Consider the following 72,089-nt stretch of genomic DNA (forward strand, 5'->3'; position numbering starts at 1 on the left):
CAATTACGACAGAGGAAGTACTCAGGAAGCTGAATAGTCTAAGGGTAGATAAATCTGCTGGACCAGATGGAATGCACCCTTGTGTTTTGATGGAGGTAGCGGTGGAGATTGCGGAGGCATTGGCAATGATCTTTCAAAAGTCAATAGACTCTGGCATGGTTCCGGAGGACTGGAAGACTGCAAATGTCACACTGCTACTTAAGAAAGGGGCAAGGAAGCAAAAAGGAAATTATAGACCTGTTATCTTGACATCGGTGGTTGGGAAGTTGTTGGAGTCGATTGCCAAGGATGAGGTTACGGAGTACCTGGAGGCATATGACAAGATAGGCAGAACTCAGCATGGTTTCCTTAAAGGAAAATCCTGCCTGACAAACCTAGTGTAATTTTTTGAGGGAATCACAAGTAGGCTAGACAAGGGAGATGCAGTGGATGTTGTGAATTTGGATTTTCAGAAGGCCTTTGACAAGGTGCCACACGAGGCTGCTAAACAAGATAAGAGTCCATGGAATTACGGGAAAATTACATACGTGGATAGAGCGTTGGTTGATTGGCGGGAAACAGAGAGTGGGAATAAAGGCATCCCCATTGAGTCCTGACGAAGGGTCTCAGCTCGAAACGTCGTCAGTGCTTCTCCTTATAGATGCTGCCTGGCCTGCTGTGTTCCACCAGCATTTTGTGTGTGTTGTTTTATAAAGGCATCCCATGCTGGTTGCTGCCGGTTACCAGTGGTGTTCCACAGGGGTCCGTGCTGGGGCCGTTTCTTTTTATGTTGTATATCAATGATTTGGATTATGGAATAGATGGCTTTGTGGCTAAGTTTGCTGATGATACAAAGATAGGTGGAGGGGCCCATCATGCTGAGGAAACAGAGAGTCTGCAGAGAGACTTGAATAGATTGGGGGAATGGGCAAAGAAGTGGCAATTGAATTACAATCTCGGAAAGTGTATGGTCATGCACTTTGGTAGAAGAAATAAACGGGCAGACTATTATTTAAATTGAGAGAGAATTCAAAGTTCTGAAATGCAATGGGACTTGGGAGTCCTCGTGCAGGATACTCTTAAGGTTAACCTCCAGGTTGAGTCGGTGGTGAAGAAGGCAAATGCAATATTGGCATTCATTTCTAGAGGAATAGAGTATAAGAGCAGGGATGTGATGTTGAGGCTCTATAAGGCACTGGTAAGACATCACTTAGAATACTGTGTGCAATTTTGGGCTCCTTATTTTTGAAACGATGTGCTGACATTGGAGAGGGTTCAGCGAAGATTCACTAGAATAATTCCAGGAATGAGAGGGTTAACATATGAGGAACGTTTGACCACTCTTGGACTGTACTCCTTGGAGTTTAGAAGAATGAGGGGGGACCTCATAGAAACATTTTGAATGTTGAAAGGCACAGACAGTGTGGATGTGGCAAAGTTGTTTCCCATGGTGGGCGAGTCTAGTACGAGAGGACGTGACTTGAAGATTGCAGGGCGCCCATTGAGAACGGAGATGCAAAAAAAAAATTTTTAGCCAGAGGGTAGTGAATCTATGGAATTTGTTGCCACGGGCAGCAGTGCTGGTCAAGTCATTGGGTGTATTTAAGGCAGAGATTGATAGGAATCTGAGTAGTCAGGGCATCAAAGGTTATGGTGAGACAGCGGGGGAATGGGACTCAAGGGGAGATTGATCAGCTCATGTTGAAATGGCGGAGCAGACTCAATGTACTGAATCGTCGACTGCTGCTCCTTTGTCTTATGGTGAATCCTGTGTATGCACCCTGGAAGCCTCAAGAAATGATCATGATCATAAATCAGGCCCCAGATAGAAAAGAAAAACCAGCACAGTTTGTTCAGTATGTCCACAGTACTACACAAATGTTCAACACGACCCTGCAAGATTTATTCGGTCTCTCCTGCATGATTCTCTCAGCTGATGAAGGGCAGAAATGGAAGGCAGAATTGAGATACCAAACCTATCAGGAGTTACAGGCGGGAAACCATAATGAGAATGAACAGACCAACCAGATCATTCAAGCCTTGGAAAGGGCTCTCCAGCAACCTGTAAACATCACTAATGTACCTGAATGCAAACCTAAGCCTGGGGAATTTGGACCAGACTATTGAGAGTGATTTGTGGCCTGCTACGGCAGCTTCGCAGGAGACCAAGACTTTAATGATGGGAATCTGTCCCCCCTGTTCAATGACCCATTGCTCCAATGCTTACCAACTAAGTTAGCCAACATGATTAAAACAAATAATATGGACTGGCCTGGGAATGACCAAAATCGAATGCGACGAGCTTTGACATATCATTAGGACCCAACTTCCGAATCCCGATCAACCCCGAAGGGAACTAATATTAAAGGTGAATATGCTCAGCGGGAAGAAGGATGCGAGCGGGCTATATCTGAGGAACAGAAATGGGAGCAAAAACCTACCAAGGGACAGGTGGGGACAACAACCCGTTTAGAAATTGACAAACAAGGATGCTTCCTACTGTGAGTATCAACCCTCAGGAAGAGCCCAATGTAATATTGCAAGTTGCTGGAAATCCAGTTCCGTTTATGATTGATATGAGGGCAACCACAACCACTCTCGATCAGGAAATAGTATCGGAAAAGGGATTCCAGCTATCAGACGCTACAATCACTCTGTCTGGGTTCGAAGGCACGGAACGTACGTATTCACGTACCCAGCCACTGCAGGTGGAATTCCAGGATAACCAGTGTGAGGTTTCATTTACAGTCACCACCAGTCGGGGGTGTAATCTCGTAGGGAGAGACGTGCTCTGTCCGTTGGAAGTCAAGATTCTATGCACAGACAAAGCTGCCTGGTTTAGAGAGTATGGAGTATGATCAGAGATTAAGGGAGCTAGGGCTTTACTCTCTGGAGAGGAGGAAGATAGAAGGAGACATCATAGAGGTATACAAGATATTAAGAGGAATAGATAGACTGGACAGTAAGAGGCTTCCGAGGGGCACCACAGCTCAATAAAAGAGGTTGTGGCTTTTAGGTAAGGGGTGGGAGTTTCAAGGGGGATATTAGAGGAAGGTTTTTCACTCAGAGAGTGGTTGGTGCGTGGAATGCACTGCCTGAGTCAGTGGTGGATGCAGATACACTAGTGAAATTTAAGAGAATACTAGACAGGTATATGGAGGAATTTAAGGTGGAGGGTGATATGGGAGGCAGGGTTTGAGGGTCAGCACAACATTGTTCTATGTACTTCTGGTTGGGTGGCGATGATCACAGGTTTACGTAAATCGAAGGTCGGTTGCAGTTGGAAAGGGCCAGGACTGAGCCAGACGGTTGCATAGTCTGGGCCCGGAGTATAGGTTCAGATAGTTCTGGTCCCCCAACCTGTGAGAGTGCATGTCAGTGATGTGGATCTGTTTACGTGTGTGGGTGTGGAGTAAATGGTGGGAAAGGTTGTGGGTCTACTGGCGGGGTGGAGGGAGGTTGGAGATGTGGGTTATCAGACACAGTCTGACCCGGGAGGATGGGTCCTAGGGCAGATTATGTTGTAAGCAAGGGAGGATCTCGTCCGGGAACAGCTCGATGGTGGGAAGCAGATGGTGATGACGGGAGGCTGTTTATTGGAGTCAAGGCCCGTGCCTCCTGGAGCTCCCCAGGGTGACACCCATTGCTACTTGTCATCGATGTCAATAATCTGGTTGAGAATGTACAGGGTATGGGTAGTGAGTTTGCAGCAAGTAATTGTAAACAATTACTTCTTTTTGCAAGATAGTAAATATGAACAACCCCCTTTCTCTCTCCACACTCAGAACGGACCAAAAGCTACTTCAGAAGATGAAAGTTCTTCAAATGAGCAAACACTGAGGGAATGTGAGTGACTTTAAAGAGCTGGGACACTGACAGTACATTACCAGACCTGGAGTGATTGCAACTGGGTCTGATAGATATAACTGACAGTTCTGGGCACATTCAGTCTCACCTCAACTATTTCCTACCTTCCTTTGTACAGGTATGTAAAGTCTAATGGACCAGTGTTTGAGTAAGTGAGACTCACCAAACTTTCTCCTGACTGAATCACTAGAATCTCCGAGTCAGATGGGTTCTCTCCAGTTGATGCTCTCAGTCCTCGGGCTGGTTCACTTGTTGCTGTTCCCTCGTCTTCAGTCGTGCTTTGCTTCCAGTTGTGGGTTTTTCTTCAAATAAATCTCTCACAGCAGGTCTAACTTTAACATGGAAGATAATGAATCACGTTATCCATACAAAGGGGAACAAAACACTTCTTTTCACTGAAACCTAAACATTGAAGACAAATATAATGATCTCAGTGAACAAATCGGTAACTGTCCCAGACACATCACAGAACCTGATACGGGATAGGAAGGAGTCATCGTTCAGTCTTGGTCAGATATAAGATGCAGGAACAGAATTAGGGGATTCGATCCATCGAGTCTGCTCCAGCACTCAACCATGACTGAGATTTATTCCAACACCATATTCCTGCCTTCCTCCTGTAACCCTGAAGCTACTTAGCAATCATGAATATAGTAATCTCTGCCATAAATATACCCAAATGACAGCCTCAAACCAACCTCTGTGGCAACAAATTCCACAGATCAGCCATCTTTTGGCTGAAGAAATTTTTCTCATCTCAGTTTTAAAGGGAAGCATCTTTATTCTAAGACAGTGCTGTCAGATCACAGTCTCTCCGTCTAATGGAAACATCCACTCCATGTCAAGTCAAGTCAAGTCAACTTTTTATGTCATTTCGACCATAACTGCTGGTACAGTACATAGTAAAAATGAGACGAAGTTTTTCAGGACCATGGTGTTAATTACAAAAACTAGACTGAACTACGTAATAAAAAAAACACAGAGAATGCTACACTAGACTACAGACCTACACTGGACAGCATAAAGTGCACAAAAACAGTACTCGCATTACAATAAATAATAAACAGGACAGTAGGGCAAGGTGTCAGTCCAGGCTTCGGGTACTGAGGAGTCTGATAGCTTGGGGGGAAGAAACTGTTATATAGTCTGGTCGAAAGAGCCCGAGTGCTTCGGAGCCTTTTCCCAGATGGCAGGAGGGAGAAGAGATTGTGTGACGGGTGCATGGTGTCCTTCATAATGCTGCTTCCTTTGCGGATGCAGCGTGTAGTGTAAATGTCCGTGATGGCGGGAAGAGAGACCCTGATGATCTTCTCAGCTGACCTCACTATCCGCTGCAGGGTCTTGCGATCCCAGATGGTGCAATTTCCGAACCAGACAGTGACGCAGCTGCTCAGGATGCTCTCAATACAACCCCTGTAGAATGTGATGAGGATGTGGGGGGGGGGGGGGGGAGAGAGATGGACTCTACTCAGCCTTCGCAAAAAGCAGAAACACTGCTGGGCTTTCTTTGCTATAGAGCTGGTGTTGAGGGACCAGGTGAGATTCTCTGTCAGGTGAACACCAAGAAATTTGGCGCTCTTTACGATCTCTACCGAGGAGCCGTCGATATTCAGTGGGGAGTGGTCACTCCATGCCCTCCTGAAGTCAACAACCATCTCTTTTGTTTTGTTCACATTCAGAGACAGGTTGTTGGCTCTGCACCAGTCCGTTAGCCGCTGCACCTCCTCTCCGTATGCTGACTCGTCGTTCTTGCTGATGAGACCCACCACGGTGCTGTCATCCGCAAACGATGATATGGTTCGAGCTGTGTGTTGCAGCAGAGTGAACAGCAGTGGACTGAGCACACAGCCCTGGGGATTGCCCTCCCGATTCGGACTGACTCTGGTCTCCCAGTCAGCAAGACTAGGATCCAGTTGCAGAGGGAGGTGTTCGGGCCCAATAGGCTCAGCTTTCCAATCAGTTTCTGAGGGATGATTGTGTTGAATGCTGAACTAAAGTCTATAAACAGCATGCGAACGTATGTGTCTTTTTTTGTCCAGGTGGGTTAGGGCCAGGTGGAGGGTGGTGGTAATGGCGTCATCTGTTGAGCGGTTGGGACGGTACGCAAACTGCAGGGGGTCCAGTGAGAGGGGCAGCAGGGTCTTGATATGCCTCATGACGAGCCTCTCGAAGCACTTCATGATGATGGATGTAAGTGCAACAGGATGGTAGTCATTTAGGCAGGACACTGAAGACTTCTTCGGCACAGGGACGATGGTGTCGGCCTTGAAGCACATTGGAATGGTGGCGCTGCTCAGGGAGATGTTGAAGATGTCAGTGAGAACATCTGCTAGCTGGTCTTCACATCCTCTGAGCACTCTACCAGGAATGTTGACTGGTCCAGCAGCCTTCCGTGGGTTGACCCTGCACAAGGTTCTTCTCAGATCGGCCACAGAGAGACACAGCACCCGGTCATTCACAGGAGGGGTGAACTTAATACAAAGGAGAACAAAACACTTCTTTTCACTGAAACCTAAACATTGAAGACAAATATAATGATCTCAGTGAACAAATCGGTAACTGTCCCTGACATGTCACAGAACCTGATACGGGATAGGAAGGAGTCATCATTCAGTCATGGTCAGATATAAGATGCAGGAACAGAATTAGGGGATTCGATCCATCGAGTCTGCTCCACCACTCAACCATGACTGAGATTTATTCCAACACCATATTCCTGCCTTCCTCCTGTAACCCTGAAGCTTCTCAGCAATCATGAATATGTTAATCTCTGCCATAAATATACCCAAATGACAGCCTCAACCAACCTCTGTGGCAACAAATTCCACAGATCAGCCATCTTTTGGCTGAAGAAATTTTTCTCATCTCAGTTTTAAAGGGAAGCATTTTTATTCTAAGTGCTGTCAGATCACAGACTCTCCGTCTAATGGAAACATCCACTCCATGTCAAGTCAAGTCAAGGCAACTTTTTATGTCATTTCGACCATAACTGCTGGTAAAGTACATAGTAAAAATGAGACGACGTTTTTCAGGACCATGGTGTTAATTACAAAAACTACGAACTACGAAATAAAAAAAACACAGAGAATGCTACACTAGACTACAGACCGACACTGGACAGCATAAAATGCACAAAAACAGTATTGGCCTTACAATAAATAATAAATAGGTCAGTAGGGCAAGGTGTCAGTCCAGGCTTCGGGTACTGAGGAGTCTGATAGCTTGGGGGGAGAAACTGTTATATAGTCTGGACGAAAGAGCCCGAGTGCTTCGGAGCCTTTTCCCAGATGGCAGGAGGGAGAAGAGATTGTATGACGGGTGCATGGTGTCCTTCATAATGCTGTTTCCTTTGCGGATGCAGCGTATAGTGTAAATGTCCGTGATGGCGGGAAGAGAGACCCCAATGATCTTCTCAGCTGACCTCACCATCCGCTGCAGGGTTTTGCGATCTGAGACGGTGCAATTTCCGAACCAAGCAGTGATGCAGCTGCTCAGAATGCTCTCAATACAACCCCTGTAGAATGTGATGAGGATGTGGGTGGGGGGGGGGGGGGAGATGGACTCTACTCAGCCTTCGCAAAAAGCAGAAACACTGCTGGGTTTTCTTTGCTATAGAGCTGGTGTTGAGGGACCAGGTGAGATTCTCCGTCAGGTGAACACCAAGAAACTTGGTGCTCTTTACGATCTCTACCGAGGAGCAGAGTGAACAGCAGTGGACTGAGCACACAGCCCTGGGGATTGCCCTCCCGATCCGGACTGACTGAGGTCTCCCAGTCAGGAAGTCTAGGATCCAGTTGCAGAGGGAGGTGTTCAGGCCCAGTAGGCTCAGCTTTCCAATCAGTTTCTGAGTGATGATTGTGTTGAATGCTGAACTGAAGTCTATGAACAGCATCCGAACGTATGTGTCTTTTTTTGTCCAGGTGGGTTAGGGCCAGGTGGAGGGTGGTGGCAATGGCGTCATCTGTTGAGCGGTTGGGACGGTACACAAGCTGCAGGGGGTCCAGTGAGGGGGGCAGCAGGGTCTTGATATGCCTCATGACGAGCCTCTCGAAGCACTTCATGATGATGGATGTAAGTGCAACGGGATGGTAGTCATTTAGGCAGGACACTGGAGACTTCTTCGGCATGGGGACGATGGTGGTGGCCTTGAAGCACGTTGGAATGGTGGCGCTGCTCGGGGAGATGTTGAAGTTGTCAGTGAGAACATCTGCTAGCTGGTCTGCACATCCTCTGAGCACTCTACCAGGGATGTTGTCTGGTTCAGCAGCCTTCCGTGGGTTGACCCTGCACAGTGTTCTTCTCACATCGGCCACGGAGAGACACAGCACCGGGTCATTCGCAGGAGGGGTGGACTTCCTCGCCACCACGTCATTTTCCGCCTCAAACCAAGCGGATAAGTTATTCAGCGCATTTGGGAGGGAGGCATCACCTGCACAGTCAGGTGATGTTGTCCTGTAATTGGTGATGTCCTGGATGCCCTTCCACATGCGCCGCGCATCACCGCTGTCCTGGAAGCAATTGTGGATTAGCTGGGCATGTGCACGCTTTGCCCCTCTGATGGCTCGGGACAGATTGGCCCTCGCTGTTGTTAGAGCCGCCATGTAACCTGCTCTGAAGGCGGAGTCGCGGGACCTCAGCAGCGCACGCACCTCTGCGGTCATTCCATGGCTTCTGATTGTCCATGTCCACTGCACCCAGGTTTTTCAGCCTTTGGTAGGTTTACTTAACCACCCCCACCCCTTTCACTCCATCGAGCACAGCCCCATAACCATCAAGTGCTCCTCATACATAAAGCCGATCAGTCCTGAGATTATTCATGTGAACCTCATTAACAACAACTGCACCGGACACATTCCCAAGTTTAAATCAGGAAATTTAAACCATTCCAGAGTGAATGTAATAAAAACCAACTGGAATCACCAGAATCGCTCAACAGGTAAGGAACTGCTGTGGGAAGAGCAACAAATTTAACGATTCAAGTTCACAACCTTTTATCAGAATTGATTCAGAATTTTTCATTTTTAGTGCAGGTCTCCAGCAACTTGAGTTTCTGTTTGATTTCCACTGTCTAACAGCCAGGTGACAGCGAGGAGGAACTTCAAAACACAGTTTGAACACTGAACCCCCTGAGTCTATTTCTACTGGTTCAAACACAGAACAGCCCATTTCCTCACAGCCTCTCCTTGCGAGGGATGGAATGGGCACTCATTCCCTCCTCAGACTGGCAGTCATTGCTTCCAAAGGAACTCCAGAAACAAACATCTGATCCCAGACCAGAAATACTCGCTCAACACCTCATAAACCCGGGCAGCTTGATCCCCAGGTTTACTACCACTAATAACATTAGGATTGGATATTTCATTGCTTTTGGTGAAATCCAGGAGCTGTGACTGTGGTGATCCGTGGATTACCTGCTAATACAAAACTAAATTTATCTCACAAACAACCCTATGGCTTCTAAGCAAACAACGTTAACTTGCTTGATAATTATATTTTGTGATAATTAGTGAATGCAACCGTGCGATACTTTGTCATATTATTAAATTAAATATTATATGTTTTATTGCACGTTATATACTGAAATGCAGTGATTGGCTATAATCTTAATATATGTCTTAACTATCACTATATTTCTGTGGAGCTCTGGAAATCATATATATTTCTTTCATCTTGGTTTGGTGCTTGACATTATAAAAAGCCATATTCTCATATGTGTGTGTGTGTGTGCGTGTGTGTGTGTGTGTGTGCGTGTGTGTGTGTCTGTGTGTGTGTGTCTGTGTCTGTGTGTGTGTGTGTGTGTTTGTGTGTGTTTGTGTGTGTATGTTTGTGTGTGTGTGTGTGCGTGTGTGTGTGTGTTTGTGTGTGTATGTGTGTGTGTGTGTGTGTGTTTGTGTGTGTATGTTTGTGTGTGTGTGTGTGTGTGTGTGTGTGTGTGTGTGTGTGTGTGTGTGTGTGTGTGTGTGTGTGTGTGTGTGCATGACACCCAATTTGTGTACCTGCTCGCTGCATATGTGTTACGTGAATGGGGCAAGGAAGTTGTTCAGTACATGAAATGAGCAGGTACAAAAATTGGGTGTGACACACGAGGGGTGATTGATAAGTTCGTGGCTGAAGGTGGAAGAAGTCAATTTTACAAAACCTTTCCAGCATCTGCAGATTTCCTCGTGTTTACAAATCCTAGCTATTTTCAATTATCTGAAACAGAAATACCACAAAAGTTATTAATTTCAAACTTTCTGCATTATCACACAAAGAGTTGAACTACACGTGCAGGTACCGAGAGCTGTATAACTTCAGGCCTTCCAACTTAGGCCACGAACTTATCAATCACCCCTCGTACAGCTCCGGCAGCAAAAACTTGGCAATGCACCCCTGCTCCAGCCGCAGAGCGCAATGCAACCGGCCCAGATTCACACCATCTCGGGCTCAAATCCGACTCACCCCCGCTCGAATCGGAGAACCGCTAACAACAGATGCAGTGAGAAACCGCATGCGTTTAGCCGGAGGTTCTCCGCAGCGCCACAGGTGCCCGGAGGTCCATGCAGCGCCACCAGTCTCTGGAGTTCCATGTAGAGCCAGCAGTGGCCGGAGGCGGGAGGGACAACGGAGAGGTAAATCACAAACCCGACGAAGTCCGCAGATGCTGGAAATTCAGAACAACACAAACAAAATGCTGGCGGAACTCAGCAGGCCGGGCAGCATTTATAGGAAAGAATCAACAGTCGACGTTTCATGTTGAACCCTGCTTCAGGATTGAGATGGAATGGAGGAAAAATCTGAATAAAATCTGGGACGGCGTGAAATGTCTAGCTGGAAGGTGATAGGTGAAGCCAGGTAGGTGGGAAAGCTCAAGAGCAGAAGAAAATAGAGTCAAATAGGAGAGGAGAGTGGAGAATCGGAGAAAGGGATGGAGCAGTGGACCCAGAGAGAAGTGATAAGCAGGTGAGAGGACGTGAAAAGTCTGAGAAGGAGGGGTGAGAGTGAAATTTGTTCACAGGAAGGAGAAATTGATACTTATGCTATCAAGTTGGGGAAGGAGGTACCCAGACGGAATATGAGGTGCTGATCCTGGACCCTGAGGGTGGCCTCATCTTGGCACAAGAGGACACGATGGGTTGACATGCCGGAACTGGAACGGGCATCGGAATGAAAATACTTGGACACCGGGAAGTCCTGCTTGGAGCGGAGAGTTCAACGGTTAATTTATTATCAATTCAGGTATCCATAAACAAATGCAAGTTTTTTTTTTCTTCTCCAGAAAAAGCATGAAAGTCTTTCAGAGAAAAAAATCAAACTCTCACCTCACCCCCCACATCAAGAAGAACAGCATCCCAATCATCAACCCCCAAAAAACACCCCCACTCCGCACAACTGCGGAGGAGCCGCCGTCACCAGTGTAGAGGCGGCCGCATCGGGAGCAGCGGACACAAAAGGCGACACCGGAAGATTCACAGGTGAAGTGTCGCCTCACCTGGAAGGATGTTTGGACAACGGAGAGCGTTCGGCCGTCCGGCCCTTTCACTGTGACACCCCGAACTCCACATCAAATCCGTCCAAACGAATCTGGGTGAACTTTAATGCCCAATAAATATAATTCCTCTCAGCGATCAGCTGTCTGAGTGATCCCCTGACTCTGAGAGGAAGGGGTATCTATGGCCCACACTGTCAGGGTGTTGAGTTTACCAGGAGACAAAGACTGCAGGGACGGGAGGTTTTCTGTTAACTAATACACTGTGTGTGGACCCCGCTGGCAATTCTGGTGTTGTGACCCGAATCGGGACAAACACCACGCTGCCCACTCCACCAACAACACGGCACAGCCGGACACGTAACAGGGGACTTTACATCCCACAACACTGGATTCAATGATGAAACCCGTGATTAATATTGTTGTCCCACTGAAAAGTCCATTAAGGTGCTTTTAAATGCTAGCGCACTCACACAGCTCCTCCCCGCGCGCGACTGACGTCACACATGGGTTCCCCAAAACCGGGATCTACGTGGTCTTTCGGTTTCACGTCTGGGCTAATAATCACGTGACCAGCCCCTCCCCCATCGCTGTCAACAGAGGATTCAGGAGCTGCGCTATTCCCATTGGTGCGAAGCGATGTCAATCACAGGTTACAACCAGTCGCGGAGGCGGACAGGCCGAGTGGGCGTTACCCCGCTCAAGCGCCGACCGCCTCCTCAGAGCGGAGAAAACCTCAAAGTAAATGTCCGCTTTCTGATTTATTTCCATTTCCCTCCGAGGGAAGTTGGGGCGTTTGTGAAGCGTCTCCTGCGGCCGGAGCCTGATGTATCAGTGAGAGGTAGGAGGAGACCGCTCGGCCCGTCGGTTTGATGACGGTTCCCCTGGGAGGGATTTTATTGACAGGATGAAGATGGTGAGAGAGGCGGCGGACAGGATGTTTGTTCCGGTGGGGACAGGAGGGGCTCATCCGTGGAAACAGGATGTTCTGGGTAACCACGCCAGAGGAATCATCTCCATACTATCTCGTCCTTTCAGCGTTCGGGATCTTTCAATGAGATCCCCACACATTCCTTTGAATTGCGGCGAGTTCAAGCCCAGACCCGGCAAACACTCATCATGTTAACCCCTTCATTCCCGGAATCATCCTGGTGAAAATACTCCAAATGCAGCTCGACTAGTGTCTTAGAAAGGCTCAGCATTATCTCCTTGCCGTTATATTCGGTTCCCCTTGAAATAAACACTAACACTGCACTTGCCTTATTGAACATAGAAACAACCTGTAAATGAACCTTCTGGGTGTCATAAGGGGGGTGCTGGTAGTGGACACAAATGCAAGACACAGACACTGAGGTGCTAGGAACAGCGCTCGGGTTGTCAGGAAAGCAAAGGCAGAAACGACGCTGGACATTGACACACAAGCCCTGGACGAGACTAGGATTCAGGGCCGGGGCCAGGAGTCAGACAAGGAAAGCGGGACCAGGATAAGGAACTTGGTCCTCGGTGCCTGGACTAGGACTCCGAGCCAGAGACTGGACAGGGCCCGAGTGGTACCAACGTCACCCTGTGACCCACCGTCTCCCGAAGGAGTGAGGCTGCTTTCCACCCTGATGTCCTTTACCAGGTCATCCAGGAAGGATTTCGGCTGCCGTCTGTCATTCCCCGACACAGCATTCCACTTCCTCTTCCCCTTCCGTCCGAGGGTGACTCGCAGGGACTTCACCAGCCTCGGCATGCTAGGCCAGCGAAGCGAGGCTAGTTTAGGCGGATGCTTTGCTCCCTCAGAGCTGTGAATAAACTCTCTGATCTCCTCCACAGGTATCAATGGGGAGATCACAGGAGGGGTGAGGATGTCCATTGTCTCGCTATCACTAGAATCTCCCTCCGACCCATCACTGCAGACAGATCCCCCATCTTCCTCCTCGTGTGTTCTGGAAGGTGGCTGCCCCTGTAACCCACACTGCGTAGCGGGTACCTCCCTCATACCTTCCCGCTCCACCGTCACATCAGTCTTATCCACAGTTACGACGATGGACGGAAAATCCCCAGGGACTCCTGCAGGCCATTAGTTCATGGGGTCGGCATGCAGGTTATATCACCCACCCCAGGAAACAGGTATGAAGGGGACCGCAGCAGCTCTGGTCCAAGGGATTCACCGGCATACTGATGCTGACAGGGAGAGAGCTTGGTCTCCTCTCCGCTCATACTGTTTAATACACTTGCCTCCAGGGAGGCGCTTACTGCTAAGTCCTGGGTGGAGGGCACCAGGTCTGTTTTAGGTGTGCAACCAGGCCTAGCACTAGCTTCCTGCACAACCACACCACCTACCACAGGACTTGTGGCTACATCTGGGGATTCAGGGTTAGACACAAGCTCCACCGAGATTCCGACCCCTTCCTGGGACTTCCCCGCATCTGCATTCCCTGCCCTCCTGGGGGAACATTCCCTTCTCCTCTTCAAGCCGGTGCAGCACACAGGTGCGGGATTTGCTGATGGAGCGGTACTCTTCGCTTCCATCCCTCCGTCCAACTGTGCACTTCCCCGAGCCTCCCGCTCCGCTTCAGGGCAAAAGGGCGTGAGCTCTGTGGTCTCGGGGGCCGACTTCTTCATGTGTTTGGATTTCTTCCTCAGTTTCCTTCCCCGCACAGGCTCCACCCCGTCCCTCGCCTGAACCTCCCCGCACGTAGCCTCAGGATTACCCGACTGAACCATAAGGGCATGAGAAGGGACTGAAACAGACATAGGAATAGGGGCAGTGGTAGAGACAGGGTCAGGGGCAGGAGCAGAGACTGGAACAGACGTAGGAATAGGGACAGGGGTAGACAGAGGGTCAGGGGCAGGAGCAGGGGCCGGCACAGATGTAGGAGCAGGAATGGGATCAGGGGCAGAGGTAGCTGGGGCACTAGTTCCCGAAGTGGGCTCGCTGGGTTTTCGGGTGCTAGGACAGTCCCTCCGAAAATGCCCCACCCCGCACGCATGGCACCGTGTGCGCTCAGAGCTCCAATACACCTGATAATCTACCCCCTCGTGCCGGACAGTAAACCGGCCCTCAACTTCGTCCTCCCTCTCCAGATACATGAATACCTGTCGCCGGAAAGAGATTACGGGATGGAGAGTGCGTCTCTTAAAATTGTGCCTGATGGCAGTTATTTCTGACCTTACATGCCACAAGCGTGATCGTGCGGGAAGTAGGTCTTCGTTAGGGATGAAAGGCTTTAAGCTACCTCCACACCGTCCCATATACACTCCCCGTGTCAGACACAGAGCGAATCTACTTCAGTACCGTCCCAACACACACTCCTGGAGTCAGATACAGAGCGAACATCCCTCCACACTGTCACATCACACATTCCAGTAGGTCTGTCACAGAGAGAACCTCCCTCCAATCCTTCCATGGAGACTCCTGGGGACCGACACAGTGTGAATCTCCCTCCACAATGTCCCATCACACACTCCCGCGGTCAGACACAGAGTGAAGCTCCCTTCACACTGTCCCGTCACACATTCCCGGGGTGAGACACAGAGTGAATTTCCCTCCGCACTGTCCTATCACACACTCCCGGGGTCAGACACAGAGTGAAGCTCCCTTCACACTGTCCCATAAACATTCCCTCTATTTGACGGATGTGGTGGCAGTAAGGAGCCATAAAATCAATAACTTCTTTATTTATTTCATCAGTGTTCGTGGGGAGGGACCATAAACAGGCAGTGACTCCACAAAGTGCTTTTGGAAGTAGGTACAGAGAAGATGTCAGGGGTAATTTCTTTACTCAGAGTGGTGAGTGCGTGAAATGGGCTCTGGCAACAGTGGAGGCGGATACGATAGAGTCTTTTAAGAGACTCTTGTACACGTACATGGAGATCTGAAAATTGGAGGGGAATGGGTAACCCTGGGTAAATTCTTAGGTAAGGACATGTTCGGCTCAGCTCAAATGTAAATTAAACATTGTGAGCGCTGCTGACGGGCAGGAATAAATACACTGTTCCCGAATCACTCACAGTCACACACAATTAACTGATCGGCGACAACGAGTGACAGGCTGCAGAAACAGTCCCGTTTCTCACCCATTGATTATAAAATCACAGTGCCGTGTCTGAGATCGCTGCAGATCGAGGGTCAATGCCGAGGTGTCTGCTAATTTAACATCATTACATCGGCCAGACTGCCGAATGCATCGGCCTCAGCCCAATCCTTAAAAAGAAGCATCCTCTCCTGGGATAATCCCATCCGGGGAACTCGGCCCCACCCGCGGGGTCTTCCTGTCTGTGTAATTCCTGAGGTCGCACTTGTCGGAGCTCTTTACCCGGACTTCAGCCGGAAGCAGAAACGCGGGACGTGAAGCGATATTGTGTCACTGTGGAGCCATCTCTGACGTCACAGAGGGCTTGGCTAGAGCCAGCGTCCGTTGGAACGGTTGGAAATTAAACGGGAGGGCGCCTATTAATGGGAGGGCGGAAATTCGGTCAAAATATCCCTATCCCGCGGGCTGTGATGTTGACACATGCAGATATTCACAGATCCACTCTCAGTCCGGGTCGAAGTTCCTTCAGAGACTCCACTTCCTTCCTCCATGTCTCACTGAACTGATTCCCACTCAGGCTGAAACAGATGGAGGATTAAAGTTTCAGTAAATGGATTATACAATAGTGTCATTACAGGGGACTGAGGTTATGCTTCAAGAACACCCACAAAAATATCACCAGAAAACCCGCGGATCCGCTGATATTAACATTAACACAAACACTCACCAGATCCTCTCCAGACTCGGGTGTGTCAGTATAATGCGGCGGAGAGCGGGGACAGATCGGTCTGTCAGCGAGTTTGATGCCAAGCTCAGCTGCGTCAGTGATGGGTTTGTACTGAGAGCGGAGGCGAAATCCTCGGCACCAGAATCCGTGAGACCGACACTGTGAAGCCTGCAGATGAGAGAGAGAGGACGGTGAAGGACAGAGAGAGAGAGGAGACAGTATAAATCCACAGTGTTTATCAGTAACACAATTACTAATCACATTAATGTTCAGTGTCAGACACCCAGTGACTCTAAACACAATCTCCCACAGTCTGGTACTTACCACAGTTCCTGTATTTTACACTTCGCGTCCCTCAGAGCCGCAGACACCAGTTTCACTCCTGAATCTGCCAGTTCATTACCACTCAGGTTCAGCTCTGTCAGGGATGTGTTTCTACTGAGAGCGGAGGCGAGATCTTCGGCACCAGAATCTGTGAGACCGACATAGTCCAGCCTGGAGATAAGAGAGAGTGAGGGTGAAGGACACAGAGAGAGGAGATGGTACAAATCCCCAGTGTTTATTATTAAACCAATTACTGATCACATTAAAGTTCAGTGTCAGACACCCAGTGACAGTAAACACAATCTCCCACAGTCTGGTACTTACCCCAGTTTCTGTATTTTACACTCCGGGTTCCTCAACGCAGCAGACACCAGTTTAACTCCTGAATCTTCCAGTTTATTATCCCCAAGTCTAAACGTAAACAGATAAATTGATGAACAAAGTGATTCAAACCGTGGGTCTCAGGGAATTTCTCTCACTCGGGTATTTCAGGAAACATTAAACCCTTCAGTAAATCACTGATCGGAGATCCCATCACTGTCAATGACTCTCACTGACCAGCTCCGGGATATTCACCGAACCTCAGTGATTTAGTCCGTCGTTGTTACACTGTCAAGTCCCCAAATTCTGTCTCTGTCCATGATGGTTAGAAAAGTGTTCGTGCCTTGAGAGGGTCGACGGGGCCAGAGCAGAAAGGGAGAAACTTCCACAGTAAGGAAGAGATGTGTTTTGGAAAATATCCATGGGAAATTGCGGAAAAGATCCTCAAAGGTGGGAGGGGATGGAAAGTGATTCCACATGAGGAAGGAGTAAAAGGTGAAGAGATCCAATCAGGAGGAAGGTAGATGTGGTAGAGAGATCCATGAGGGAAACATGAATCGACAAGACAATGAGGCAGAAATAGATCGCGCGGACGGGAGGGTGAGGCCCACAGTCCGGAGAAAAGAGATGCGCCCATGAGGTCTGGGTATCTGGTTGTGAGCACAGTCATACAGGTGGACTGATGGAGATAGTCACACACGGGGAAGGGCAGAGAGGACAATCTAACAATGCTATTTATTTCCTTCTCACTGGGACGGTCTGCTGACGGTCTCTTGTCCCTCACCGGGAAGGGGGTGTGAATCTCTGACCCACCTGCTGCAGTCAGTGTCGGTCTGGGTGTCAGTAACAGTGAGAAGGAACATTGTCAATGGACGTGTCACAGGCAGCAGGAAACACGGCCATTCCTGTGATTTACTACCATTAAACCAATGGCCGTTGTTCACTGATCTGATGAATGTCTCCAACATCCCTTCACAAGGAACCACAGGAATATCGACCAATCACAATTATTCACAGTCTGAGTTACTTGAGTTTTACACAAATTCCTTTACACTGAAACAAAAACAACAGAACAGAGTGAGAGTTAAAAACAAATTACCTCAAATCCTGGCACCTGTGCAGCCCGGGTCCCAGACGTTGGATTCCTTCACACTGAATTAGGCAGTACTCCAATTTGAGCTGTTTTACTGTTTCACAGAGTCCGATGGCATGAGACAGGACCGCGCAGTCAATCGGGGTCAGTGTCATTCCGCGGAATGAAAGTGATTCCACAGATCCCAGTGCAGCCTGAGCCAGTCCACGATTCTGAGACTCAAACAGGTAGTGCAATGTGTTCAGGAGGCTCCTTTTACCAGCTTCATTCTCTGTGTTACCACTCTGGCGTTTAATCTCTTCCTTCACCCAGTCAATCACCCGGCAGGTTGTTTCATGAGGAAATGGACCCAGAAACTCCTCCAGACCCCGAGCAGTCATTGGGGAGGAGAGACCAGCAACAAAACGGAGAAACACCTCAAATCGCCCATCTGCTGTGTTGTGGACTTCAGTAAGGAATTTCAGAATATCCCCGGGATTTGGATCAAGGAATTGTGCGACTGCAGCTACAAACTCTTGGATGGTGAGGTGTGGGAATGTGTACACCACGCTCCGGGCAGAATCCTCTCTCTCCAAAAGCTCCATCAGGAACCCGGACAGGAACTGGGAAGGCTGCAGATTGTAGTTGATCAAATCTCCATCTGTAAACACAATCTTCTTCTCGGACACTCCTCTGAAGGCCAACTGACCAACCCTGAATAACACATCACGGGGGTTCTCAATCTCACGCCCGTGGTTTTTCAGGATGTTGTAAATATAGTAGGAGTACAGTTGGGTGATTGTCTTGGGAACTCGCTGCGGGTCCCTGACTCTTTGTGTGAAGAAGGGGCCCAGTGCCAGACCGAGGATCCAGCAGTAGGAGGGGTTGTAGCTCATGGTGTACAGGATCTCATTCTCCTGCACGTGTTTGATAACTGCTGCCGCCACCGTCTGATCTTCAAAATGTCTGATGAAATATTCCTTCCGTTCCTCACCAACAAATCCCAGGATTTCAGCAAAGACACTGATCTCCGCCATTTCCAGTAAATGTAACGCAGTGGGACGGGTGGTCACCAGCACTGAACACCCTGGGAGCAGCTTGCCCTGGATTAAACTATACACAATGTCCGACACTTCACACCAGCACTCGGGATCTGAGCACTGGTGCTTGGGTTCTGTATCTCTCCGACTGTCAGCAAAGTCGATTCTGTGTTTGAATTCATCTATACCATCAAATATGAACAGCAATCCCTTTGGGTTCTTCCAGACCTCTCTCAGTAACTTCACAAAGTAAGGATATTGATCCAGAATCAGTTCCCTCAGGTTTATTCTACAGTTAATGGAGTTTAAATCCCGGAATTTGAAACTGAAGACAAACTGGAATTGTTGGTATATTTTCCCCGAGGCCCAGTCATAAACAATCTTTTGTACCAGTGTTGTTTTCCCGATCCCCGGTACTCCAGCCACTGCTGCCGAACGTCCCGAAGTTGATCGCGCAAATAATCTTTTAATTTTTCCCCAAAATCTATTTGAGTAACTGCTCTGAAATAGATTATCAATGCGGATTTTTTCCAGCTCTCCGCGGAGATGTTTCTGTCTCCACTCCTCCTGGTCTCTGCCTCTTGCCAGAAGCTCATGTTCTACCAGTCTCCTTTCTCGAACAGTAGAAATGACCGTGAGCTCAGCGTATCGATCAAGCAGCTGGAAAACCTTCACCTTCTCCCTCATCAGGATCGTGTTCACTCTCAGTTTTTCAGTTTGTGCCCGCAGAGTCTCCATGTGTTTCTGTCGAACATCTGAGGACGGAAAGAAATAGGTTGTCACTGACTGATCTGATGAACAACAAACACTCACGTATTCCAGCCCACAATGAAGAAACTTGTTGAAGACATTGTTTGGGCGAAATTAGGAGATCAGAAACAGAGTGTCTGAAATTGAACGTTGGGCCAGAAACATTTCTGATCTGATTCAGATATGTAGTTAAAAGCTCCGCTCTGCCTATTGTTCGTAGTTTGCAGACTCCCCGGTGTTCCAGCGAGCACCAAGTGCTCACGTGATTCTGGAGCGGAGAGTGTTGTGTGGAGCGGGTGGTCTCACTGCTTTCACTGCTCAGCTTTGGTTGAATTCTGCAAAAGTGCAGACGATTACACGGAGGGGGTTTGCAATGGGCAATTTACGTCATTTTACTTCTCTCATAACTGACCTGATCTTCTTGATAGTCCTTTCAGTTTAAGCTGTCAGTACTGAGCCACAGAGTTTCCTTTGCCAGGCTGAGCCAGCCATGGTATAACTCACGCTGCACTACTCTATTGTCTCTTATTCTCTGAGGGTCTGGGACATGAATGCAGGCAATAAGCACCCAGCACTCACTACAGTCTCCTTTGCTCCGAGGAGCTGGTAGATGAGCTCAGAAATACACCACCACCACATGTCTGCAGTCTTCTCTGCTGCTGGAAACTTGTATTTGTATTCAGGCAATCCTCTGTTGTTGCCCGCAAGAGCAGGAAACTGAAGAGGCTCGCAGTAGCAATAGTGGACTCTATAGTCTGGAGGACAGATAGGCGTTTCTGTGGACAGAAAAAGGAAACATTGGTGGTTCTTTTCCTCCCCGGTCCGAAATGTTTCTGGACACGTCCATAATATGCTGAAATCGGAGGTTGCGCAGCCAGAAGTCGTGGCACATATTGAACTGATGACATAAGAAGTAAAAAGGTTCGGGGTCTGGAAAACAGAACATAGGGAGATAGGAAGGAAGCGGAGAAGTTGGAACTCAAACATAGTAATCACAGTATTTCTGTCTGCTCCACACGACAGTCAACATTGGAATAGAATGAGGCAGAAGAATTGCAGCGCGGGTCAGGGATTCTCGTTTTTGGATAACTGGGACAACCTCTAGGATAGGCGTGCCCCGTACAAAATTGACGGGTTGCATGAATCGGAGCGGTACCAACATTCCTGCGGGAAGATTTACTGGAGCTGCTGGGAGTGTTTTAATATGGCAGGGGGAAGGGAACCAGGATGATAGATCTGAGGATGAGCTAACAGGCTTAGAAGTAGATGATAGGTGTAACATGAATGTACGGAAGGAAGGAGAAGCTCATGTAGGCAACCATGGCTGACAAAGGAAGTTACGGACTGCATAACATAAAACGAAAGGGCATATAAGGCAGCAAAAATGGGTGGGAAGTTGGATGAAAGGAAACCTTTTAAAAAACAACAAAAGTCAACGGATAAAGCTATAAGAATAGAAAAGATTAATTATGAGGCCAGACAAGCCAATTATATACTGCACGTTACCTAACGTGTTTTTCAGTTATGCAGAGTAAAAGGAAATAAAATTGACGAGGGATCATTGAAAAATGATGTTGAAGTAGTAACGTGAGACAAGGAAATGGCAGATGAACCTAATGGGTACTCTGCATATGTCTTCACTGTGGCACACGCTAGCAGTGCGCAGTGGTTCGTGAGTGACAGGCAGGAGGTGCGAGTGTCATTGCTATTGCAAAAGAAAAAGTGCTTGGCATACTGAACAGTCTTAAGGTGGATAAGTCACCTGGACCAGATGGACTATATCCCAGAGTCCTGAAAGAGGTTACTGAAGAGTTAACGGATGCATCGGTCAAGAGTTTTTCAAGAAACGCTTGATTCTGCCATGGTCTCAGAGGAATGGAGGATTGCAAATGTGACTCCACTCTTTAAGAAGGGAGGAAGGACAAAGAAAGGGAATTATAGGCCAGATAGCAAAATCACATTGGTTGGGAATTGTTGAAGTGTATTATTAAGTTTGGGGATTCGAGGTTCTTGGAGACTAATGACAAAATAAGTCAAAGTCACTATGCTCTCTGTTGCGCGAAATTTTGCCTGACAAATCTGTTAAAGATCCTCGAGGTAGTATCAAGCAGGGTGGACAAAGGATAGGCAGTTGATACCAGTCAAATGGATTTTCAGAAGGTATTTGATATGGTGCCACATATGATACTTACTTACAAGTTAGAATCCTATGGTGTTACCGGAAAGATAATAGCAAGGCGAACGGAATTGCTGACAGACAGGAGGCAGCGAATGGGAATAAAATGGACCATTTCTGCTTGGCTGTTGATGACTAGTGGTTTTCCTCAGGGTCAGTATTGGGACCAATGCTTTTCACATTGATTGTCAGTAATTTAAAAAATGGCTTTGCGGATGATATGAAGATAGGTGTAGCTTTCGGTATTGTCGAGGAAGCAAGGCGATTGCAGAGGACACAGACAAATTGGAAGAGTAGGGAGAAATGTCAAAGGTGGAATACAGTACTGGAAAATGTCTGGAAATACCTTGTGGTAAAAGGAACAATAGAGCGGACCATTACCTAAATCGGAAGAAGATCTAAACATCAGAGGTACAGAGGTACTTAGGAGTCCTCGTGCAAGACTACCAGAAGGTTAATTTCCTGGAGTAATGCTGAGTCTTTTTAGACACTCGTCAGACCGCATTTGAAGAATTGTCAACAGTTTTGGGTCCCATATTTCAGAAAGGAAGTGTTATCACTGGAGAGGGTCCAGTGCATGTTCACGAAGATGATTGCAGGAATGAAAGGGTTACATTATGAGGAACATTTTGGCAACTTTGGGCAAAAGTGGAATTTAATAGAACACGCGGGGACGTTCTTGAAACCTACCGCAAGATGAAAGGACAAGAACGGGTGGATGAGGAGAGCATATTTTCAATGGTGAGAGTACACAGAATTAAGGGGCCCAGCCTGAAAAGTGAGGGAGTGACACTTTAGAACAGAGGTAAGGAGGGATTTTTTTTAGCGAGTAGGGTTCCTTAAAATGCTATGCTACAGACTGCAGTGGAGGCCAAGTCCGTACTTATATTTAAGGCGGAAAGTCGTCGTTTTCTGATCAGTCAGGGCATCAAAGGATATGTTAGAAGGCAAGTGCATGTGGTTGAGTGGGATGCAGGATCAGCCATGATGGAATGGCGGATCAGACTCACTGGGCTGAATGGCCTAATGCTCCCCTATGTCTTCTGTTTTTATGGAGGAATCACAACAAATATCGGCTCCACTTTGGATCAGACGCGTGAGATTTCCTTTGCTGGAGTTGGATATTCCAATTGGAGAGGTCTGGCTCTAGTTTTGTCAAATCTCCTGATATTTAGCGACGGGAATGTCAGTTTATAAAACCTATAGATGCGTCTGGGTGCATCGCCCGAGACCCAAAATGTACCGTGTGTTGTGACAAATGTATTTTGGTTTCCTGTCGTCAGCCACAGCAACAAAAACCTGCCTCACAGTTTCTGCCAGTCTAGTAACTTGCCTCTAAACACAGGTATCCAGACTGCCGTAACGAAATGAGATTTTTGAGATTTCTGTTCCATCGCTTACCTTTCAGATGCGTGGGCAATTCATATATACCCCGCTCAGTGTCCATGTAGGCGAACTGGTCGTCACCTGTTCAAACAGATTAACCTGCATTAATCTGTGTAATACTCTAAATTCATCACCATTTACAGCTGTAACATACAGTGTTTTGTTCACCGTACCACGTTCCCGTATTTCATTCAATATTCTGCTCAGCTTCGGTAAATGGTGATGTAGTTTCACAAAGGATTCCCACATCACCCTCCGGGCCCCGGAGCCCTTCTCCATCACCAGATCCAGGAGGAGTTTGGAAGCGCCCGCTCGGATTCCCTTTTCCGCGAGCTCAGTCACGTTCTGTAATGAACAATGGGAAATATATTGAGGAGCAAAGGGATGGGTACAAATCTACCCTGAACTAACCCAGCACATTTTCAACGTCACAGATCGCTAAGAACTATTGAAGTGTTCATAGCGGGAGATAAAAATAAAAATAAAATTTCTTCTGACTAATGATGTCGGCCTGAAACATTGACAGTTCGTTTGCAGGGATCCTGCCCGACCTGCTGAGTTCCTCCCGCGTGCTGTGCGTGTTGAATTAATTTAAAAGAAGCGAGTGGGTTCATTCCGGTCATTCTGTGCCACAGATTGCGGGGTCATTATCCACTTGGCAACGTTTAAGCGGAGAAGACATAGTGTGAGTGAGCCAGAGATAGAATGGGTAGTTGAGACTTATTGTCAGAGAAGGTCCAGTGAGACTTCAGGCAGATTTTGGGTATGATTTTACCAGTTGTTTTCACGGTTAGAGCAGTGCGAATGCCAGGAAGGATAGGGGAATGCTCTTCCTACAGGGCGTGGCAAGGCAAGGAGACCTCCAGTGTCCTTGACAACTGCAAGAAGCGCATACAACTGCAGTTTATTATAGACTGTGTTAAGGAACTGGAGCTGGAACTGAATGAACCAGGAATCACTCATCAGGCTGAGAAGTTAACTGACGGGCTATACAGGGAGTGGTATACCCAAGGCTTAGGACATAGGTAACTGGGTAACTGTCAGCAGGGGAAACATCAGAATATCTGCCTGCAGGGAACCCCTCTATAACAGATATATATCTCTCTGTTTCGGGGTATGACCTAGAAGAGAAAAACCATGTCGTTTATGCCTCTGGCACTGAGTTTGGTTTTGTGACTCAGAAGGGGTGGGAAGAGTGATCTTCACTATCAGCGGTTAGGAAAACAGGATGGAAATTCTGCTGACGACAGCAAGTTTGCTGGATGGTGTGTTGTCAAGGTCAGGGCTATCTCGCATCCAGTCTGCAACGTTACTAAGGACAGGATGAGTAGCCAGAAGACGTGATTCACATTGGTACCAATAACAAGAGCAGGAAGTATGATGAAGTCCTGCAAAGTGAGTTCATGGGGTTAGATGCTAATCCAAAAGGCAGGATCCCCATAATTGTGTTCTCAGGATTGCGACCCGTATCACGTGCTAGTGAGGTCGGAAATAGGACGATAGTGCATTTTAACGTGTGGCTGATGATATGACGCATGACCAAGGGCTTCAGATTTTGGGATAATTGGGATCTCTTCCAAGAAAGTTGGGACTTGGACAGGCATGATGGTTTTACACTCATATTGGAGGGCGCTGATACCCTTAAGTGAAGGATTGTTAGCGCTGCATAGGGAGGGGAGATGTGTTAAAGTTAAGATGCAGGGGGATGAAGAACCAGAGTGGATAATGGAGCGGTTGTGTGGGAAAGTCAAGTAGCTAAAGGATGAGCATCGTGAATCTATTTTTTTCCGAAATCCGTATTATACCAATGCAAGCAGTATTGTCGGAAAGGCAGATGAGCTTCACTCATGGATCAGCACATTGAACTACAGCGTTGTAACCATTCATATGATTTGGTTGGAATATGTGCCGGACTGGTTGTTCAGCATTCCAGGGTTCTGTAGCGTTAGACACGGTTCGATAGAGGTGAAGGAGGGGTGGTATTAGGAAAAAATATCTCTGCATTGCTCAGAGAGGACAGACTAGAGAGCTCATCTACTGAGTCTACGTGGGTGAAACTAAGCAATAAGAAATGGACGAACACGTTAATTGGATGACATTGTGGACCACGCAATAGTCAATGGGACTTAGAGGATCAAATTTGTAGGGAGATCACAGACCGTTACAAGAAACACGATGTTCTGATGGTAGGTAATTTTAATTGTCGAATTATCGACTGGGGTATCGATACTTGAAAGGGCCGGATGGGATAGTGTAGCTCAAGTATGTCCAGGGACGTTTCCGTAATCAATATATTGAAGTCATGGCTACAGACAGCAAATACTGGAATGCCATCAGAGTACACGACACGTCAGGTGATAGAGGGGTGTGCAGGTGATGAAAATGACATTAGTTTAAAGAACATTATGGACAATATCTTGTCCTCAGGTTAACAATCTAAATTGGAGAAAGTCCAATTTTAATGGTATCCGAAAGGATCTGACGAAAGATGATTGGGACAGGTTGTTTTCTGGTACCGAGGTGATTGGCAGGCTTGAGGCGTCCAAGGCTGAAATGTTGAAGTTTGAATCCACGAATACAGACCGAATATTCGTGACAGAATAAAAGGCGAGACAGGTCCTGGTTTCTGAGTGGCCCTGAGCGCATCGCAAATACAGCCTCGAAGGTCAGAGGAGTACAGGAAATGCAGAAGTTACTAAGGGAGGAAATCCGGACGGCTAAAGTATGGCATGAGTTTGCTCTAGCAGACCAGGAAAAGGAGAACCCCAAACTCTTCATCAAATATACTCAGAACAAAAGAATACCAGCGGACAAAATTGGATTTCTTGAAGTTCAGAATGGGCCTTTATCCATGAAGCTGAAAAAGGCGGAGGAGATTTTAAATCTTTTTTTGTTTTTTTGCATTTATATTTAGTCAGGAGGCACACAGTGTCTTCAGAGTGAGAGAAAACATCAGTGAGATAATGGGCAATGCACGGATTATAGAGGAGGAGATATTTACTGTCTTGAAGGAGATGAAGGTTGATAAATCCCTAGTGCTTTCCTTCGTACCTCGTTTGAGACTATTTCAGAGATTGCAAGTGCTCCAGCAGAGGAATTTAAAACGTCAGAAGTGGAAGCATTGGAGGGTAGGCAATGCTGTTCTGCTGCTTGAAACTCTGTAAAATTAAGGCACGGAATTACAGGTTGGTGAGTCAACACCAATGATGGTAAAGTTATTGGTAGGTACTCTAAGGACGGGATATGAGTATTTGGATGGAGATTACGGGTATTCAACACTGATTTGTGCCTGTTAGATCCCGTCCAACCAATCTTATAGTTTCCTGAAGAAGTTACGAGGCAAATAATGAAAACAAGTCAGTGGATGTTGTCTACTGGGGCTTCAGCAACTTGCTTGGAATTAATGACAGGGCCGCCAGTTAGTTTAGATATTGGATTCGCGAGAGAAGCTAAAAGAGATAGTAGAGATTTGCTTCTCTGACTGGAGGTCTATGACTAGTGGTGTGCGGCAGGGATCTGTACTGGGTCTGATGTTGTCTGTCAGATAAAACAATGCTCTGTATGACAATGTGGTAAACTGGGTCAGCAAATCTGTGGATGACACCAGCGTAGTGACAGTGAGAAAGGGTATCAGAGCTTACAGCGGGACATGGAACAGCTTGCAAAAGGCGGAATGGAGTTTCAAAGATAGAATTTAATGAAGAACCGTGCGAGGTGATGTACTTTATGAGGACAAACCATGATAATAGTAAGACATTGAGTGGTAGGGCATTGAGCACTGCGGTTAAACTAAGGTATCAGGGAATAGACATCCGAAATTTCTTTAAAGTGTTGTCGAATTTAGATGGCGTTGGAAAGCTTTGAGGACATGGGGCTTCATAAATCAAAATATTGAATACAGAAGTTGGGATATTATGTCGAAATTGATGTGGCAGAAACTAATTTAAAGCAATGTGTGCACCTGTCTCTTGGAAGGATATAAATGATTGACCGAGTGCAGAAAGAAAAATACAGATTGTTGCCAAGGCTTGAGGAACTGAGAGAAAGGGAAATTATGAATAGGCTAGGACATTATTCCATAGAGTGTAGGAGGACCAGTGGAGATGTGATAGAGGTATCTGTTTATAAAAGGTATAGAGAGAGTTAGTGTGAAAAGGCATTTACTACTGAGGTTGGGTGAGACTGGAATTAGAGGTCATTTGGTAACGGTGACAGGTGAAAGGCAATATGAGGGGAACCCGTCACTCAGAGTTTGCTGATAGCGTAAGACGCGTTGCCATCGAAATTAGTCGATATACATTCGACGTGTACATTTAAGATCAAGTTGGATAATTTCATTCAATGGGGAAGTTATGGACTTCTCCAGCCAGGGCGCCGCTCAATGGGACTAAGCAGATATGTCGGTGTGGACTGGATGGTCCGAAGATCATGCTGCTGTACTGTAGAGTTTGATGACTATGGGTAGGTCAAACTATGGCAGAGTCACTGTTGATTTTCCCTGGGGTAATTGTCGGTGAACCCCAACAGGTTCACACTTCTCTGCCGGACTCCATGAGCGCTCCAGTGTCAGCCTACAGCTGGGAACTGGCAGTGAGGAGCTGACAGCAAATTCTGGACTATTGTGCGTGTGTGACAGACCAAAGCTAACTGGTGGTAATGTTGAAAAAGAAGTTTGGACTGAAATTGTCAGCTGCGTCACGTGGAATGTAGTGTTCAGTATGGTGTATGGCTCTTCACTAATATTCATTCTGGGTCGCAAAAGATGAATGCACTCCAGTAGCACAAGGACCATAGGAAAGTGTTTCTTTGTAATACTGCGTTAGCAGTAGATGCTTGGAATATTTTTAATGATAATAATGTTGCACTCCCCAATATAAACAGTATAAGCTGTAGCAAGTACAAACACAAATTGGAACATTCACAAGGAACAGAAGTTAACTGAACCATGAGGCATGTTGTGATATTGATCAAAAAAGGGTCCGTAGTTCAAATGAGAGACGATAGTCAGTGTTGCCTCGTCAGTTGAAAATGGGTTTGAAGGTAGACTGAGAATGAGCTGAGAAATAAGTCACTATATATTTAATTTGTGGGAATCCCGTGGGTCATCAAACACAGTTTGGTGAATGTCCATTAAAGTCGAATATTGGGAGGATGATGTGATGTCAGGCAGAGTGGTGTAAAGAAGGTCTCTGTCCACTTGCAATGTCCGTCAAGTGTCATCTTACTAAATTCACCTGCCAATCATTGTCTTTATCCTTACCTGTCTAAAAATGAGTGTGAGCGAAAAATCGGAAAATATAGTTTCTGCTCATGAAAACTCTTTTCCAGATGTTGTGCACAAGCATTGCTGGATTGTCACTGCCCAGAGGTTCCGTTGCGTTGGTTCTACACTCAGCCTATGTCCCGCCCACTTACGTGATACTCTCGCCCGGTGAAGTGATCCTCGCCCATTAACATGAAGCCGACTCCCTCCACACCCTCCTCAATCGCCTGCTCCAGTCGCTCCATGTAGAAGCTCGTCAACCGGAACAGGTGGTGATCTTCACAATTTGACAGGAAGACGGTGATTGCGGATTTCAGATCTGTAGTCAAAAAGAACATAAAATAGCAGAGTGTACCATGCGTACGCGGACACGATGCCAATTTAAACCAATCCCAACTTCAGCAACATGGTCAATATCCCTCCATTCCCGACATATTCATGAGAACAAACGCCTCTCAGATGCTACTGAGTATCTGTTTCTATCCCCTCCTTTGGCAGGACATTCCAGACACCGATCACTCTCTGTGGCAAACATGCATCCTAAATCCCCTTTTAACTTTACACTCTAACCTTAAACCTATTCCCTTTGGTATTTGTGGTGAAACTTGTCTGCACACTCACCAGACTCACCACATCAGTCCTGTGATTTGGTTACCAGATGTGTGGACAATTCTAAAATTATCTCTTAACCAACGCGTACCCAGTTACAGGTCAACTTCAACAAATACCTCAACTCATCATTAGCAATCTACCAAATGTGTTGCTACTTTCAGGAAGCTATGCATATCCATCACAAGATACATCCATACATCAATCTTATTAACGGTCACAGCATTCACTCTGAGCATCGCTCGCGAACGTCCAAAGTGCAACTTCTCACATTTGTCTGAATTAACTGTACTTGGTGACTCTCTTCATATTTCTAATTGGATGCTGAACACGTTGACGAAGTCCCAAATTTACTCAACTCCGTCAACTCTGTAATCAACGAATCAGTTCACCCAGTATATCATTTGGTTAAGACATAGCTTATTATTAATTTATTTACATCACACATAACGCATGGCGTATCAGTGATCCTTGTGGACACTGCTAATGACTACCAACCTTATTCAGGAGCTCCATTTCCTTTCACTGAGGTGAAGATTTACATGGTGAGGGGAGCGATTCCGTCATTCCCCTTGTTAGGTCCCTGCGCTGGACCTGGTGAATTGTTCTAGTGCTCAAGGTAAGTTTACCAGGTGGAACAATGACCCCGTTTGATGGTACTTTCTCTCTGCCCCTTTATCTCCCATGTTTATCGTTCTGAACTATTGATGATTTGACTACACGTGTACCATAAGAACAGATTTTTAATGGGAAACAGCCCAGTGAGCATACCTGTGTCCATTCTGAGTCTGACTGCGGTTGGTTGATTGCCGTCTTCTTGTCTGCCGGCCGGGTGGAAGAAAGCACCACCTGCTGGCAATGACCTGAATAACACAAATAAAGGAGTGAGTCAGTTACTCTGCCCTTCATAATTTAAACCACTTTTGTAACGTCACTGCTCACTCTCCTACATTCCAGGGAGCAAATGGAGATTTGGACAAGAACCCCAACTGAACACAAAGTTCAAGAAGGAGAGATGTATTGAAGCTGAAACAGCCAACAGAATTGGGGAAAAAACGAAATCTGTTGTAGAAGATGAGAGAAATCAAAGGAACATTTCATGTAAAATGAGCATAGGAAATGACAAAGAAGGGAAGGACCTTACAGAAGCAAAGGACATCAAAGGGAGTTGGCAGGAACACACAGAAGAATTGTAGAAAGATCCAACAGCGAAGACACCTGCAATGACTCCCTCATCGATACAGTGCCAGGCATTCTGGAAAGTGAAGTTGAATGGGCAATAGAAGATTGCTAGCCTACGCTGGATAATGGAGAAATCGCGAGAATTCGAGAAAAGTATTTATCTATGTTTTATTGACTACTCTAAAGGATTTTTTTTGTTTTTTTTTATAACAGTGTGGACCATAATAAACTATGGCAAATACAAGATCAAGAAGCAACAGTTAGAACTGACCATGGAAAAACAAACTAGTTCAAGATTGGGAAAGGATTACGACAAGGCTGCATACTGCCACCCTGCTTATTTAATCTATGTGCTGAACACATCATGCGGAATGCTGGTCGAGAGGACTCAAAATGTTGGAATCAAAATGACCAGAAAATATGAACAACTTCAGATATGCAGGTGATACGATTCTAATGGCCGAGAGTGAGGAGGATCTGAAGAAGCTTCTAATGAACGTGAAAGAAGAAAGTGGAAAGCCGGCTTCTTGCTCAATATTAAGAAAACCAGCCAGTCCTGTTAACTCCGTGGTAATACATGAAAAGGAAGTGGAAGCAGTGACGGAATTTATCTTCCCCGGTTCAAAGATTTCTAAACATAGTAACAGCAGCCACAGAATCAAACGGGGCTTACTTCTGGGGAGGGCAGCAATGAGAAATTTAGATAAAATTCTGAAGCGCAGAGACATGAATTGTCTACAAAGGACCGTAGAGTCAAGTCTATGGTATTTCCAGATGTGATGTATGGCTGTGAGAGCTGGACTATTAGTCAGGCTGAATACAAAATAATCGACGCCTTTGAACTCGGATGCTGGAGGAATGTGTTAAGAATTCGTTGGACAGCAAGCAGATCCAACAAGTCAATACTTGAAGAAATACAGCCAGCCTGCTCACTGGGAAGCTTGAAAAGCTGAAAAATTTTGGACACCCATAAGATGACAGGATTCCTTGGAGAAGACTGCCATGTTCAGTAAAACAGAAGGTAAAAGAAGCAGAAGATGACAGATGCTACAATGGATAGATAATAACACTCAGGAAATGCCGACGCCCCTGTTGTATCACTGAGAGGCAGTTTCCAACAAAGAGGCCGTACAAGACGCTGGAGGAACTCAGAAGGTTGGGCAGCGTCCGTGGAAACGAACAGTCAACGTTTCGGGCCGAGACCGTTCATCAGCACTGAAGAGGGAGGGGGGCGAAACCCTATAAAGAAATTGGGGGGAGGGTGGGAAGGAGAAGGCTGGAAGGTGCCAGGTGAAAAGCCAGGAAGAGGAAAGATCAAGAGGTTTGGGAGGGAAAGCAGGGAGGGGATAGGCAGGAAAGGTGAAGAAGGAATGTAAGGTGAAAGCACCAGGTAGCAGAAGAAGGCAGAATAATGAGAGCGGTGATAAGCAGCTGGAGGAGGAGGCAGAGTGAAAATGGGATGGGTGAAGTGAGAGGGAAGGAATTACCATTGTCTTCCGTACCATCACTGCCCTTACCAACTCCGGAGACCTTCTATCCTCAGCCAAAAAAGCTCATAATTCCCACACCCCGCACTGCTCGGTTTCACCTCTTCCCCAAGATCCACAAGCCTGACTGTCCCAGTAGACCCACTGTTTCGGTCTGCTCCTGCACCACTGAACTTGTGTCTACCTACCTGGACTCAATTTTGTCACCCATAGTTCAGTCCCTCCCCAACTACATCCGGGATACCTCCCATGCCTTCCACCTCACCGTGCCCTCTGCTACTTTCTGGATAATCGGCCTCACCAGTTCCGCAACATCAGCATACTCCTCCGGTTGTTGGAACTGGAATTCACACTTAATATCTTCTTTTTTGACTCTTCCTACGTTCTGCAGACCAAGGGTGTTACTATGAGCACTCCCATGGGCCCCACCTGGTGGGGCCTTTGGAGCTAACGACTTATTGACGAAACCCATCTCCCCGTTGGTTGGTATGCTAAATTGGCATTTGCTGTCACCAATTAGAGAAGTAAATCACACGTCTCTTCATGAGAGATACCGGGTACGTGCAGTTGCTTAAATCGTCTCAATGTCAACCCAGGAGCGCAAGGGTGACGAAGCTCCCCGAGAGGACGCGCGTGGGCGGGGAGCTGGTGCGCGCGGTAGACGGGGAGACTGTAGAGTCAGTAACAGGGATCGGGAAGCGCGTCCCTCGGTCCCGTACCGCGCTGGCCAGATCACCGAGTGAGTCATGGTCGATCCGCAACCAACAGGGGTACAACATTAACGCACAAATCTCGATGTATGTACTTAATCAATGTAATGTTTCTTGTCAGTTCCACAATAAAATTAATTTGCTAATGTTATATTGGCTTACACTAATTAAACTGTGAGAACTTTTCTAATCAAGACACCAAAAGCGTAAGTGGACCACTCGGCCCTCCGAAACTTCTGCTGATCTGATTTAAACTTTCGTTATGCATTCCCCCATGTTCATCTCGATAACAGTTCAACCCCACTCTTTATAAACAAACTGGGCTTTGAATGGAATAAAGAGAAACTGGAATCACTAGAAACGCTCAGCAGGTAAGGGACAGCTGTGGGGAGAGGAAACATGTTTGCGATTCGGTTTCCTGGCCTTTCGTCAGAATGGATTCAAACATCTCCCAGATTTTTTGTGGAAAATCTTGGGTTGTTCTCCTTGGAGCGGTGAGGACTGGGGGAAGACCAGATAGAGGTTCATAAGAGAATGAAAAATATTGACAGAGTAGACAGGGAGTATCTTCTCTCTGTTTGGAAATGTCTAATACCAGAGACCATGCAATGAAGGTGTGAGGGAGTAAATGCAAGGGAAATGTGTGGATAAGTTGTTCTACTCAGAGAGCACACCTCTGTCCATGATGTACTGTTCCATGTTCTGTTCTATCTTCAGCATCTTGAGTTTCTGTTTGACTCCCACTGGCAGATAGACAGGTGAGAGTGAGGGGGAATTTCCAAATGTGAATTGAGTTTTGAAACCCCGGTCTCTTTCTACTGGTGCAAACACAAAACAGTGTATTTAATCACAGCCTCTCCCTGTGAGGGATGGAATGGGAACTCATTCTCTACTTTGCTTCCAAAGGAACTTCAGAACCAAACATCTGAGCACAGAACAGGAATACTCGCTCAACATCTCAGAAACCCGGACACAATGAGACCCTGAATCATTTTGTCTGAGTCAAAACAAGTGTTGTATCCCAGAATGCAACCTCAGAGGGTCACAGCCCACACCGACAGCCTCGCACATCTTTTCCACATCTCACACTGAGAGATTCACGCTACCAATATCCAGCCCCAGGTGACGTCTGTTTCATTGCAGAAGGAGGAACATCCAGCAGCATCTGTAAAAGCACCAACGTAGACCGAAGCCCAAACACTGACAGTTCCATATTTCTGGAGCTCCCATCCTAAGATTGCATCTCAGGCACAACTCTCTCAGGGCTCTTTGCTGCTGGTAATATGTGGCAGTTTCTCAGCTAATCCCAGCTCAAAAAATTTACACTCCCCTACCAACCCGTGACAGAACTGGAGCCTGATGATCCTTTGTCTAGACAGGGATCAGCCTGGCAACATGGGCATTTGGGACACAAAGAGGGTGTTGATATATTTCAACTTGTCCCCACAGTTATATTGAACACAGTGGTACATTAATTTATTGTTGAGTGTGGTGTAGCCTAGATCAATTAGCAGCCACTTTACCGTCGTGTAAAAGGAACAAAATGTTTTCAACATAAAATTGAAAAGATAGCACTGGAAGCTCAGTACAGGAAATTTTTTTTGTTCTTTCGCTGCAGAAGCGATTGACTGACTGCCAGAAGTTTGACACCCAGAACAGAATTGCATAAATTCAATCCCTACAGTCTTCGTCATTCCATCCCGGACAGTAAATGCTGAAAGCATCCTCGTATCTGAGGCCACTCTCTCTCCACTGAGAGTCAGCAACCAGAGAGTGATAAACACGTTCAACACTCTCTGCAGCTCTGGTGAGCTGTTGCCCTGGTGACGGAGGAAGTGACTCGCAAAGATAACCGAGCGGAGAAACAACAAACTCAGTGTGACACGTTCTCGGTTTCATTGTGACAAAGGTGAACTGAACGTTCAGCCATTTTGTAATGGTGATACTAAAATTTTAGCGTTTGTTATTAGCCTTTCGAGGTATATTCAGTAAATCTCATGGTTGATTCAGCTCTACAGAGATCTCAGCAGTGCAGACGCTGGCCCAAAATAAAAACACATTGTTGGATGCGACAAATATCGATTATGAGTAGAAATCTCAATTTAATTTCGTAGAGCCGTTAGAGCACAGCCACAGGACGGTTAGCCCATCCAGCCCGTGCCATGTTCGGTGTGGTCCCATCCCCCTGTACCCAGACCACAGCCGTCTACACCTCCCTCATCTATTTACCTACCCAAACATCTCTCAAATTCGAAAAGTGAACCTGCATCTCTCATTTATGCTGGGAACTGGTTCCGCCTTCGCACCACCCTCTGAGTGAAGTAGTTCCCCCTGATAACATTAAATGTGTCACGTTTTTCCCTAAATCCATGATCTTACCCAACCTGAGGGGAAAATTCCTACCTGTATTCACCCTATTTATACCATCATAGATTTCTACATCTTTAGCAGGGTGTCCCAAACTGGGGTCTGTGGACTCTTCCTTTAATTGTAGGGGCCAATGGCATAGAAAAATTGGAGCCAAGCTAGAATACCCCCTCATTCTCCCCTATTCCAGGTAATCAAGTCCTAACCTGTTCAACCCATCACTATAATTATTTCCTGAAATACCAGCAATGTCCGTGTAATTTTCCCTGCACTCTTTCACGCTTATCCATATCTGTCCTCCAAGTAGCTGACCAGAACTGCACACAATCCTACATGTTTTGGAATCACGGTGAACTACAACTTTAGCATTAATATCCCAACCCCTCTTCTTAATAGCCTGCGTTATAAAGGTCAATATGCCCAAAACTCTCTTTACGACTCTGGTGCTACCTTAAGAGAATTCTGGATCTGTAACACCCACGCCAGGACAATCAGGTTTAAAACAATTATTTACCCCAAGCAGTAAGCGTAATCAACACGTCTACTCACTAACCCACGCTCCACACCTCACCCACTACTGGTTTAACATTTCCTGACAGTTCTAGACACTCCTGTGCCTAAAGTAATTTAATGGGCAGAAAATCAATATCAGTCTCCATATGTCCACTCTCTCCTGTGCCTAACGTCACTTTATGGACATAGAATCAATGTTTTTAAGCAATCATACTGCATGTAATGTGTTTTGTTTATTATTGTGGTCCCTATCATTTTCTTTCTGTCCTGCTTCGGATACAGAGTAACAATTATTTTGTTCTCCTATACTAGAATGACATTGCCCAATCTTGAATCGTGAACCCTGGGAAAAATACAATGACCAACCACATTATCTGTACTCCCTCCGACAGTGTCAGCTCCTTTCTCCTCTGGAATTAAGATCCAGCTTGGCCAACTTCTTCCCATGAGCCGGCACTTTAGTTTAGACAGCATATTCAGCAATCTCGTCTGCACACTATCCAGACTGATAATATTTTTCCTACAGTAGGGAGAAAACAAATGTACATATCCGCACCAAAAAAATATATGACTACAATATAATGACCACAATCCAGAACTCAATGCCCTAACTAATGAGTGCCAGCATGATTAAAGCCTTCTTTTGCACCCTCAGTACCTACACAACCACTTTCCGTGAACTGTGCTGTTGTACACGCAGCTCGTTCTGTTCCACAACACCCGATGCTCTCCCATTCACTACACCAGTTCCACCCAGTTTGACTGTCCAAAATGCACCCTCTCACTTGCCCAAGTTGAAAACTATTTGCCATTCCTCAGCCCAACTCCAAAACTGACCGAAATGTCTTTCAAATTCATTGTCACCTGTTGCCTTATCAACCAGTCTCCCGAATTCAGTCTCCCTGTGTACTCATGACCGTGTCGTCACCCAGAGCTCTAACCTGCTAATTAAGTTTGTCGACAACACTACATAGATTGGCCTCCTCTCAAGCAACAACGAGGTGGCCAACAGGGAAGAAGTCATCTCTCTGACTCATTAGTGGCAAAGTAACAACCTTCCTCTCAATGTCGCAAAAACAAAGGAGCTGGTTGTGGACTACAGGAGGAATGGAGACAGGCTAACCCCTATTGGTATCAATGGATCTGGGGTTGAGAGGGTGAACAGCTTTAAGTTCCTCGGCATCCACATAACCGAGGATCTCACGTGGTCTGTTCACACCAGCTGTGCGGTGAAAAAGGCACAAAAACACGTCTTTCACCTCAGACGTTTGAGCAAGTTCGGTCTGGGCCTCCAAATCATAAGTAGTTTTTATAAGGGCATAATTGAGATCATCCGGACCGGCTGCATCACTGCCTGGTATGGGAAATGTACCTCCCTTAATCAGAGGACTCTGTAGACAGTGGTGCGGACAGTCCAGCGCATCTGTAGTTGTGAACTTCCCATGATTCAGGATCTTTACAAGGAGAGGTGTATAAAAAGGGCCCGAAGGATCATTGGGGACCAGAGTAACCTCAGCCAGAATCTATTCCAGCTGATACCATCCAAGAAACGGTACTGCAGCATAAAGGCCAGGACCAACAGGTTCCGGGACAGCTTCTTCCACCGGGACTTCAGATTAATTAACTAACGTTAATTTGAGGTAATCCATATTATGTAGACAGTTTAATTTATCTTGAATTATTATAAATTACTTTGACTGCACATTTCACCTTTAGACCGAGACGTTTTGTAAAGAGTTTTACTCCTCATGTATGTGAAGGACGTAAGAAATCAATTCAATTTAATTCAATTCAAACTTGCTGATTGTGCCTTGTACATCCCTATACAAATCAATGGCATGAATAGTGAACTACAGAAGTCTCGACACTGACACACACATCCCACTCGCCACAGGCTTCTATTCGCTAAAACCATCTTTAATCATCTCCCCCTGCTTCTTGTTCTCGATCCCGGTGTGAATCCACCTCGCCAGCGCCCTGTGAATCCCACGTGACCGAACCATCCAGATCAGTTGCCATGCGGGATATTAATACAGACTTTACCAAGGTTCAGATGAACAACATCACTGCTCAACTTCACCCAACTCCCTATTTAACGCTTAAATAACCTCCAAAATACTCGACAGGTGTGATGTTCTATTGGACAGTGTAGTTGGCGATTTCTCCATAACCAATGCCCAACCGCTCAGGATTTCAGCTTCACTGTAGACTGAGGAAATGCCGATCCCAGCTGTCGAATTACCAACCTGGACTGAAGCCCGTATACTGCCAATTCCATATCCTCAGAGTCACCAGCCCAATATCATCACCCATATCATCAAAGACGCTTTGGTGCCGGTGATTTGTCGAGGTGTTCCTGCCATTTCCAATTTGCCGTGACTAAGGTGGAATTGGAACTTAATGACCCTCTGCCGGGGCCGGTGCTCAGGCTGGTTCCCCGGTCTGTATAGAGGATGCGGATACATTTCAGCCTGACCCCAGCAGCTAAACCGAGCTCATTTGATCACAATCTTCCTGCTGTGTGGGATCTTGCCCCACACAGCTGGCTGCCATGTTTCCTGCAGTGTAGCAGGAACAGAATGTAAAATTATAAAGTAGAAACGCTGGGAACTCAGTACATCAGACTACATCTCTGAAAGGAGAAATGGTGGAAGACCCAGTTCCAGAACTGAGACTGTCCAAGACGCTGCCGATCTGCTGAGCGATTCCAGTATTTTCTCCTCCTGACTTTAAATTTCCTGCAGCTGTAGTATTTTCTCCTTCTTCATTTTAATGCACAAATAGTAACTGATTCCCACCCTAAACTGTAATTGCCACCACATCCCTACCAATTTCTTGGGTCCTCAGTCCATTCTGACCCTGGTGTAATACGTTCCATATAGTTAATGCTCACAGCGTCCTTTCCTCCCACTGTCATTACTGACACACCCATCACACTCGTCGCTGGCCTTTATTTGCTAAATCCATCTTCAATCATCACCCTCCGCTTACTGTCATTGGGCTCGATCAAAATACTTACGTATTTGAAAAACTACAAATTGTTTGACAAACATAACATCTCACTGGTTGGTCTAGTCAATGATTTTCCCACAGCCAAAGTCCAATCGTCCCGATCTTCAGAATCACTGCACACTGTGCGAATTTCAATTGCAGCTGTAGAAATAACAATATACTGCCCTATCCATATTCTCAGAGACTCCAGCCCAATATTATAACCTACACAAAAACTGCCCACTGAGGCTTTGCCACCAAAAATTTGCTGTGGTGTTCCTGGCATTTCCGATTCACAAACTAAGGAGAACTGAACCTAATGATCGTCTATACATCTTATTTCAAAATTCCTGCAAAAGAACATTGTTTGTTCGTTCTCTCTCTCTCTCTCTCTCTCTCTCTCTCTCTCTCTCTCTCTCTCTCTCTCTCTCTCTCTCTCTCTCTCTCTCTCTCTCTCTCTCTCTCTCTCTCACTGCACAGATAATAAATGTTGGGGGCGCCGGAAGCTGGTCAACAAATTTGTGTAATGCCACCCCTGCCAGTCTGTTAGTTTTCAGTTCATTCCTACTCTTGTGCAATACATTCCATGCAGTCAATATTCACAGCATCCTTTCCTCCAACTATCACTCAGTTACAGTTGCTCCTGCCATCACTCTCTCTACCACAGAGCGATAGAAATGTGCAACACTTCTTGCAGCTCCGAATGGCTGTTACCTTGGAAACGGAGGAAGTCGCTCACCGCAAACAATTAAGAAAGGAAATAACAAACTCAATATAATATGTTCTGAGTTTCATTGTGACAAAAACTTAGCACTGCAGCCATTTTGTAACGGTGAAACTAAAATTTAATGGCTTAATGGCTGCCTTTACATTGCCTCGTGCTGTATTCAATTAAACATCAATTAACCGAACAAAAAACACAGTTCCTGGAAACTCAGTGAGGTAGAAGTGCAGTATAATACTTCTGAATGAGACAAAGGTTAGAAGAAAGATGTTTGACATGTGTATCCTTGACGTGGTTAGATACAGGCTGGAAGGAATTTGAACAAGATGGCATGGAATGATCAGGTAGAACCAGGAGGGAGAAGGGATCGAGAACAATCACTGACGGTCCTACAGCATTACACAGATACTGAATTAATAGTACATACCACTATATGCATATGATCCTAAAATTTCAAATATATAACAAACAATAAGAACTTTCGCATATACACTTTGCCCCTGAATGCACCATAGAAAGCATCCCATCCCGATACTTCACAGCTTCCTACTACTATTGTTCTTCCTTTGACTGCAGGGAATAGCAGAGAACTGTGGACACCGCTGAGCACATCATAGAAACAAGCCTCCCACCCATGGACTCTCTGTATACTTCCCGCTGCCTCAGCAAATCAGGAACCATAATCAATGAGTCCCAGAACCCTAGACATTCTCAATTCTCAACCTCCCATCCGATCGAAGATAAAATAAAACAGAAAAACATCCCAGCGGGCTCAAGGACTGCTTCCATCCTGCTGTTGTAAGCAAACTGAATCTTCTTCAGCATGCGAAATTCTGCAGATGCTGGAAATTCAAGCAGCACACACAAAATGCTTGTGGAACGCAGCAGGCCAGGCAGCATCTATAGGGAGAAGCTCTGTCGACGTTTCGGGCCGAGACCCTCAGCATGATTAGATGGACTCCTGATCTCACAATGTAACTCCATGTGACATTGCATAATATGCCTACCTGCAGTACACTGTCTCTATAACTATAAAGCTTTGTTACACTCCGTTAATGTATACCTAATATACCAGGGGTGATTGATGAGTTCGTGGCCTAAGGTAGGAGGAGATGACTTATTAATTTCAAACTTTCTGCATAATCACTCAAAAAGCTGAACCGCATGTGCACGTAACGAGAGCTGTATAACTCATCTCCTTCTACCTTAGGCCACGAACGCATCAATCACCCCATGCATTGGACACTTCCTGGAGGTCCAAGATCCGTATGCTCCACAACCGCTGGACTAAGTGTGTAAATGTAGGAGAGGGCTATGTTGAAAAAATAAATGTACTAGGTTTTCGGAAATTTACTCCTTCTCTCTCACCCCTCGTGCTGTTGTGACGTATTGATCTGTGTGGAGGGTATGCACGGCAAGATTTTCATTGTACGTCGGTATTTGGCAATAATAAACCATTCCCCATTTAAACTGTGTGGAAATATTAGACAGTCTGAGTTTCAGCTCGGGAAGTTCGGGAGGGCGATTTCACCAAAGTGCACAAATTTTTGAGGAACAGGCAAATGGAAAAGGCTTAATTCTCGCATTAATACGGTTATGTACCCAAAAACATTCGCTGCACTTCGGCGGGTCGTAACAGTGGAATGGAGTCACGAAACAAAAAATAATTGCCCACACAAAAAGAGGGGACGTCACAAATCTGCCATGTCTGAACTGACTTAAGATAAAACTACTCATACACATGGAGCAGTGTCCCGCAAACGCGATTATTCCGTTTAACCTCCGGCAGCAAGAACACAAACAGCCGAATTTCCCCAGGTACATCAACGGATAAGTGCAGTCCTGGCATTATCACATTACCCGTTCCTAGGACTGAAGCAACAGGGGCTGAGCGGCGGCTCATCTCTGGCGGTTCGATGTGAAGGCCCTACAACCCGGACCGACCCCGGCAGGTTCTCTCCAGCAACCCGGAACAGGTGTGTTAACGGGACTCAAACATGCCCGCTTGAAAGGGCCTCAAATACTCACCGATGGGAACTTGATGTATTTGCCTCGCAGACAGCGATCCTTCCCCCGTCCCCCCGCGACGATACGCTCAACTCAGAGCGGAAAGTTAACCAAGACTGAGCATGCGCAATTTGCGCCGCGCGTCTTCAGAGCTGGGGCGGGGCTTTTAGAGGCGGAGCAAAGGGGTTGGACAAGAGAGCATAGACCATCGACCATGGGGCACAGAGTTGTTCAAAAACTTTAAAATAATAACAATAATAATTATATTCTCCATTTTAATTAGGTGGAAATATTAGACATCCTTGTTTGCGGATTTGAATCCTCTGGAAGGAGGCTTAACTGAAGTGTGCACATTTTAGAGACACACAGATCAATGGAAAGGCTTAATTTTTCCATAAATACGGTTGTACACCGTGAAACATTAAAGCACAACAGCTCGTAGCAGTGAAATGTGTCAAAAAAAAAAAACCACCCACAATGAGAGTGCGTGACAGATTGGATCTCATTGCCTTGACAGAACGGAAGAAAGATTAAAATGCACAACCACGGGAAACAAACCCTCAAATGTTGCAGATCTGCGGTAAAATGGGAAAATTGAGCGGGATGAAGTGACTGGCTAAAGGTCTCCCTCCTAAACTGGTGACTCTGCTGTTCGCCCCTTACACGCTGCATGAACCTCCTGCTGCATTTTCCACATTACTTCATATTTACACCAACTACTTTTTAAAATTATTCCTCTGTATCTTCCTCCTTTCTGCTCCTTTGGTTCAACGATTCATGGGTCTGGCCCCCATACCAGATCGTCATACAGTTTACAACCAGACCGGAAATGTGCAGGTTCTGTTCAAATCAGTTCTATGTTTAGAAACACTAACTTCTATTCGTATTGCCCCCGCCTCACTGGAGAGTAAAAATGTCACATCGCCAAGAGAGAAACTGCAGGATGCGGCCATTCAGCGGATCGAACGATCAACAAGTTGGCCGCTGCGCCCCAATCTCAACCACATGTTTCTGCCCGATCCTCATTTCCTCGATCCCTTCAGTCTCCACACATACCGCCGACCTCTGTTTTATGTGAGGATGATCATGAACCTTTACTGCTTTTACTGGTGGGGATTTACAGACATTCGCCATCCTCGGAGTGGAGACATTACCCCTCATCTCAATTCTGAACAGTCAATTTTTCATTTTTAATTGGTTCAACCGCTGCTGATGTTGTGCATTTCAATGTGTTCTCTACTTCGTCCTCGGGCCTCTAAATTAAAGGCTTATCGCGCTTTATATTTCTTCACATGATGACCCGACCACTCCAGAGATCAGCCTAGTGAATCTTCATTGCATTCCCTCTCACTGATACTCTCTAACCTCTTTGTTATTCCTCTATGGAAAGAAAACTTTCAAAATTCTTGAGGAACTCGGCAGGTTAGGTACTATCTGCAGAAAAGAGTATGCATTCGACATTTCGGACCGAGCCTCTTCGTCAGGACTGAGATGGAAGAAGGGAGATTCCCAAATTAAAAGGTAGTGGGAGCGCAAAGAGGCCTTCTGGAAGGGGATAAGGGAAGCCAGCTGGGTGGGAAGCTGTTGGAGAAGAAAGAATCGTATTGGAGAGGAGAATGGACAGTAAGAGAAAGTGACGGAGGCGGGGGCCCAATGGGAAGTTATAAGAGGTGAGAAGAAGTAAAAGACCAGAATGTGGAATAGGGAAAGGGGGAGAGGTGAAAATTTTGATCACCGGAAGGAGAAATCAGTATTTCTCTTTTTGGGGTCCTCTACTATATCCGGGGTTCCTGGTGTGGCCTCCTGTATATCAATGAACCCCGATGTAGACTGGAGACCGCTTCACCCGAAAAAAAGGGATCTCCCTGTAGACACCCGTTTTACTTCCACTACCCAATAAAATTCCGACATGTCAGTCCCTGGCCTCCTCTACTGTCGTGATAAGGACACACTCAGGTTCGAGGAGCAACACCTTATATTCCTTTGGCTAGCCTTCAAGCCGTCGCCATGAGCAACGATTTCTCGAATATCTGGTAACTGCCCACCCCCTCACTCACCATTCCCCATTATCTACCTACCTGCCCATAACTTCCCTCTGTTGCTCCTCCCCCCTCGTTTTTATTCATGGTTTCTACTCTCTCATATCAGGTTGGCCCTCCCCCAGCCTTTTATCTCTTTCACCAATCGGCTTTACAGATCTTTTTTCTTCACCAATCGCCTGCAAACTTGTACCACTTCCTCCACTCCCCCATCTATTTTTTTTTATCCTGCCTTCTCTCCTTCCATTACAGTCCTGAAGAATGGCCTCGGCCTGAAACGTCAACGGTTGACTTTTGCCAAGAGATGCCGCCTGACCTGCTGCGTTTCTCCAACATGTTGTGTGTGCGTTGCTTTCGAAAAAGTTGGTAATCAAACATCCAATTAATCCTTTTTGCCGACACAGCGTCCATATCCTTCCATTTTCCTCACATCAATATGCCTATGTAAATGGCTGTTAAAGGCCACGAATGTATCTACATCTGCCAATACCCGTCAGCACATCCCAGCTACGCACCACTCTCTGTGTAAAAGTACTTGCCGCTCACATCTCACATCTCTTCTAAAATAACCCCCATCTCATCTAAAATTTCAAATCTAGGAAAAGATATTGTCTCTGTACTCTCGTAATCCTACCATCCTTCTGGAAGTCTTACACCGGCCTGCACGGCCCCAGAGAAAAGAACCCAAGTTTGTCCAACCTCTCGTTATAACTCATGCCCCGTTATCCAGACAAAATCCTGGGAAACCATCTGCACCCTATCTTAAGCCTTGACATCCTTCCTAGAATGCGGCGACTAGAAATGTATGAAATAATTCAATTGTGGCCGAATTTGTGTTTTATAAAGCTGCAACAGAATTTCCTGACGTATCAACTCAATGCCTTGACTAATGAAGGCAAGCATTCCAGTTGCGTTCCTACCCACCCAGTCAATCAGTGTGGTGCCTTTCAGGGGACTGTGAACTTGGAATCCAAGATCCCTCTGCTAATGAACATTGTTTAACAGTGTACTATCTCTTTACAGTTGACCTACCCAGCTGCCACGTTGAAAATCGCTACTCAAATCTCACTGAGTTTTCTGTGGTACTATTGAATGTATTGCCAAGTGCACAAGTACGGGAAGGTACAGGGACAGAGAAACACTGACTTGTGGCAGCATCACAGGCAAGTTCATTCAGATAAAACACGGAACACAAATTATACGATTCTCTGTCAGTAACAATATAGAAATACAAGTTTTATGTCATTAACAATGTATAAATATGATATTTATGTCATTAACAATGTATAAATACACATTTGATGTCATGATCAATTTAAAAGTACACATTTTGTGTGAATAACAGAATGGGAAATGTACTTGGACCCTCAGACAAATTGTTAACACAGCTTAGGAACGCACTGGGACATTCTGCAGGGCCAAGAAGGCTCTGTTCATAAATTCTCTATAAAAACACAGGCAACAGGAACAGGCCACTCGGTTCCTATAGACCATCCTTTCATTCAACAGGACACCGGGTCGATCCATCCTTGACCTCCAACACCACTGCTGTCTACACTTTTCCCGGACCATTGGACCCACTTACAGGTCGACAATCTGCCGGTGTTTGACCCCAGTGTGGTGAATCCTTCTGCTCGCGAACACCGTGGGTTCAGACATTTCCGTAGACGAGACCCTCCTGTCCCCACCGGGAGAAACATCCTGTCCGCCCCCTCTCACACCCCCTTCATCCTTTCAATAAAATCCCCCTAACCCTTCTCCCGCCTTCATCTGCCATGATCTCTCCTTCTCCGGGGAGCCAGCAACTGGCCGACGGGCCGAAAGTCTCCTCCTACCTGTCAGCCGTACATCAGACTCCGGTCGCAGGAGACGCATACAACTTCCTTCGGAGGGAAATGGAAAAAATGTTTTACAAAACGGGGTTGGGGTTTTGACGTTTCTTAATGATTTCAGTCGGACAACAACATTAATCACGGTGTTTCAGTATTGAATTCAGTGTTGTGTGACGTAAAGTCCCATTTATCGTGCTCAGCGCTGTCGTGTTGCTGTTGGAGTGGGCAGCATGTGGTTTGTCTCGAGTTTGGTCACAAAACCCCAAATCTTGTGGGGAGCTCTTTCTCGGGATAATCTGGTTTGAGGTGGCTCCGTCATTTTGCGATCTCGTATTTTGATAACCAGAGGTTTCACTAATATGAACGAGAATTGTCAGCGGGCTAGACACATAGCGTATTTGGCAACAGAACAAATATCGTCCCTGCAATCTTTGTCTCCTGGGATACTAAACACTCTGACAATGTAGACCACAGGTACTCTGTCCTCTGAAAGACAGATAATCATTCAGAAAACTGAGGGCTAAGAGGAATTATGTTTGTTAGTCATCGTAGTTCGCTCAGAGTCGATTGGATGGTGTTGATGTGGATATCGGACGTCTCCCAGTGTAAGGACGGACAGCTAAATCGTCCGCGTTGTCGGTCTCCAGCCGCTCGTAGCGCTGTAGTAACCTCCGGCGACGCGCAGGGGCGTTGTGGGAACTTTCGGCAGCGGCAGGCGTAGTGCCGATCCCAGAGCTTGCCGGTTGTTCTCCTGTTCGGGCGGCAGGCCTGAGCTGTTTTGTGGAAATCGGGGGCCGGTTGCCCCGCTTGGAGCTTTCAGTCCGACCCCAGTTTGTGGGATAATTTAGTTGTGGTTCTCAAAACTGGGAGGAGGTTTGGGGTGAAGGTCTTTGTATGCGGGGAATGGTTATGGGTGGACGTGTGGGTGTGGAGTGAGTGATGGGAAAGTTGTGGAGCCGTAGGCATGGTGGTGGCGATGTTATTGGAAGAAAGTTGGATGATTGGAAGTTCCGTGACCCGGGAAGGATGGACACGGGAGAAATTAAGTTGTAAACAAGGGAGGATCTGATCTATTAGATCAGACAACTCGCAAGTCCCTTCAGGAAGCAACAATTCTCTATTCATAATAATTATTGTCCAATGTTGCTGTTAACACTGTGTTTGTTGCAAAGCCCAAGAGTCTGGGATATCTGTCACCGTCATGGGCTGCGAGAGCAGATTGGGAATGGGGAAGGGGTGTCAGTGATGCCTGCATTAGAGAAAGACAGGAGTTTGTACAGCCTCCTGTAAGATATAAATGTCCTTACAGTGGATTCAGTTCTGGTGCCATATGTGGAGTTTGCAAAGGGAAAGGGGAAAAGGAAGGGGCTGAGGAGAGAGAGTTTTTACTGGTCAGCAGTGAAGGAGTACACAGGTTGTCTAATGTATTTTTTGAGTTGTTCTTTGAAGATTTCACAGATTGTGACTGAGGAAGAGACTTGTTGAGGGAGGACACCCGGAGGTGAGCAGGTCAGATACGGTATCAGAAGAGTGACAGAGATGTGATTTCCTGCGTCACGGGTACAGACAGTCGTCTGAAGTGAGGAGTTTGTATGGAGATGCAGCTTCCCTGGAGGTGGAGGAAAGAGGACACACCAACAGGTGGAACCAGCTGCGGGAAGACATGGTTTGTTAGGTCTGACGATGAGCTGAATGTACCATATGTCACAGTGAGAAGGTTATTTTTACTGTAAGGAAGCAAAATCAGTGGAAGAAGACACAGAAATTTCATCAATTGCCAGTTGTTTCGCAGAAGTGACCAATTTGTATTTTACTTTGACAGAAACAACTATTCACAGTGGTGACAAAGGGGTTCAGTCTGGTTTATTTCAGTTTGGAGAGGGGTGTGGAGTTTTGAAATCAATGCCTTGCGGTGCCACCATCGTTAATTTACCGTGTCCGGAGTGGAGGATCACACAGCACGGAAACAGGTCTTTGGCCGGCCATACCTGTTCTGACCGTCCATTCACTGTCCACACTGGCCCCATTTATCAGCACTTGGTTCACAGCCGACTGTATCTCGGCAGTTTCAGTGCTCATCCACTTCGTAAATGTTGTGAAGGGACCTGCCACCACCACCACCTCGGGCAGTGTGTTCCGGATTTCAGCTACGCTCTGAGTAAAAAGTCTCTTCCTCAGATCCCTCTAAAGCTCTTCATCCTCTGCTTAAATCTATGCCCTCTGAACAGTGACACCTCTGTCCCAGGATCGTGGCTGATCTGGGCATCAGTGAGGCCTTTGAGAAGGTTCACATGGTAAGTTGCTGTGGAAAGTCAGATCACACGGGATCCAGGGAGAGCTGGCTCACTGGATGCACAGTTGTCTTGATGGTAGGAAGCAGAGAGTGATGGTGGGAGGCTGTTTATTGGGCTCGAGGCCCGTGTCTAGTGGTGTTCCCCAGGGTTACACATTGCTGCTTTTCATCTACATCAATAATTTCGTTGAGAATGTAGAGGGTATAATTAGCATCTTTGCAGAAAGTACGTTCAAGCAATTACTTTTATTCAGATAGTAAGTCTAGACAATCCTTGTTTCTATCTTGCAGTTGCTCTCCCATTACCTGCTACAGCTGTGTCCACCCTCCCGCACCTTCCCCACCCGCTTTCCCTCTCCACGCAGTCTTTGTTCTGAACCCCGACAGGTTATAGGTTAAGGATGAGAGGTGACATATTTTAGTGGAACCTGAGGGGTGAGCTTCTTCAGTCAGAGTTTGGCGAGAGTGTGGAACGAGCTGTCATCATATGTGGTAGATGCAGATTTGATGTACAACATTTGTGAAGTTCTGGTGAGTACAGAATGGGAGGCGTACGGAGGACTTTGATGCAGGCAGTTGGAACAAATCATAAAATATCATTTTGGCGTGGACTAGATGGGCCGAAAGGCCTGTTTCTCTGTTTTGTTCTCCGTGACTCTAATAATATTCTGATTTGTAATTTCCACAGTCAGAGCTTTGCTGCTAATTACCGATCCCAGTAATTTACAGAATGGGTGTAGAGGCTGCCCCGTGACTGCTCCTGTGATCACTGGGACGTCCCATCACTGAGCAGATATTGCCTTCTCCAATCTCTTTAACTCAGTCTGTCACTCAACAAGTTCATTGTCTACAGGAAATCACAGAACTCACAGAGAAGGGAACCCCGTCAGAAGATTCCTCGCTCTGCCTCGGCCTGGTGATTGGGAAAAGGTCCCAGTCCCAGGGAGTGATGTGCGAATCCTTTGTGGAAATGAGGCATGGGTTTGCAAGATGGGCACAATGCAAGATGTTCTGAAGCTCTTGGTATGGCAAAACAACACAATGAACTGAAAATCACATTGAAACATTGCAGGCTGAACAACGTCATAGAACATAAACATAGAACATAGACTAACATCTATCTTCAGCCTACAATGTTTTTAGGTCTCTGAAAGTGGCCAAGTAGATCAGTAATCAGATGGCAAACTGAACTAATCTAGTTTGTACAGACAATGTCCGAATCTCTCTGCTTTCCTCTCATTCACATGTCTATTGAAGAGGCTCTTAAATGTCCCCGATGTATCTGCCTCAACCAAATCCCAGGTACTCATTTCAGGCACCAAAAAATCTGTGTAAAAGAACTTGCCTTTCACTCAGAGGTTGTCTTCCTCCTTTGAACTTACCCCCTCTCACACTGAATGTATGCCCTCTGGTAATCGACTCTTAAAACCCTCAAAAGAGATACTGCCTGCCTACATCTGTACTTGTCATGATCTTATAAACCTCTATCACATTTCGCCTCAAACTCCACGGCATCAGAGAAAACAACCCAAGTTTGTCCCACCACACGCCCTCTAATCCGGACAATATCCTGTTAACCGCATTTGCACCTTCTTCAACTCCTCGATTCCCTTCCTAGAATGGGGCAACCAGAGTTGAACGGAATACTCCAGATGCAGCCTAACTAGAGTTTTAAAAGATGCAACATAGCTACCTGACTTTTAAACTCAGTACTAATACTTTCATAATTTGCCCTGCCCTAGTTAAATACCCTCGCATAATGCTTATCCACCCCTCCACCATACTTTCCTCCAATCATCACATAATTATGTCTGGTCATGCCCAGCTTTTTAGCCCTGGAGAAAAATTTCTAGCTGTCCATTCAATCTGCTGTATGCCTCTGATCATCGTGTACACCTCTATCAAGTCAGCTCTCCTCCGCTTTTTCTCCAAAAAGACACTCTCTCGCTCAAAATATCATCACAGCACATGCTCTCTAATCCAGGCAGCATCCTGGTAAACCTCCTCTGCACCCTATCGATAGTTTCCACATCATTCCTATACTGAGGCGCTTTATAGGACACAATATTCCAACTGAACACAATTTTCCAAGCGCAGTCTAACCGGGATTTTTAGAGTCACAACGTTACCTTGTGGCTCTTGAACTCAAGTCCCTGACAAGTGAAACCGACAGCCAATCCGCCTTCTTAAACTCTCTATCAACGTGTGAAGAAAGGTTGAGGGATCTATAGGTGTGGACCCTATCATCCCTCTGTTCCACCACACTGCAAGCAATCCTGTCATTAATCCTGTATTCTGCCTCAAATTCGTCCTTCAAAAGCGATTCACTCCACACTTTTCCAGGTTGAACTCCATCTGCCACTTCTCATCACTGTTCTGCATACTTTCAATGTCCTATTTTAACCTACAACAATCTACTACACTATCCACAACTCTACCAACCTCCATATCATCTTCAAATTTGCTGATTCCACCCTTCCACTTCCTCAAACAGATTACTTATAAAAATCACAAAAAGGCAAGGGATCACAGGACAGATCTTGGCGATTGTAGGGATGACTTACAGTGGACTGAAAAGCTTGAGCATATAGATATTAAGAATCAGAATGTACTGCAGCCTTTGGAAAGCATTAAGTTGGATAAGTCTTCGGGATTGGATGATATGTATCCCAGGCTACGGAAGGAGGCAAATGAGGCTATTTCTGAATCTCTGGCGATGATCTTTGCATCATCAATGGAGACGGGAGTGGTTGTGGAAGATTGGAGGGTTGCGGGTTGCTGTACCTTTATTGAAGAAAATGAGTAGAGATAGCCCAGGAAATTATAGACAAGTGAGTCTTACTTCAGTGGTTGGTAAGTTGATGGAACAGACACTGAGAGGCAGGATTTATGAACATTTGGAGAAGAATAATATGATTAGTAATAGTCAGCTTGGCTTTGTCAGAGGCATGTTGTGCCTTACGAGCCTGATCGAATTTTTTGAGGATGTGACTTAACAGATTAATGAAGGTCGAGCAGCAGATTTAGTGTATATAGAATTCATGAAGGTATTTGATAGAGTACCTTGTAACTCACGACAACCTGTTTGACCCTTGCGTCCTAAAACTTAAATCATCTTCTTTCTTCTTCTTTTCCAGATGTTGTCAGCCATGGTTCCTTCACCCTGCCATCCTTTTCCTGCCGATAATACCTCGACATTTCCGTTGTGCATTTCCCAGAGAAAACCCCTTCCCGAATTATGTTCCGAGGTCTGAGCCTAATAGCATTATAATTGCACTATTTTGGAGCTGACAACAGACCGTGGGGAATTAGCAGGGCAGTGTGATTAGTTTGGGGACTGACGTGGAGCTGTGGGAAGATAGCGAAACAACGAAATTAGTTTGGGAACTGACGGACTTTGTGGGCTTGGTGGGGCATAGGACTACTTTGTGTACTGGCATAGGGCAATAGGATTAGTGTGTGTTCCTTGCTTACGAACGGAGACTGCTGGAACAGGATGAATCGCAGTATTTAATTATACTTTACATATGTCTTGGATTTGTGTCATCCCACAAATCGTCACAGATATCTGTCGAGCTAAATTAAAAACATACAGCAATCTACCTCACCCTTCATCGACGAGCTTCTGGAAAAAAAGTCTGCGGAAGGTCCGACAGGCCACCCAGGAGGTTGGGGTTCTTTGGGTCCCTGGAATGGAGTCTAGGCTTCGGTCGGTTTCCCTGTTGAAGAAGAAATATTTTCCGGAGGGGAAAACTGGTAAATCCAGCGTATAGGGTATCACGGCCCAGGACATATCCTTGGGGAGGGTGGAAACTCTCCATCCCCGACTCTCCTTGAGCTGAATTCGATCCGGGTCCAGGGTGCTCTGAGCACTGGCCGCGTTTCCAGAATGGACAGGAGGTTGGCTATGTCTCTGGCTGCGTCTGCCCTGGGACCCTCCGCCTCCCGCCGGCAGCCAGGGAGATCATGCATTCAGAGAAGAGTAGGATTCGGCCGCAGGGAAAGTGATCGCCGTGGTAGAGGGAGTGAGGGCCACGTTGGAAGAGCGAAGGAAGTGTGTCGTGGAGATGGGAAGAAATGCAGTGAAATGATGTGAACATATCTATCAGATCGATTGCGACAATGCGGCAGATGCGCATGCGCTGTTTGATAGTGTGCAGCGTACAGATTGGGCCTCTTGCGCGGAGAAACACCGAAACATTGAAACCCTACGGCACAATACAGGCCCTTCGGACAACAATGTTGTGCCGAACATGTCCCTACCTTAGAAATTACTAGGCTTTCACACAGCCCTCTATTTCTCCCAGCTCCATGTGCCTGTCCAAAATTCTTTTAAAAGACCCTATCGTATCCGCCTCCACCACCTTTCGCCGGCAGCCCATTCCACGCACTCACCACTCACTGAGTAAAACACTTACCCCTGACATCTCCTCTATACCTACTCCCCAGCACCTTAAACCCGTGTCCTCTTGTGGCAACCATTTCAGCCCGGGAAAAAGCCATGACCAATGCTTCTCATCGTCTTATACACCTCTATCAGGTTACCTCTCATCCTCCGTTGCTCCAAGGAGAAGAGATCAAGTACACTCAAACTATTCTCTTAAAACATTCTCCCCAATCCATGCAACATCCTTGTAAATCTCCTCTGCACGCTTCCTATGGCTTCCACATCTTTCCTGTAGTGAGGCGACCAGAACTGGGCACCGTGCTCCAAATGGGATCTGACCAGGGCCCGATATGAGGCGTTCTCGGGGCGAGCAGGATTCAGTGCCCATCAGTTTCGTCTCGTGCGGGTCCGGGTCGTAGCTCCCACATTGTAAATTGGCCAGTGTATTCCCGTTTCCAACATGACTCAGTAGAAGCGTTTCATCAGACTACTCCGTAACAGGAGACGGCGGATGTGGTCACAAAGAGGGTTTGAAGAAAGAGAGATATGGCGGATACGGCGTGGGAAGGAGTGAAAGCATGGAGACGTCGAGGAAGGGGTCATCAGGACGGGAACAGTTGGATGTTTCACAGACGTTGTTAATGGTCAGTAAGAAGAGATGCATATGGAGTTCTGGGTCTTTGCTCTGGATGTCCTGTTGTTTATCTTGCAGTTAATTCGGTGGCAACGAAGACAAATGCAATGCCGGCACACGTGTGAACAGGGCTCGAATGTGTGGAGGCTGACCCATTGGGTGTGGTCAGGGAAAAGTTTTAAAGGTTCTCGATTCGTGAGGGGGCTAACGGTATCTGGAAAATGGAAAGAGATTGAAGTTATCGAACAGACACCCCCAAGAAAGAAAGGCGGCGTGCTGGAAGAAACGCGCTTTTCTCACAAAGTAACGCAAGTTCGGTAGAGTTTAAACTAATTTGCAAGGGGGATGGGACCCGGAGTTACAGAGCGTGAAAGAAGTGCATGGAGCAAAGCCAGATCTAACATACAGAGAGTCTTTGAGAAAAGAGAAGCAGAATAAAGGGTGGAAAGGTCTTAAAGTAGAAGGGCTAAACTTTGTGTACTTCAATGCAAGAAGCATCAGGAACAAAGGTGATGAAGTGAGAGTTTGGATACATAAACGGAATTATGATGTAATGGCCATTAAGGAGACTTGGCTGGCACCAGGGCAGGAATGGATTCTCAATATTCCTGGATTTCAGTGCTTTAAAAGTTATAGAGGGTGGAGGGGAGGATGGGTGGAACTACTGGTCAGGGATACCATTACAGCTACAGAAAGGGTGGGTAATGTAGCAGATCCTCTTTTGAGCCAGTAAGGGTAGAAGTCAGCAACAGGAAGGGAGCAATTATTTACTGCGGTATTCTATAGACCCCCTGGTAGCAGCAGAGATACCGAGGAGCAGATTGGGAGGCAGAGTTTGGAAAGGTGTAAGAATAACAAGGTTGTTATCATGGGTGACTTTAACTTCCCTAATATTGATTGGCACCTGAGTAGTTCCAAGGGTTTAGACGGGGCAGAGTTTGTTAATTGTGTCCATGATTGATTCCTGTCACAGTATGTTGACCGGCCGACTAGGGGGAATGCCATACTAGATCTAGTATTAGGTAACGAACCAGGTCAGGTCACAGATCTGTCAGTGGGTGAGCATCTGGGGAACAGTGATCACCGTTCCCTGACCTTTAGTATTATCATGGAAAAGGATAGAATCAGAGAGGACAGGAAAATATTTAATTAGGGAAGGGTAAATTATGAGGCTATAAGGCCAGAACTTGCAGGTGTGAATTGGGATGATGTTTTTGCAGGGAAATGTACTATTGTCATGTGGTCAATGTTTAAGGATCTCTTGCAGGATGGTAGGGATAAATTTGTCCCGCTGAGGAAGATAAAGAGTGGTAGGGTGAAGGAACCATGGGTGATAAGTCAGGTGGAAAATCTAGTCAGGTGGAAGAAGGTAGTATACACGAGCTTTAGGAAGCAAGGATCAGAAGGGTCTATTGAGGAATATATGGTAACAGGAAAGGACTTATGAAGGGGCTGAGAAGAGCAAAAAGAGTGCAAGAGAAGGTCTTGGCGAGCAGGGTAAATGAAAACCCCAAGGCATTCTTCAGTTATGTGAAGAACAAAAGGATGACAGGAGTGAGGGTGGTACCGATTAGAGACAAAAGTGGGAAGATGTGCCTGGAGGCTGTGGAAGTGAGCGAGGTCCTCAATGAATACTTCTATTCGGTATTGTCCAATGAGAGGGAACTTGATGGCAATGAGTACAAGAAGAGTGAGGTCGATGTTCTGGAGCATGTTGATATTAAGAGAGAGGAGGTGCTGGAGTTGTTAAAATACATTAGGACGGATAAGTCCTTGGGGCCTGAAGGGATATTCCGCAGGCTGCCCACGAGGGGAGGGAAGAGATTGCTGAGCCTCTGGCTAAGATCTTTACGTCCTCGCTGTACACGGGAATAGTCCCAGAGGATTGGAGGGAGGCGAATGTTGTCCCCCTTTTCAAAAAAAATAGTAGGGTTAGTCCGGGTAATTATAGACCAGTGAGCCTTATGTCTGTGGTGGGAAAGCTGTTGGAAAAGATTCTTAGAGATAGGATCTATGGGCATTTAGAGAATCATGGTCCGATCAGGGACAGTCAGCATAGCTTTGTGAAGGGCAGATCGTACCTAACAAGCCGGATAGAGTTCTTTGAGGAGGTGACTGGGCATATAGATGAGGGTAGTGCAGTGGATGTGATCTACATGGATTTTAGTAAGGCATTTGACAAGGTTCCACACGGTAGGCTTATTCAGAAAGTCAGAAGGCATGGGAACCAGGGAAGTTTGGCTAGGTGGGTTCAGAATTGGCTTGCCTGCAGAAGGCAGATTGACGTGGTGGACGGTGTACATCCATATTGGAGGGTTGTAACTAGTGTTGTCCAACAAGGACCTGTTCTGGGACCTTTACTTTTCGTGATATTTATTAACGACCTGGATGTGGGGGTAGAAGGGTGAGTTGACAAGTTCAAAGACGACACAAAGGTTGGTGGTGTTGTAGATAGTGTAGAGGATTGTCGAAGATAGCAGACAGAGATTGATAGGACGCAGAAGTGTGCTGAGAAGTGGCAGATGGAGTTCAACCCGGAGAAGTGTGAGGTGGTACACAATGGAAGGACAAACCCCAAGGCAGAGTACAAATAAACGGCAGGATACTTGGTAGTGTGGAGGAGCAGAGGGATCTAGGGGTACATGTCTACAGATCCCAGAAAGTTGCCTCACAGTTAGATAGGGTGGTTAAGAAAGCTTATGGGCTGTTAGCCTTCATAACTGGAGGAATAGAGTTTAAGTGTCGCGAGGTAATGATGCAGATCTATAAAACTCTAGTTCGGCCACACTTGGAGTACTGTGTCCAGTTCTGGTCGCCTCACTATAGGAAGGATGTTAAAGCTTTGGAAAGGGTACAGAGGAGATTTACCAGGATGCTCCCTGGTTTAGAGAGTATGGATCATGATCAGAGATTAAGGGAGCTAGGGCTTTACTCTTTGGAGAGAAGGAGGATGAGAGGAGACATGATAGAGGTGTACACGATATGAAGAGGAATAGGTAGAGTGGAGAGCCAGCGGCTCTCCCCAGGGCACCACTGCTCAGTACAAGAGGACATGGCTTTAAGGTAAGGGGAGGGAAGTTCAAGGGGAATATTACAGGAAGGTTTTTCACTCAGAGAGTGTTTAGTGCGCGGAATGTACTGCCTGAGTCAGTGATGGAGGCAGACACACTAGAGAACTTTAAGAGACTACAAGACATGTATATAGAGGAATTTTAAGGTGGGGGTTTATGTGGGAAAACGGGTTAGAGAGACGGCACGACCTTGTGGGCCGAAGGGCTTGTAATGTGCCGTACTATTTTGTGTTCTATGTCTCCTTTAGAAATAGACTTTCTGCAGATGATAATCGGAGCTTCTGCAGACACTCCCTGTGCAGGTGAACACTTCATGAAATTGATAAAATCTCACTGGATACAGGCAAAATCGGCCGTTGAAGTTAGGATGTCTGTAGACGTAGGCGTTGTCTGCTCAAAGCTGTTGACTGACGAGCCGATCCGATGCTGAATGCAATCAGTAAAATCTCACTGTGGTCTTGGCTACTTACTGCGATCACGGAGCAGTCCCGATCTGATCTCCGGTGCGCTCAGTGTGAATTCCGCCCATCCTCGTTGTGACGGCATTATTTCCGCTCTATTTCCTCACCGTCACCGGGAAGCAACCAGGAAGTCGATCACTTCACTGCTGAGTATTTACACTGTAGGGCGGGATTTGTTACCAATAGACGTGTGGCGGTAACGCCAGCGGGAATATGGTGAAACATACAAACAGAAGCTAGTTTCAGTTTATTGACCGGTGGGAGGTGGAAATACAAACAGACGGTGGTTTGAGTTTAATGACCGGTGGGAGGTGGAAGCCGCCGGCTGCAGTTGCCGAGGAGCCTGTTCCGGATCTGGGTCTCGCTCGGGCTCTCAACCACTCTCGCAGCTGCCTCGTTCTCCGATGCCCGTCAGTTCTGTCGTGTCGAGATGGAAAACAGAAACTGCGACTCCCTCTGAGAAGAACTTAGTTAGGTTTGTTTGTTAATTATTTCAATAATTGACGTTAGCGGATATTTCACTGCGCTGATGAACTGCTCTCTGAACTTGGACTGAGTTACCCCATAAATAAACGTGTTTGTGCAGCAACTTAATATCATCAGCATGTATCCAGTGTGTTGAAATATGTATTCCGAATCACTGTAATTATTCTGATCCAATCCGGCGATGGTGTAATAAAGGAATTCGGCAACTTTTACCGACCACAGGATGATGAAGCTTCCGGAGATGGAGAGAAGTAAGATCACAGACCTCCTTCTGCTCTCCATCTCCGGGTCACTGCGGTTCTCCGCCTTGTTCTGACCCCTCAGCCCTTTACGGACGCGACTAGTCACCAAAATGTGTCTGACTGTCAGAGCGTTGAGCAGTAGTATTAAAACAAACGGGAATAATGGCGCTAGAACGGTAGAAAGCCAGCTGTATCCCACCCAGCCGGGATCGGTATAGTAGCTCGATTTACGAATGCAGTCCCAGGGTATATTGTCAATTACTTTCAGAGGTCGATACATAAAGAAGTAGGGCACATTTTTAAAACAGAAAAAAACGCCGGTTGTTGTCAGAACTACTGCCGCAGTTTTCCCGGTGCAAAATTTTGCTTTCTGATTCTGGCAACAGATGGCGACAAACCGATCAAACGTAAAGGTGACGGTGAACCAGACAGAACAGTCTGTGGCTGCCCTTGCTGGGACAAAGATGGAACTGCATACGGGGGTCATCTCCAGAAAAGAACCGGGGAAGTAATAATAACTGATCCGCCACAATATGACCTGAAAGATAATGGTTAGTAGATCCGCCGTTGCCATGGCCACCAGGTAGCGAGTGGTGCAGGTGGAGAGGCCGCACTTTCCCCGGGACAGGATCGCAATCGTCACTAAATTAACTGGGGGAACAGCAGAAAAAATAATGAGTGAATTACTGTCACGCCGCACCACGGCTCTCAGAACAGAGATGTGCAGAAAATTCAGAGCAATCAAAGTTTGCTGGCAATGCATTTCCGGAGTTTAAAAAGTGTAAAGCGGGAATCGCAGATTCCTCTTACAACTGCATGCCTGCCGGCTGAATGGTAACAGTACTCGGTCCAGGAGAAGGAGCAGGGTTTGGGAAGGATGCATTGTCAACGAATTGGCGTATATGCTTTGGTTTAGAGAAATAATTCCAAACGTCCACGATCAGGTTTTTGACATATACAAAGCTTGGAAAGCTCGGCAATTTCTCGGCGACGATGTTTGCTGCGTTTCTATCAGATACGTCCTGGAATCGCCCCTCAGATCCGAGCCCCGCTCCCGCCGCTTCTGTCTCCCGTTCGCATGACTTCACCTCAGCTCCTTTATGCCATCCGCGAACAGAGACCTCTCTCAGTTCGCTTCTTTAAAATTCTGCAACTAGCTTGACCGTGGTCGATTGCAATCAGAAAGTTCTCTTTCCCGATTTTAAAGATTTAGCATGTATTTTAAACATTAGTGCTTAAACCATCCAATTTCCAAAAGAAAGCCAATGTATGTGTTTTTTTTCTTCAAAATATTTGCATCATTTAGTGGATGGTCCAAAATTTCTGCCGTATTATTCCAAATGCTGCCAAGCTCATTGTTCCAGAGCGGAGTATCACATGTATTTTACCCCGTCCGACCTCCAACAGACACTGCTGGATTGGCTCTTCATTCCCTCTTCACTACACGTATCGCAGGACACGGAAACGAGCCCTGGTGTACTGAACCTCTAACAGACCCTCACTTGAATTTTGGAATCTCACGATGGTTCGGTGACTTACTCACAAGTGATGTCTAGCGTTCTCCCCTGAATATCAGCGGCGATCCGCTCCCCACCTTCCCTTCGGACTTGAAGCGATTCTTCAAACGCAGCGCAGTATGATAAATCTGAATGTAAACATCTTACGCTATTGACACGGAATAATACCAACCAGCCCGTAAAGGTGCCGAGCGCGCTGGATTATCGGAGTTTACTTTGACAGCGGCTTTGCGTTGATAAATCAGAACTGCCTGCTCTGAATCCACACAATGAATCTAACTGTTCGATCTTCCCCTCTACATCTGTTTCAACTGCCGCTTTACATTCCGTCGAGCCCACGGGTTAAACTGCGAGGGAGTCTCTGAACGAACACAGGGATTTGTCGCGATGTCTGCACCGCACTCGCGGTCATCACAACGCTGTCGGTAAGCGAACGCGTCCAAAGACCGCGGACACTAAACTGTAAACTTCGCTCCGCCTCTGTTCTTACCAGGAACACCAATAACGGCCATGATCAAGAAGTATATTTTTCTCACACGGTAAAATGTTTCAGGCATGCTGTTTGATATCCAGCCTGTCTTCCAGCTGCCCGCGATCTCGCTGAATAAACTCTGAGCTGATAAATCTCCACGGTCATTCATTTATACTCGCGCCAGCACACTGAATATTCAATACCACACGAGGCTGACGTGATTTCCAAAAGCTGGGGTAGAAATAAACATGATGTCATTCAATTAAAAATCCCAATTCCGATGAGATATGCATTGCATGACACGAAATTGCAAAATCTCAGACAAAGAAATGACGATTGGAGAAGTCAGTGAACGTTGTGAAACACTCCCAGGCTCGCCTCTCGGTTTAGTTATCGTAGATCCTGTCCATTCCTTGGCCCCATGGGCGTGGACATCATAGACCAATGCTGTATTGTCATCGGCTGCTGTGTTTCACTCTGAGAATTGTTCCGGTGACAGATCTTTCAATAGAATTATGTAAAACAGAATAAGTTTGTGTTTGTATGTCGCTCTGTAACATTGTGAAGGGGCCTTAAACTAATGTCGCTTCCAAGCTTACGAAGACAGCCAACGTACCAAACCGTTCATCCAATGAATAGCAACACACACAAGATGCAGGAGGAATTCAACAGGTCAGGCGGCATCTCTGGAAATATGTCGACGCTCTGACCGGGACCCTTTTCCTGATTCATGAACGCATCGTCGAACTCCTCAGCTGCATCGACAAAGTTTTCCAGCGGCCAGCCGTTTCCGTTTCTATCCCCATTCCCGGTGCGACATACACATGGCCTCTTCTTCTGCCCCGATTGGCCACTGTCAGATTGGAGGGGTAACTCCTTTTATTCAGTCAAAGTAACCTCCATCTTATGGCATGGACATGGGTATCCCCATCTTCCGGTATTTCCGTCTCCCCCTTCCCTCTTCTTTACTTCTCCACTCTGGACTCTTAATCTTCTCCTCGTCTGTCTTTCCCCTCCCCCGGCGCCGCTCCTCCTTCCCTTTCTCCCACGGTCCACTCTCCTCTCCTATTATATTCCTTCTTCTCAAGCACTGTGTCTATTCCGCTAATTCCCTCCCAGCCTCTTACTTGGTCACCCTACTCCAATCACGTGACTTCACCTAGCAGCTTCCGGCTTGCCCTCCTCCCGTTACCCAAACATTCTTATTCAGCCATCTTCTTCCATTTGTTCTCCAGCTCTTTCCTGGGTTCGCGCCCGCAACGTCAACCGCTTTTTCATTTCCATAGATGCTGCCTGACCGGCTGTGTCCCTCCAGCTCTGGTGCAGCCCGTCACATGTTCGCAGCGGTCTGAAGCAGAGTAATTCAATCCCCGTACACACGACCACCGAACTGGTGAAAATGCTTAAACCGACAGAGAGTCTGCATTCATTGCATTAGTACCAACAATGACAGCTAATTGGTAGCGTTGTTGATAGTGAGGTAGGTGGTCGGATTTACATATTTGACGAACTGACCAGCATTTCCATTGGGAATACAGCACAGTATTCCATATTCTGTAATTTGCTCGTGACGAAGTGCTTATGTGTTGAGTGATCTGAACTGAGTGGCACACAAGGAAAGACTTCCACTGTGACTACATACTGGTTGCAGTAATATATCAATGGGTCGTGGGTTACGGGATTAATTTCACTAGATGGGTACTGAACGGCAGGTCGAGATCAATATTGAGGTACGTGGTGATGATCGTCCATGGGTGAAAAGTGCTGGGATATTCACAGAGACTGACGGGGTTCTCGTGAGTGCCGATCAGAATCAGAATCAGGGTTATTATCAGCGGCAGGGGACGTGAAATTTTTTAACTTAGCAGCAGCAGTTCAATGCAATACATAATATAGCAGAGAATATAATAATAATAATAATAATAATAATAATAATAATAATAATAATAATAATAATAATAATAATAATAATAATAATAATAATAATAATAATAATAATAATAATAATAATAATAATAATAACAAATAAAACAATAATAGTAAATAAACAAGTAAAACAGTTACGTTTATGGAATAGGTTTTGAAAAACGTGCAAAATCAGAAATACTGTATACTAAAAAATACTGAGGTATTGTCCAAAGATTGGTCATTTAGGAATCGGATGGCAGAGGGAAAGAAACTGTTCCTGAATCACTGAGTGTGTTCCTTCAGGCTTCTGTACCTCCTCCCTGATGGTAACAATGAGAAAAGGGTATGCTCTGGGTGCTGGAGGCCCTGAATAATGGACGCTGCCATGCTGAGAAGGACATGGTAAGGGAATTCCAATATCTGTGACGGTAGTGATGCGGATTGATAATGTGGTGTTTAATACCTGACTTCACTGACGGGAAATGTCATAGTACAGAAATAGGTAATATTGGCCCGATTAGCATCAGGCAATTTTCTGCCCCCTATCGGTCAAGGATGTGATTGCAGTGGAGCTGATGCAGACGTGTGTCATCAGGAGAATGGAACAGTTCAGATATCAGTGTCCGTTTGACCCCAATTCTCGTCCACAGCCCCTGTTCACTCATCGAACCAGTTGCTCCGAGCTCCCCCCCCCACCTGAAGACGACACTGATGCACGATGTACTTAGCTTCTGATCTCTCTCGTTTTGTGGCCCTTCGTGGCTCGTTATGTTGCGGTTTCTGATTAATCTTATCGATCACCGCTAAATCTTCTCCGCTGTTCTCCTTTTAGATCAAACTCCTCAATCTTTCCAGAATCGATGACTGAAACGTCGATTGACGTCAGAGTATGTTTGAAGAAAGGAGATCGTCAGCCGGCATGAACACACGATCCAGAAGCAGCAGAAAGTCAATAACTGCGGTCCGCCACTCTCATGGGAAGCGTTGTCTGAGCAGTCGGTGCTGGAGTCTGCAGATACTGGAGGCGTTGTCTGAGAAGTCGGTGCTGGAGTCTGCAGATACTGGAGGCGTTGACTGAGCAGTCGGTGCTGGAGTCTGCAGATACTGGAGGCGTTGACTGAGCAGTCGGTGCTGGAGTCTGCAGATACTGGAGGCGTTGTCTGAGCAGTCGGTGCTGGAGTCTGCAGATACTGGAGGCGTTGTCTGAGCAGTCGGTGCTGGAGTCTGCAGATACTGGAGGCGTTGTCTGAGCGGTCGGTGCTGGAGTCTGCAGATACTGGAGGCGTTGGTTGAGCTGTCGGTGCTGGAGTCTGCAGATACTGGAGGCGTTGTCTGAACAGTCGGTGCTGGAGTCTGCAGATACTGGAGGCGTTGTCTGAGCAGTCGGTGCTGGAGTCTGCAGATACTGGAGGCGTTGTCTGAGCAGTCGGTGCTGGAGTCTGCAGATACTGGAGGCGTTGTCTGAGCAGTCGGTGCTGGAATCTGCAGATACTGGAGGCGTTGGTTGAGCTGTGGGAGCCTCGAGCGGGAAGCTGCCGATATGGGAGGCGTTGTCTGAGCAGTCGGTGCTGGAGTCTGCAGATACTGGAGGCGTTGTCTGAGCAGTCGGTGCTGGAATCTGCAGATACTGGAGGCGTTGGTTGAGCTGTGGGAGCCTCGAGCGGGAAGCTGCCGATATGGGAGGCGTTGTCTGAGCAGTCGGTGCTGGAGTCTGCAGATACTGCCGGCGTTGGTTGAGCTGTGGGAGCCTCGAGCGGGAAGCTGACGATATGGGAGGCGCCTGATCAGTCGGGCGCCGTTTCACCGAATCAATGGGACGGAAATCAGAAAAAAGCGAAGTAGAAAATAGACGGAAACCTGAGGCCGGTGGCGCACGCGACGGGCGGACATGAGACACAGCGGCCGGAAAACGCAGGTGAGGCGAGCAGCAAAGTACGTGGCGCTTCGATGCGACTGACTCCAATGATGCGATCCGAAGGAAGTCAACAGTTTGAAGGTCGAAACAAATGGTTGGGAAGCAAATTTAGCAATCCAGCGGACGGCCGAGTGGGGTTAATAATAATTTTTGTGTATTTAAGAATTTATTCTAAGGCTGTAAGCTACTCTTTCGACCAAAGTAACAGAGAGTCAGACGGCAGGAAAAGTGATGTATATTGGGCTCAGTGTTAGTGACGGCCGATACTACAGATCGTATCCATGGCGACAGACATTACGAGTTGACATCAGATGAAATGAACAAGGACAAGCCTCTGTCAGGAACAGTATATGAAGCGTCACATCCACGGGGAGGAGTGGATGGAGCGTCACGGCCACCGGGAACAACTGATGAAAGGTCAAATCCTCCAAGAGCAGTGGATGTAGGGACGCACAACCGGGAGACAAGGATGGTTAGTAACCACACCGGGATCAATGGATGTAGGGACACACAACCGGGAGACAAGGATGGTTAGTAACCACACCGGGTTCAATGGATGGAGGGGTAAATTCCATCGGCAGCAATAGATGTCCGGTCACCCCACACCCTCCACACGGATCAATGACATCGGGTCATCCCCACCGGGTACTTCGGATGGACGCTTAACAAATATCCGGCACCGGCGAAAATAATTTCCCAGTCATTCCCCTATGTCCCTATCACGGTGATGTGATAGTAGATAAATTCTGTAGCATTCGTCAGCCACAGGAGGATGAAGCTGCCGGAGAGGGTGAAGAGCAAAACCACAGACCTCTTCCGGCTCTCCATCTCCGGGTCACTGCTGTTTCCCCCCTTGCTCTGACCCCTCAGCCCCCCACGGACCCGACTGGCCACTAAAATGTGCCTGACTGTCAGAGCGTTGAGCAGCAGAATTACACCGAATGGGAGAAATTGAGTCAACACGATGTCACATCAGTCATACGACACCCACGCCGGGTCAGTGATAACAGAACCAATGTACATTGTTAATGATCTCTCTGTAAGTGAAGTCGAGTGGGCCGTTTCTCAGATAGAACAGACCGCTAGATGGCGCTAGAACCACGGCCGCCGTTCTCCCCGTGCAGGACTTTGTTTTCAGTTTCTGACAGCAAATGGCAACAAACCGATCGAAGGTGAAAGTGACGGTGAACCAGACGGAACAGATCACGGCGATGCGGGACAGGACATGGAGAGCAGTGCACACAGAGAGGACGTTCAGGAAGCAAACGGAAAAATAATGATAATTGAGTTGATACAAAACGACCTCAGTGGTAATGACCAATAGATCCGCCGCTGCCATGGACAACAGGTACCGCGTGATGCAGAAGGAGAGGCCGCACTTTCCCCGGGACAGGATGACAATCGCCACTAAATTCACTGGAGAAAGAGAACGGAATGACATTAAAAAATATGATCCGTAATCAGGCACCCCCAACTTAATCGCCCTCCCCTATACATCAAGGCTAAGGTTGAGTTACTGTTAACCTCAGATTCACTGCTATCGGATTCCAATGATTCACGAGCGGTAAAGAATGTCATCTGATATCCGTCGTGAACAGTGTATTCATTCTTCTGAAATTTTGCCTCCTAGGCCTTGACTGCACGGTACAGGATACATATTTCCCTGCACCCAGACCGTCAATCATAAAAATCTACAGCGCATTTCAGGCCCTTCGGCCCACAATATTGCGCCGACCATCTAAACCCAGACAGAGGTTATCTGCAATATTTGCAAATCATTCGTCTTGCTCAGTATGAATGAATGCACAGGTCATTGTTTGAATGAAGCAGCTTCGTGACGGAGCATCCAGTCCACGTGATCCAATCCCCGTCACAGTACAGCCACGTCAGAAGCCAAGATGGTGAACATTCCTCTATTGCGAGTCGGTATTTCTTAAGCAAGGAGCACAAATTGCACGCGATACAAATTTTTTTGCCTCATAACGTCGAGACGATGTCGGAGTAGGGAAACATGACTCTGACAGGGGGATAGAAGTTACTTGCTGAGAATATCAACTGACCATCTCTGAATCTGACTGGTTGCCCTACTTACAAGTGAAGAGTGTTCCAGGTGACCCGAGAATCAGCACACGAAACATTTCCAATATATTATGCAAATTCCTATTTTGGATGCACTTCGCTTTTAATTTTCCTCATACATTACATTTATCCACATTATTTTTTTGTAATTGCCATGGATTTCCGCACACATCGAGGTTCACTAAATGGCAGTAAGTCATCCTGGCATCCTCATAATTCTGCAAATAACCCAATTTCATCTCGCCCGGAACGACAGGGGAAAAAAAAAACATTCATGTAATTCTCCACATCGCCCAATTTCACATCGCCGGGAATGTCAGGAGAAAAAATGTATTCTGTCCTCATAATTCCCCACATCGCCTAAGTTCACATCACCGGGAACGCCAGAAAAGAATAACACGCCCGGTCCCGACCTGATCAATATAATCGATACAGTCTATATCATGGCAGACGGGTTTCATTCTGAGCGCACATGTGATTGCCTGCTGACATAAATCAGAATAATTTGTTGCCAGTATCTGTATTTTTCGTCTGACAACGATTGTTCAAACTGGCTCATCACTGTCTTTTCCACGGGGGAATTTATCCGAGATAATACTTATAATTTTCTACTTTATAGGGAATTAGAGAATCGTTCCTGTTATTGCTGATGGACTAGGCAGTTCAGAGAGATGGGGCCGAAAAGGAATAAAAGGGTGGCGAGAGGGGTGGAGAGAGGGTGGAGAGAATGGTGGGGAGAGGAGGATAGGGTGGGCAGAGAGGTGGAGAGAGAGGATAGGGTGGGAAGATGGGTGGGGAGAGGAGGGGAGAGAGGAGGCTAGGGGGGCGAGAGGGGTAAGGAGAGGAGGATAGGGTGGAGAGAGTGGTGGGGAGAGGAGGATAGTGTGGGCAGAGAGGTGGAGATAGTAGGATAGGGTGGGAAGAGGGGTGGAGAGAGGAGAGAGGATAGGGTGGGGAGAGGAGGATAGTGTGGTGAGAGAATGGTGGGGGAAGAGATGGAGAGAGGGGACCGAGGGAGAGAGAGGCTGAGGGAGTGGGTAGTGGGTCTCCACTCCTCTCCTTACATTCTCTTTCTCCCCTCCCATCCTCAATCTGACCCCTCCCTCTCCCCCACCCCCCTGCAGAAAATGGTGGTGATCCACGCCAACCATCCCGCACCGCCAGACCTCGCCTCCATCTTGTCGGGCAAGCTGCCGCCCACTCCTGCCTCTGACAGGCCCCAGTGATGACACGTCCCCCTACTCCATGGGACAGCCTAAAAGGTTCGGTCCGGACGACCTGAGGCTTGGCCCGAAAGAAAAATCAAGGCGGGATTTTGGAGACGGAAGGGGAAGGAGGTAACGGTGCTAGTCACATTCCTCCCCCAGGGGAACCCCGCAGATTCTGCTCCCTTGTTACTAGCCGCCCTCTCCCACCCTCGGCTCCCGTCACTCCTAAAACACTCCGCTCCCTGTCCCCTCGCTCTCCCCTCTATCACCCCCCATCTTACCCTGGCTGGCGGCTATTTTGTGATGTTTACCATTGACTTCACCTCTCCCAGCATCGTAGAATGGCGCACATCCATTTCCTCACCTTTCACACACTTCCTGTTTATTCAATCTCAATTCCTTATCTCGCCTCCCCCTTTTCTCCCTCCTCACTTTCCCAACTCTCCATTTAACCTTCTGCCGACAGCCATTTTGTGACAGTGTAAGCGCTCCCCTCCCCTTTCTTGCCGTCCGTCTTATTTACGAAGGAAATGTCACCACCAACCCTTCCTCCTCTATTGAGTAAGTCACTCCCCCACACTTCCCATCCTATTCCTCCCCACCCTGTCCCATTATTCTCCCTCCCTCCTTGTCCCATCACTTCCCCTCCTTCCCCGTCACAACACTCCCCCCGCCATCCCCATACCATCGCTTCCGGTCCCTCCTCCTCCCATCACTTCCCCTCCCTGCCCGCTCCATCATTCCCCTTCCTCCCGATCACATCACTCCTGCTCCGTTTCTGTCGTTTCTCTCCTCCTCACCGCGTCTTTATATTTTCCATTTCGTCCACCAGTTTGTGACAGGAACTTCCGCCCCTTTCCTACCCTATTGAGTCAATGACTTCGCCACGCTCACCGTCTCATCAGTCCAATCCTCGTTCCTTCACTCCTCTTCATCCCAAACCCCTCACACCTCCTCCCCAAAACCCACACGTATATGTGTATGTGTGAATATCTGAGATATATACATTAGTTTATTCAATGACAAAATTATTGCACTTAAAACATATGTACAATGCACAAGGCGATATAAAACACAAATTAAAATACGGTTATTACAATCAATAACACACTCGATCCCGGGATTGTATCCAGGGGCACCGCATGTTCTTTCGCCATAGATTCTGTGTGTGACAGTGGCCATTGTAAGTCAGTGTCTCACTCCATCCCTGGCGGCCACATTAACCAAGGATTCGCCCATTTTAAATCAGCGCGTCCCTCCCTCTCTTGTGCTCACTTCTGCTAAAGCCGTCACTCTCTCCCCAGCGGCCATTTCAAGTGAAGCGTCGGACATCTCATCTCTCCCGGAAGTTTCGGGAGTCTCCCGCATATTGTTAGCGGCTCCCTGACGCCCGCAATTTATATAAAATATCACGGAAATCGTTTTTTCTTGGGAACGAGAGAGAGAGAGAGAGAGAGCGCCATGGCAGAGTATTGCAAAAACAGAAAATACAAAACGTACTTCACCCCAAACTACACTGAAGTTTACCCCTGCCTAATTAGGGGTCAAAATAATGACAGTGTTGCTCGCTGCACTGTCTGCAACAGTGACTTTTCTATTGCTCCTGCTGGGTTACATCTCTGTTGAGGTGAGTTTAACGTGTGTCATTCGTTCATCAGCATAGCTAACGCTATTTAAACTAGCTGACTTGCCGCTAAGGAGCTACTCTATTGCAGACATCCCACCTCTCCCGGGAGTTCCGGGAGTCTCCCGCAAATTGATGGCGTTACCTCCCTGAAATGAGTTTTTGTAGGGTGGGATTAATTGAATTCAACGTGTCCTTCACTCCTTCTCTGCCGTTCATTTTATCCAAGCCGTCGCTTCCTCCTTGGTCCCGTTTCAACCCGGCCGAACGGGGTCTCCTCAGTCAGCACATCTCTCCCTTTTTCCCAACAATATTAACGATGCTGACGGCCGTATTCAATCGCCGTCTCACCACCTCCCTCCACTGCGCTCACTTTAAACAAGGTATCACAAACCCGTCAGACAGTTTAAGAGAAGCAACGGCAATTTTCTGTCAGAGCAATAGGTCATTTTACATCGCCCCAATACCCCCTCTCTCTTCTCAATGTGCCACTGACTGCATTTCGGCCACTTTACCCGATGCGTCTTTCCCGCTCTGTTGTCTGTACATCACTCTCTCCCTGTCGGCCATTGTAACAAAGGTATCAGAGACTATTTCAGATCTGGCCGCCACTCCCTCTGATTTGTCACCTCCTGGCGTCCATTTTCTCTCAGTGCATCCCTCCCTCCCTGGACACGATTTTCAAAGCGCGAGTCACCTCTTCCCTATAGACAAAGTTATATTTGCGCGTCATTCTCTCCTTGGTATTAATTTTATATTCTGGTTTTAATCCAGAACCCAATATTTAATCAGCAAATAACTTTCCCCGTCCCCCCCCCGTGATAATTTTCAGTCAGTGCACAATCCCCACCCTGTCGGTTCAATTTAACTCTGCCTCTCTCTCCCACTCTCTTGTCAGTATATCAATCCCTCCCTGCCGGCCATCAGAAACAAGGTAACCACGGCCAACTTAATTCCGCCCATCGCCCCCTCCCTGGCACCCATTGTCACTCAGCCCATCACTTTCTCCCCGGAGACCATTTTCAGTCAACCTTTCACTCCGTTCCTGGTGACCATTCTAAAGCCTTCTGTCGTTCCCTCCCTATTCATTTTTTTCAATCGGCAGCCCCTCTCAGGACAGACACTCTCGACCACCCTCCACTCGATAGGGAGATCGGGAACCGTACCCTGCATAACTTCCTGTGTGTTATGTGGACACCGGGAACCGGGTGCAATGAATCTCCCGGCGTTGGGACATGGAAACCATAAACATCTCTCGCACACACCCACCCCTCCCCCCATCTTCAGGAAGTCGTGCCGAAGGTCCTTCCGTCTGATCGTATCCACCGTCAGTTTTACAAAGCCGTCAACATCTACACGACCCTCGACTTTCCGTGTGACTAATAAACCCATCGGCGTTCCCGTCAGATTTCGTTAACCCCGCTCCGAGTTCTGTCCAAAACAGAACTCAAGCGTCCCCGCCAATTCCCAAGATCCCATTTCCCTTGGCAATGAACTGAAAGGAGTCCCATTGGGAGGTAGATGGAGTGAGTGAATGGGAAGGGTCATATCCCACTGGGAGATCGGACGACAGGAATGATTGGGAAGGGGTGCAGACGGTGGGGGTAAATGGGAAGGGGCGGGGCTCACTGGCAGGCAAACAGTGGAAGTGAATGGGAAGGGGTGGGGTCTATTGGAAGTTTGGACGATGCAAACGAATGGGTAGGAGTGCGTACCGTTAGGAATGTGGATAGTTGGAGTGAATGGGAAGGGGTGGTGTCATTGGGAGTGCGGATGGTGTGAATGAATGTGAAAGAATGGCATTTGATTGAGATCACGGTCACGTGGGAAGACTCGAATCCACATATTCGGAGGAAGCTGCGCCACTGGACAACAGGCGGAAATACGTCACTACGAGAACGCTTCCGATGTCAATGAGCTCAAGACTGGAGCCGATTGGGAATTTCCCCGGGCTGAAACCGTTGGGAATTTCCCCGGGCGCGTGGCCATTAAATGTGAGCGCGGAGTTAAAGTGGAAAGGGCAGTTAAAGCGGAAGGTTTAGTTAAAGGGGAGGGCGGGGAATCGGCCAGATAGTCCCCAACCCCCGGACGGGGATGTTCACACATTCAGATGTTCACAGATCCACTCTCAGTTCGGGTCTGAGTTCCTGCAGAGATCTTAGTTCCTTCCTCCCGGTCTCACTGAAAAGATTCTCCACAAGCCTGAAACAGATGACACGACAGTGTCAGTAACAGGGGACCGGGGTTAATGTTTCAAGAACACTCACAGACAAATATCACCAGAAAACCCGCGGATCCGCGGATATTTTATCACATTGAACATTAACAAACACTCACCAGATCCACTCCAGACTCGGGAGGGTCAGTATGAGGCGGCGGAGAGCAGGGACAGATCGGTCTGTCAGCGAGTTTGATTCCAGCATCAGCCACGTCAGTGATCGGTTTGTTCTGAGAGCGGAGGCGAGATCCTCGGCACCAGAATCTGTGAGACCGACATTCATCAGCCTGGAGATGAGACAGATTGAGGGTGAAGGACACAGAGAGACAGGAGCCACTACAAATCCCCAGTGTTTATCAGTAACACAATTACTGATCACATTAATGTTCAGTGTCAGACACCCCGTGACTGTAAACACAATCTCCCACCGTCTGGTACTTACCACAGTTCCTGTATTTTACACGCCGGGTTCCTCAGAGCCGCAGACACCAGTTTCACTCCTGAATCTCCCAGTTTATTATAACTCAGGTCCAGCTCCGTCAGAGATGGGTTTGTACTGAGAGCGGAGGCGAGAGCCTCGGCACCAGAATCTGTGAGACCGACATTGTCCAGCCTGCAGATGAGAGAGAGTGAGGGTGAAGGACACAGAGAGACAGGAGACGGTACAAATCCCCAGTGTTCATCAGTAACACAATTATTGATTATTTTCTTCAGCACGACTGCGCAAGTCGGCCAGTGAGAACAGCGAGAAGAGTTTAAAAGGAAGACAGATTTACAGAGCGAGCGTCAGAGGAACGGGAGACAGGGTAGGAAGGCTTTGGCTCAACGGGGCTTCGGAGATAAAGGGTCGAGGCGAGGTTGGTTATCTGTTTACAGTACAGACAGAGGGTATGTGTGTGAGGCTGGTTTTCTGTGCTCGGTGTCAGATGTGGGAGATCCTGGAGACTCCCAGCCTCCCGGAAGGCAACATCTGCACCCGGTGTGTCGAGCTGCAGCTCCTCAGGGACCGAGTTAGGGAACTGGAGATGCAGCTCGATGACCTTCGTCTGGTCAGGGAGAGCGAGAAGGTGATAGAGAGGAGTTACAGGCAGGTGGTCACACCGGGGCCACGGGAGACTGAAGAAATGGGTCACAGTCAGGAGAAGGAAGGTCAAGAAGCAGTTACTAGTGAATACCCCAGTGGCTGTACTCCTTGACAATAAGTACTCTTGTTCGGGTACTGCTGGAGGCGGGTGGCCTACGGGGGTGAGGAAGCGACAGTCCCCGTCCCTCTGGCACAGTGTCTGGCCCTGTGGCTCAGAAGGGTAGGGAAAGGAAGAGGAAGGCAGTAGTGATAGGGGGCTCTATAGTTTGGGGGTCAGAAAGGAGATTCTTTGAATGCAGGAAAGAAACGCAGATGGCAGTCTGCCTTCTAGGTGCCAGGGTACGGGATGTTTCAGATGTCCTACAGTGGGAGGGAGAACAGCCAGAGATCATGGTACATATTGGTACCAATGACAGGCAGGAAAATGGAAGAGGTCCTGAAAGAGTACAGAAGTAAGTTGAGAGGCAGTACCACAAAGGTGGTAATCTCGGGATTACTGCCTGTGACACGTGGCAATGAGAATAGGAATAGGATGAGGTTGAGGATAAACGCGTGGCTGAGGGATTGGAGCAGGAGGCAGGGATTCAGAATTCTGGATCATTGGGAGATCTTTTGGAGCAGGTGTGAACTGCACAAAAAGGACGGGTTGCACTTGAATCCCAGGGCGACCAATATTTGGCGGGGATGTTTGCTGAGGCGACTGGGGAGAATTTAAACTAGACGTGCTGGGTGGGGGCGAAGTGATGTGATGGAGGAAAGGTAGGTTGGCTCAGAAATAGAGAACATTTGGAGACAGTGCGTAAAAGAGGATAGGCAGGTGATAGAGAAGGGACGCGCTCAGTCCGATGGTTTGAGATGTGTCTATTTTAATGTGAGGAGTATTACGAGCATATGAGCCTAGGAGAATGGATCAGCACTTGGAGATATGATGTTGTGGCCATTACAGAGACTAGGATGGTGCAAGGGCAGGAATGATAACTTCAAGTGGCATGTTTTAGATGTTTCAGGAAGGAAAGGGAAGGAGGCAAAAGAAGTGGGGTTGTGACACTGTTGATCAGAAATGGTGTCACGGCTGCAGAAAAGGAACAAGTCATGGAGCGGTTATCTATGGAGTCTCTGTGGGTGGAAGTTAGGAACAGGAAGGGGTCGATAGCTCTACTGGGTGTTTTGTACAGACCACCCAACAGTAACAGGGACATAAAGGAGCAGATAGGGAGACAGATTCTGGAAAGGAGTAATAATAACAGGGTTGGTGAAGTGTGAGTTTTTAATTTCCCAATTATTGATTGGCATCTCCCTAGAGTGAGGGGTTCAGATGGGGTGGAGTTTGCTAGGTGTGTTCAGGAAGGTTTCTTGACACAATATGTAGATAAACCTACAAGAGGGGAGGCTGTACTTGATCTGGAACTGCGAGATGGACTTGGCCAGGTGTCAGGTCTCTCAGTGGGACAGCATTTTGGAGATAGTGATCACAATTCTATCTCTTTTATCATAGCATTAGAGAGGGATAGGTACAGGCAAGTTAGGGAAACCTTTAACTGTAGTAAGGAGAACTATGAGGCTATCAGGCTGGAACTTGTCAGCATAAATTGGAAACAGATGTTCTCAGGAAAACGGACTGAAGAAATGAAGAA

At 47.0% G+C, this 72,089-nt stretch overlaps 2 protein-coding genes and 1 long non-coding RNA gene across 3 annotated transcripts in view; all 3 read right to left on the reverse strand.

Annotated features, from left to right (window-relative positions):
* Positions 1–15,005: 15,005 nt before the first annotated feature.
* LOC132386992 (NACHT, LRR and PYD domains-containing protein 3-like) lies at positions 15,006–28,680 on the reverse strand. The gene is made up of 8 exons (XM_059959350.1): positions 28,548–28,680; positions 23,306–23,477; positions 23,148–23,213; positions 17,808–19,575; positions 16,712–16,798; positions 16,388–16,558; positions 16,064–16,231; positions 15,006–15,914 (listed from the first exon to the last, which is right to left on the reverse strand). Exons 1-8 carry the CDS (start codon positions 28,638–28,640, stop codon positions 15,827–15,829), a joined length of 2,613 nt encoding a protein of 870 aa, XP_059815333.1. The 5' UTR covers positions 28,641–28,680; the 3' UTR covers positions 15,006–15,826.
* A 21-nt stretch (positions 28,681–28,701) lies between these two features.
* LOC132386993 (uncharacterized) lies at positions 28,702–41,051 on the reverse strand. The gene is made up of 3 exons (XR_009509731.1): positions 41,007–41,051; positions 29,776–29,867; positions 28,702–28,714 (listed from the first exon to the last, which is right to left on the reverse strand). It is a non-coding gene; the product is annotated as an uncharacterized LOC132386993 (long non-coding RNA).
* A 28,758-nt stretch (positions 41,052–69,809) lies between these two features.
* Positions 69,810–72,089, reverse strand: part of LOC132386994 (NACHT, LRR and PYD domains-containing protein 3-like) — a 21,325-nt gene continuing 19,045 nt past the window's right edge. Inside the window, exon 7 of the mRNA XM_059959351.1 lies at positions 69,810–69,984. Coding sequence (XP_059815334.1) covers positions 69,810–69,984 — 175 coding nt within the window. The remainder of the gene's footprint in view (positions 69,985–72,089) is intronic.

The sequence above is a fragment of the Hypanus sabinus genome, unplaced genomic scaffold (genome assembly GCF_030144855.1).
Source record: "Hypanus sabinus isolate sHypSab1 unplaced genomic scaffold, sHypSab1.hap1 scaffold_1456, whole genome shotgun sequence".
Lineage (NCBI taxonomy): Eukaryota > Metazoa > Chordata > Chondrichthyes > Myliobatiformes > Dasyatidae > Hypanus > Hypanus sabinus.

Excerpts from the sequence above, each read along its gene's own strand:
- LOC132386992 (XM_059959350.1), bottom strand. The coding sequence starts at position 28,640 with ATGGAGCGACTGGAGCAGGCGATTGAGGAGGGTGTGGAGGGAGTCGGC. Across the intron at positions 16,799-17,807 it reads CACAGGTGCCAGGATTTGAG|ACTTGGGGATAATAAACTGG; the intron begins GTAATTTGTTTT and ends GTTTACGTTTAG. Across the intron at positions 16,232-16,387 it reads TGTAAAATACAGGAACTGTG|GCTTCACAGTGTCGGTCTCA; the intron begins GTAAGTACCAGA and ends TCTCATCTGCAG.